This window comes from Protopterus annectens, chromosome 12.part0 (assembly GCF_019279795.1).
Source record: "Protopterus annectens isolate FY-2018-M chromosome 12.part0, PAN1.0, whole genome shotgun sequence".
Classification (NCBI taxonomy): Eukaryota; Metazoa; Chordata; order Ceratodontiformes; family Protopteridae; genus Protopterus; species Protopterus annectens.
The window spans coordinates 190767887-190839975 of NC_056746.1; positions in this window are offsets into that span (position 1 = coordinate 190767887).

Sequence of the window (72089 nt, forward strand, 5' to 3'; positions counted from 1 at the left end):
AGCATATGTAATGGTACGGTCAATGGTGGTTATGCAACAGTCCCCAGTCCTCCAGTCCCCAGCCATCCACTGAGATACTGTGATGTACCTTAAATATATCCCTCTCCAAAGGATCAGAAGGGAGCAGTTCATAATTATCATGGCTCCTTTACCATGCTGGCAGAATTGAAATGCTTAGCGCAATTCAGAAAAGATGGAAAAAGAATCTGTCATGGCAGAAATGTTATTATGATAAACATACCAGACATTTGCTTTTTTTAAACGAGAAATATCTTTATTAAATTATCACATATGACACTGACACTCATACATTTATATAAATGAAAACAAACCATATTGACATAATTTTAGTTGCAAACATTAAACATCGCAAGCTATGTTGACATAATTGTAGTTGCAAACATTATACACTACTTATAATCTATCCAGTCACTGTCAGTGAAACATTACATAGCTCATTCAAATCCTGTCTTCTTTTAAACCTCATCCCTCCTCTGCATGTATTGTTCATACAATTCCCATGCATACTTGCATATTTATTTGGTGACACCATGGGCCACCCGTAATAGCCATGCTCTTGGTCAAACTACTATTTGTACTAAACATTCCACAGTAAGATTGGACATCCTTTGTTAAGGGCCTTAAAATAGCTGATAAGGGGTTCTGGTGGCAGTGATGACTACCTTATAGTCTGGGCAGAAGGTGGCATAGCTAGTAATCCCGTGCCAGCCTTTCCCAGGTGTGTGCATTTGTGTGTGTGTGTGTGTGTGTGTGTGTGTGTGTGTGTGTGTGTGTGTGTGTGTGTGTGTGTATGTGTGTGTGTGAAACAAATCTCCAACAGTGTGTGTGTCAGCTACTTGGGCAGGGACATGAAGCACTGGTTGGACAGAGAGAGTGTTGGAGGACTTGGCTTGGAGCCCTGGCTAAGGGCTCAACTACAGCTGTGCCAGTGGGGAGTCTTGTTGAGGATCTGGAGAAAGACGGAGAAACCAGCCCCAGATTGACTGTGGTCTCTGTGTGCTCTTAAGTGAAATTACACTTGATGCAGAGAGCTGAATCTGGAAATACTGTGTGTGTGTACTTTGTCATCCTCGCAATGTGTGTCCCCCACTGGTGCCAGTGGTGAAGATTGAAGCTCCTTGATTACTGTTGCCAGTGGTGGGGTGTCACATTTTTTGGTGGCAGTGATGGGATATCCATATATTGGGATTCAGTGGTGTGGATATTGAACTCCTGTAGCCTGTAAACAGTGGTCATAAAAGAAGGTGTTTGTACTCTCAGTTAGCCACACAGTGAACATTCAGAGTTTCATATCACAAAATTTTTATTTATTTTTTGTTAGCTTAGCTAGTCAGGGCGAGCAGGCAAGGATGCCAGCAGAGGAGTATGGCAAGCTGACAGGGAGCCAGTTGGCTGAGATGTGCCAAGACAAAGGACTGGTGCATGCCAGCCTAACTAAAGCAGAAATGATTGCAGCCTTAGTCACAGCTGCATCACAGACCAGCAACCAGGAGGACAACCAGACTGGCCTTGGGGATGTACAACTCTCAGAAAATGGACAGTTCAACCTTTCCACAGATGACTTAAAAATCCATCTGGAGTTAAAGAGACTTGATCTGGAGGCCCAGTGTTTGGAAATAGAATCAGCAGAGAGACTGCAGCATTTAGAGGCTGAAGAAAATAAGAGACTGAGACTTATGGAAGCTGAAGACAATGAGAGGTAGAGACAATATGAAAAGGAGATTCTGACAGTTCACCAGAGTCATTGAGGTAATGGGGAAGGGAATAACTTTCATAATTTACAAGGGTGATAATTTTGATAGTTTTATTTATATGTTTGAAAGGGTATGTAAACAGTATAATGTTGATCAAGGGATCTGGGTACGGTTCCTGACCCCCTTACTCCATGGTAAAGCTGTAACTTCTATTTCTTAATTGTCTGATGCTGATTGCTTAAATTATAATACTGTTAAAAATTGTTTATTCGAGTGTTTTAAGTTAACACCTGAAGCTTATAGAAAAAAAGTTTTGTGACCATAGGTTCAAGGCAGATGAAAGTTTGTGTGAATATATTGCTGACTGAACCACTTATTGTCATAGGTGGGTTAGTGAGTGTCAGGTTACCACTTTTGAAGGGCTAGCGGACCTTTTGGTGAGGGAACAAGCCCTTAGAACTTTGTCTGAGGACATGAGAATCTGGTTAGTGCATAGAGAATGTAATACTGTAGTGAGTTGGGGAAAAAGGAAGACCTACACCTAGCAAGCAGGGAATCACTGCACAGGAAACAGATACCAGTGCTGCTCATGGGTCTAAGGGAACCCATGGTGGGTAGCCTAAACTGCCCCAACAGAGTCCGCCAGTAAAAGGGGAAGCCACTAGTTCAGGTACATGGCCAGGACCAAGGATTAAATGTTTTAGATGCAACCAGTGGGGCCATGTAGCATATAGATGTCCATGGAGGCAAGTTGGGAAACAAAAGGTGGGAGAGCCAGTAAGTGGGAATGACAGAGTGACAACAGTAAGTTGTCTGGAGACAACAAGGATATCAAACTACCACAAGAGGTTATATCTTGTCTTAGTAGATGGGAAACAGGCCACTGCTACGAGAGACACAGCCTCTGACCTAACCATTGTGAAGCCTGCAATGGTTAAAGAGGAGCACTACTTGCTTGGGCAGTCTACTCCAGTTAGCGCTTAAGGAGGGACCCCATTCCAAATACCTTTGTCTAGGGTTCACCTTGACTGGGAGGGTGGAAAAGGAAGCACATAGGTGTGTTTGAGGATATCCCTGCAGATGTCCTGATAGGGAATGATTTTGATAATGCAGTACCTTGTGTGCATTCAGTTACACACAGTCAGGTTTGGAGACAAGCATGTGGGTCTGGTAGCCTGGAGGGGACCCAGATAGACCACATCCTTGAAGCCAGGACTGGTGAGGTGGCTACTTCAGGGAGGTAGCTATCCTGTAGCAGTGAGATGGAAGGGGAGCCACAGCTGCTTGTAGGTACTGATGTTCCCTTGGACAGAGTGACTGCAAGGGCAGGGTGAGTAGTAGTAGTAGCCAGGCTGACAATGAGGCACTGCTTTCAGAGAATACCAGACTTCCTGTGGAAGGGGAGCAAAGAGAGAGTTGGGACAGGCTCAGCTATTAGACCCTACATTAAACTGCTTGAGGGAGGTAGCCAGGGAGGCACCTGATTTTCAAGGAAAGGGGGAATCTGTATACTGGGACAAAGGGTTACTCTATAGAGAGTGGATCCCTGAGGGAGGGCTAGAGGGTGAGAGAATACAGCAGTTGGTACTGCCCAGAGCCTACCATCTGGCACGTCTAGCCATAGCCCATAACATTCCCTTTGCAGGTCATATGGGCATAAAGCATACAAAGAGATGTATTATACAGAACTTTTATTGGCCTGGGATTTCCAGGGATTTAACTGGGTACTGCAGTACCTGTGAGCAGTCCCAAAAAGCAGGCAAGGCAGGAGACAAGGTCAAGGCTACTTTGATGCCTTTGCCTGTGATTGAGGAGCCATTTCAGATGGTAGCTATAGATATTGTAGGGCCTCTGAGCACCCCAAGTTCCACAGGGAAGAAGTATATCCTAGTGGTAATGGATTATGCTACCAGATACCCTGAGGCAGTGGCTCTGTCCTACCTTGAGATAGAAAAGGTGGCAAATGCTTTGTTAGAGATTTTCAGCAGGGTAGGTTTCCCAAAAGAAATACTGACTGACAGATGTACCAATTTCATGTCAGACCTGCTGGCTTGTCTGGGAAGCACTGTGGGGTGAATCACCTAAAGACCACCCCTACCATCCCCAGACTAATGGTCTGGTGTAGAAATTAAACTCTACACTAAAGACCATACTACTGGCATCTGCAGACCATCTGTTGTTTGCTTAAAGAGAGGTGACCCTGGAATCCACAGGATTTTCACACTTTCAGTTACTGTATGGGCATAGGGTGAAGGGACCTCTAGATTTGATTTGTGTGTGTTGTGAAGTATGTCCTAAACCTCAAGATAAGGCTCAAGAAACTCATGGGCTTGGCACAGAAGAACCTGGAAGAAGACCAACAGCAGAAAAAGGTCTGGTATGACAGGAATGCTCGAGCTAGAGAGTATGCTGTGGGGCAGCACGTTATGGTTCTGATTCCTGTCAGACACAACAAACTGCAGGAAGCTTGGGAGGGACCCTTCAAAGTAGTAAGGAAAGTCAGTGATGTTAACTGCGTGGTAGAACTGCTAGGCAGGAGACAGGGACACAAATTGTACCATGTTAACATGATGAAACCTTATCATGATAAGGAGGCCCTGATGCTAAGTATTTGCAGTAGAAGGCAAGAGGAGTCTGATAGAGATCTATGGCTACAGGGAGCCAGCCAGCAAAATCCCAAATTACTATGGTGGAGCCTGTGGTTGCAGGCATATGATAGGAAAGTGCAGCATTGTACTGGGGTCAGCAATGCTAAGGCAGCTGGGATCTCAAGACAGAGAATGGAGTAAGGTATTCCCAGATATGCTCATCTCTCTCAAACAATGTTTCTTAAGGGTCACTAGAAAAACTAGCTTGAGTCTTTGGAGGGGGTGTGACAAAAGGAGATACTACCAGTCCTCCTAGCTGGAATTTTGTAAATAATTATATATCATTTGTGAATATTAACATGATTTATATAGAAGTATAACAAAAGGATATACTGACAGCACAGCTATCTGGAATTTTATAAATAACTATATGTAATTTATGATATCAACTTGATTCATATAAGATACTTATGTTACAAGTGTATTAGAACTGCATGTCAGGTGTATATCAAACTGCTGGTACTGAAGTGTGTGTTGAAAAGGTTTTCGCAAAGTGCTTAACTTGTAACCACAGCATGCCCTACTGGAATAGAACAGAAATATACCTGTACTATTGTAACTGTTTAGATGTATATATTTTAACAGTGGAAACTGGAATACAGAAGGTTAACGTCTGAAAAATAGCTGAAATTACATGTTATCTTTCAGTTTCAGTGCAGCAACAGACACAATATCTATCCTGAGAAGTTTTCTGTATTGTCCTGGAAGTGTCTTATTGTTTTATGACTTCCAGGATCTGCAAAGATCTGAGGAAAAGCCCTTGTCTATGTATTTTCACAGGTAGATGCTAAATGCTGCTAGTTTTCAGCAGTGGGGGGTTTCACTTGGGATAGAGTCAGATGACAAGAAATGATGTAATACTACAAGCTATCCCAGCAGTAATATTTGAGATATTAATTTAAGAACTCTCTGAGAGAGACAGCATTCTGTACTCTGTCTTGGACCTAACAAGAAGACCCATTCACCCCACATCTGCCTTGCTATGAGTAAGTAAGTGTAGGGAACAGTATAATTCTCTTAGATACAGTCAGGAATATAGTAACACTCAGTTTAGATGTTTTCTTTATTTACTTGAGACTGTCCTGCAATGCTGTTTTAAACATTTCCTGTGATTTTGAACTCTGATGTTACTGTAATTATGTACTCAGTATTTTCTTGTTTTTTTATTATTTATTATTAAATATATTTCAACCTTTCATTGTGGTTCATCTGTCTAGAGATATTTAAGTTCTGAGAGTGCTTGTATATTTATTTAGTGACACTGTGGGCCACTTCTAATAGCCTTGCTCTTGGTCAAACTACCATTTGTATTGATAGTAACATTACACAGTAAGACTGGACTTTGTTAATGGCCTTAAAGTATCTGGTAAGGGGTTCTGATGGCAGTGATAACTACGTTATAGTCTGGGCAGAAGGGAGCATAGCTAGTAAACCTGGGCCAGACTTTCCCAGGTGTGTGTGTGTGTGTGTGTGTGTGTGTGTGTGTGTGTGTGTGTGTGTGTAAAACAAATTTCTAAGAGTGTGTGTGTCAGCTACTTGGGGAGGGACACAAAGCACTGGTTGGACAGAGAGAGTGTTGGAGCACTTGGCTTGGAGCCCTGGTTAAGGACTTAGCTCTATAGCTGTGCCAATGGGGAGTCTTATTGGGGATCTGGAGAAGGAGGGAGAAACTAGCCCCAGACTGACTGTGGTCTCTGTGTGCTCTTAAGGGAAATTGCACTCGATGCAGAGAGCTGCATCTGGAAATATTTTGTGTGTACTTTGTCATCCTCCTAATGTACATCCCCCGCTAGTGTCAGTGTTGAGGATTGAGGCTCCTTGATTACTGTTGCCAGTGGTGGGGCATCACACAGACAAGAGCATCTCCAAAATTTTCTAGTTTTGGAAGATTACTTAGAGAAACATTTGAATATACAGGCAGCTCATAAACTGAAATAATGGAGAACTGCTAAAGTAAGAAATGCCATCATTAAAAACATCACTTAAACATTTCATAATTTGTTTTGTATTAATAAAGAACTAGTGATGTTTTATATTTTGAATGTAACTGCCATTCTAAAAAAAAAGAAGAAAATAATGTTGAAAAATCATTAACCAAAGCATTACCTAAAGTTCATGACACTGAAGTGCTTATATGAGTTATACTCATATCAGTATGTCATTAAACCATTGGGCTCAAAATAAGGAGAAATGTTTTGCTCATAAAATAGGAGGATGTAACATATGTTTTAGATCTTTAGATAGTTATGCACCTGTAGCCTCAGATTCCGTCATGTATGCCAAGGGGTCTGGTTTCAGGTATGTGACTGAACAGTCTGAAAATAAAGCTGCTGGAACTGGCAGCAGTACAGCTTGTTTTGTCTCTGGTTTTGCAACTTTAAATACAATATGTTACAGTGTAATCAACTTGTTCAGATTGTGCAGGTCTAGAATATGGTTCCACTTGTGATTCTTCTTGGGCATCAAAAAACCTACAACAGTATTTTTTTTCTTCAAAGGGAAGATATACCTTTACTAAGACTCTTCTTTCTCTTTAAATTCAACAAGAGATTCACCCTCAGATCTGTCGCAGAAGACTCTGGTGTCCTAGGACGTGTTCCAGAAGTCTTTTATTGAATTGATAAATCACATTGTACAACTTATTTTAAGTAATTGCTGATGTTCCTTGCTTCATCTGAGCACTTTACTGATATTTTTACTAAAAATAAGTGCCTTTCCTATTACTGTTGCTGCTGTTAAGACTTTTTGCTTTGAAATCACTTTCTTTAAGGGATTTCTAGCTAGTTGTTTATGTTGTTTGTAGCAGTGTTGCACTTGTGGGATTCCTCTACTGTGTTTTTCCATTAGGAGGACTGGGGTTATTCAGTTTATGGCAGGGGGTGTTTGTCTGGTCTATCTGAGTTGGGGAACACACAAAAGGGCTCAAAGTGTAGTTGTTTTACTGCCCAGAGTGTTCAGTAGTCAGTTTCTTCTTTTTCAGTGCTGGTATAAATTTGGTATGTTTGCAAATAGCTGCTCACTGAACAGCGGCAGTTAGTAGTGCCCTGTATAGAAATAAAACACAGAAAGCTTTAATCTCTTGAATTTGTGATTGCATGTGTGATAGTAATGATTTCTAGCCTTTTGTTTTACACTTATACCAGACTAGAATTCTACTAAAAATATAAGCTTGTAAAGTGTCTCAGATCATAACTATATTAACCCATTAATACTATTTGTTTCCGAATACAGATTCAGTTCAAAAAGGAGCCAGGGTGAATCTCTCAGAGTGAATGTTTCTTTTAAGTTAAGATTTTCAATCCAGTTTTTAAGCACTTTTGCAGTTATTTTTCTTTCACTACTAAAATCTGAATAGTCTAATAAATAAATGAAGTCACCTCCTTTTATTAAAGTGCCTTATATTCATTAATAATAATGCCTATATGCTTTTTACCTAAATTTTGACCCATTCCAGGAAACCAATACACATTTGCTAGTGACAATAATCTTTTATGTTTTATAATGATGAGTTAATAGGCCGTCTTGGTCTAATATTGATGAATGATCTGTGGTGAGATAGATTTTTCATAAAATTGTCACTCCTCTTCTCTCACTTTTAAATGAGGATTGTGCCAAAACTGAATAATTAGTGGGATCCCACACATTATTGTCTGCATATTTAAAGTGTGTTTCCTGAAATAATATAACTTGAGTCTTGTTTTTAAATAATGAAGCAGGTTAGATATTTTACTTTGATTTTTTAAACCATTGACAGTTAAAGAAAACAGAGTTAAGTCCACCTACAAAATATAAGACAACAATATAGTCATCGATATAAGTCCATCTAATTAAATATTGTATAATTATATCTCCTGTAATTTTTTGCAGAGTTAAAATTAGTATTTCAGGCTTGTTAAAAGTAAAAAGGAAAACTAGTAATAAACCAAAAAGAATAATTCAATTAAAATACATTGAATTTACAAAATTCCTATCCTAGTAAATATAACATCCACTAGGCTATCCTTCACTGTATAACTAGCCTAGAGCTTATGAAAGGATAAATAATTAATAGGATTAATAGAACTCTGCAGTGAAAGTCTAATAATATGGAGATTTATGAATTATAAGGATTCATTTTTCCCAATGAGAAAATGGTGAGAATATAAATAGATGAGAAACTGATTCAGTTTGGATATGATAAGGAAAGACAAGAAGATAAATATAAATGTATGTTTGTTCTCTTATATTAAATCTAGAAGTCCAAATGAATGAAGTACCAGTTCCTTGTAATTTCATAGATGTATGTAAACATATATATAGGTTTATATCCATATTTATATAATTTCCCTTTCTTATTCTCCTCCCTCCTTCAACTCCTTCACTGTCCCTCCCTCTCACTCTCTTTTATTTTTTCATTCATTAAAATAGATGCCCAGCATGTAACTCTTCTACCTTTTGTCTCCTCCAGCCTTGAAATACTGTTATGGCTTAAAACAACATTTTATATGATTGCAGAATGTAACAGCTAAGTGAAATCTCCCTTGTCACCAAAACATGAAACAATCAAACAGGAATGAGATCAATACTAACGTAAACAGGCAATCACCTTTACAAAACCCAAGAATCACCAAAAAATACACCAGCCAGAGCAAACTGTGGAAGCTAGAAGCCAGTCTCACAAGTGCTACACACTTTATCAAGTACTACCTGACATGATAAATTAAGTGCCACAACAGAGTCTATGAAGCCATGAACAGCTGCCAGTTAATGGCAGGAAATGCTTATATTAATGTCGGAAGTAATCTGCTATATGACTGCTACCTGAGTGAGAAAGAAAGATGGTACCAACTTTTACAAACAAGTACAGGAAGCGATGAAGTAAATAAAATAAAATTTGAGTCACTCTTGCTATCAGATGAGACTGAATCAGGTAAGCTTACAACTGGAGTACTAATTAGATCAGCTCTCACCAAGCACAACAAACGCAGAGTGCCAGTGTAGAGGGGAAAATACCTTTGAGGTGCAATTTCTTAAGGGAAGGTAGACTGGTGCATTTCACTGTCCTCAAAGGAAACATTAACCAATTCAACAACAGCCAACTCACACCAACCTCCAAGCCCAATTCCCCTTCCCAACACAATTTGGTCTGTTATCAGAGAATTGTATACACACACACACAGACACACACACACACACACACACACACACACACACACACACACACACACACACACACACACACGCAAATGCACACACACACACATGCACGCACACACACACATGCACGTACGCACACCCACACATGCACGTACGCACACACACACACACACACACATATTTATAGTTAAGCAGTTTAAACAGGAGATGAGGTGAAAGAGATACATGTATCTCACATTTAAAGAACATGCTAACAATATGATAGTTGAGTTAAATGTAATTGAACACTTAGTACTTAAGAAAATTAAAATATAAAGAAATAAAAAAAAAGAAAAGGAAACTTTATAAATCAAACTTAGAGAAGAGTCACAAATTATTTCTATGATGAGAATGGACATTGTCTTATTTCTCTAATGAGAGTATATAAATTGTATATATTCCATTTTTCTCACAACTTTCCCCTTCATCCCCTTCCAATATTCCCTTTACTGACTGGTAAAAACAGTGAATGTAATCTATGGAGAATATTTGGTACAACAATGCTAAATCATAAGAAAGTCATTCTACTAAGAGATGGAGTTCTTCATAGTCTTTGTGTTGTTGTTCAAGGTTATACCTGTTTTTTGTTTCGTCTTCTTCTTTGTGTTAGACCAGGAGTTCTTCTCAGGAAATTTTTTTGAGGTGGGGATATCCAGTCCATGTCTTCAGCAGTTGGTAAAAGGTTATTGTTCTTTATGAAGGAAGAAGCTTCTTCTAAATTGTTGAAAATTCTGATATCATTTTATATATAAATTTGTATTTTAGTAAGGAAAATCATTTGAGATTTGATCACATTTTGTTTGTTTTCACAAGAGGCCAACATTTTAGTTCATTTCTAAGGTTTTAGCTAAATAATCATTACCAAATCTTATGTCGTTCTGACCATAATTTAATGGAGCCTTTTCTCAAGCTGTTTTAAGAATCAAGTCTTTATCATAGGATCATAGGAAGCTACTAGGCTAATGGCCTGAGGGCCCTTACAAGCCTAGCCAAGTTCCATCCTTATTTCTATGATCAGCACCTATTGTCCCTGTCCAAGAGGGACACAGGTGGAACCCTTGGGGTGAATTTATGGTTACCCATCCAATTGTCCAAATTGCATTTGAAGAGGGCCAATGAGGTGCTGTGTTTGACATGAAGTGGGAGCCTGTTCCAAAGGTGTGGTAACCTCTGGGAGACAAATCTGTCCCTCAAGCAGGTAATATTAATGTCACTTACCAGGTTAAGGTCTTTATAGTGAATAACCTTTGTACCATTTGACTTATGGAGATACAGCATTTCCAATAAAGCAGGGTCAGAGATTGCCTTGTATGCAAGGCAGAGATTGCCTCTGAGTAGTCTGTATGAAACTGAATAAAGTGACAAGTGATTTCTGATGATCCACATAGGACAGATGTTGAAGACCTAGAATTTTCTTTGTGAGGAACCTTTGTAGGCTCTCCAATTGCTGTAGGTGCTTGGAAAGATAATACCAAAAAGGACATTGTACTCAATTATTGGCCTGATGAGGGAAGAGTACAGAGATGTTATAACTTCTTTTTTTCTGGAGGCAATGCCCTTGCTTATGAGAAGAGCAAGATAGAATGCCTTTCTTACCACTGTGGAGACATGGTGGTCAAAGGTGAGGTTGCTTTCAACCTTTGTGCCCAGGTCTGTCACCACTGAGTACTTACTTAAGGTGTTGCTATTGATATGGTAGTTGGCAGGAACATCATCCTTACCAAAGGGGATGATAATACATTGTTCTGCATTGAGTTTAAGGCCATGATTTTGGCACCAATCATTTGACATCGTTTGGAGAGTCTATGACTACTTCCAGTTTGCAGTCATCAGCAAACTTTGTCAGCCACAGACCTTTAGTTATTGCTTGTACTTCGGAGAAATAGGTTCCAAACAGTAGAGGTCCCAGGACTGATCCCTGTGGAACACCACTGGTTTCAGGTCTGCTGTTGGAGGTGGATTCCCCTTATCAATAAAGGGAGGGAATTTTATCACTATAGATCTTGGAAGAGTTGTTGAAGTAGAAGGCAAGGGTTTACCTATACTTCTATCTGCTCTTTGTATGCCAAAGGAAAATCTTTCCTGCAAGTTTAATAATTTTGGAATCCAAGAAGATAAAAAATTAATAAGGTCACCGCCTTCGTTTTTTCTGGTAAACCGATTATCCTTAAGTTGCATCTCATTTCTCTGTTTTTGAGGTTGTTTATTTTGTTTAATAACAAGGTGTTCTGTTTTAATAAACATTCTGTTTGAATTTCTTCCTCCTTTAATCTACCCTCATTGTCATTTAGAGTATTTTCAATGTCAGATATTTTAGTCTGATGCTGTTGGAACATTTCTTTAAGAATGTCAGTTTGTTTTAAGCAGTTATGTTTCAAATTTTCTAAGTTCTCCTGATAACCATCTGTTTTCAGAGATAACTCCTGAAATGTTGTTGTCAGCAGCTGCATATCTTTCTTCAGAGAAGAGTCAGAATGGGAATGTTTAGAGTTGCTCATTTTTCTTCCAGACAGTAAGTCTCCAAAAGATTCTGAGAGGAAAAAGTTGATGAAACTTCACAAAATTTGAAAGCAAATGAGCTCACACTATTATAAAATAGTGTGTGAAGTAATTTTCCCTAGAAGTAAATATTTTCCTGTTTATTTTGGTTTCACTTCAGAGCTCGAAAAAGTTTCTGCTTTCACTTGGTTATCTAGGTTCTGCCCCAGTATTAAGTATTTTAATGTTAATCAAGAGGAGAGAGAGCTTTTATATTCCCATACAAAAGATAAAGCAATGCAGGTAATGAAACTTAATAAGCAGGGATGGATCCAGCACTATGCAACCTAGACAGCTGCCTAGGGTCCATTGCTTGCTGGGGGGGGGGGGGGGGGGCATAAACATTATAAAACAAAATCTTTCTCACCTAAATCTCAACCAACCTGATTTCCAGTCAGTTGCTCTCACCCTTATCCACAAGTGTAGCTGGCTCAACCAGCACCCTGTGTTGGTATCATAAACCATTGCCCCAACCCCTCAGTTATTCAAGTGAAGGGTAAAAAAAATGAAGACTACATTGTAGTGTTCAGCTTATTACAGTTAGATCCAGGCCCCCTCAGCTCTTCCACTGAAGAGCACAAAACAAAAAGCAGAAAAAAAAATCCCTCTGCTGTAATAAATGGATCCGTATATTGTAGTGATCAACTTATTACAGTTAGAGCCATGCCTCCCCAGCTTTTCAACTGAAGTGCAAAAAAAGTATTTTACTGTATGAGTGGCTCACTACTTTCTAGCAATTGACTTATTACAGTCAGATCCACCTTCTCCCGCTCTTCCATTGAAGAGCAAAAAAAAGAAAATCCTTCTACTAGCATATCAACCAGGTGACCAGATGCATGACACACTGACCCCACACCAGCTATTCAGGTCCCATATCTATGCCCTGCTCCGACCCTCCTTCAAACACATTTTATTAAAACAAAATAATTTCTTCTGTTAAACTGTAACAAACTGCTTGCTACAAATGTAGCAAGTAGTTGCTATAGTTTATACCTTGCCTGCAAGGAGCTCTATGATGCTCAGTTTTTTTAGTTTAAAAAATGGTGGGGGGGGGGGTTGTTACTTTTAAACTGTAGAAAATTGCTTGCTACAATGTAATGAGCACTCGCTACAGTTTAGACCACACGTGGAACGCTATAGTGCTCAGGTTTTGCTATAAATGCAATACCAGCGTTTAAAAGTCAGTATTGCATTAAAGAGAGATTGGGATTGGCTGATGGTACCCCCAACACATTGTACCCTGGACATTTGCCCCTTTAACCCCTCCCTCTAGTTTCCTTTCTCTTTTCTTTCTCTTTCCTTAGCTTCCAGGAAGTCTCACTTTCTAGAAAGTCTTTTACTGCTTGGCTCACTTAATTGAGCCAATGAGAACCTTTGAGCTCTCAGCATGGTAACTTTGAATATCGAAGCTTGAGGGTCCATGATTACCTAGCAGTGTAAAGGCTCTGACTGTGATTAACTGCTGCTTTGAACAGTTTCAGGGGAGTTGCTGAATTGCTGCCATGATTGTGATTAGCTGCTGCCTTAGGAATTAGTTTTACTGCTGCAACTAGCAGCCCCAACTCAACCAGGAATTGTTACTGTAATCAACTGCCATGCCATGGTGCTGCTGTCATTACTAAACACTCCGTCGAGATGCTCCATGTCATACCATTACTGAGCAAGGTAAGCACGCCAGTGGTGCTGCTGTCATTACTAAACACTCCATTGAGATGCTCCATGTCATACCATTACTGAGCAAGGTAAGCACGCCAGTGGTGCTGCTGTCATTACTAAACACTCCATTGAGATGCTCCATGCCATACCATTACTGAGCAAGGTAAGCACGCCAGTGGTGCTGCTGTCATTACTAAACACTCCATTGAGATGCTCCATGTCATACCATTACTGAGCAAGGTAAGCACGCCAGTGGTGCTGCTGTCATTACTAAACACTCCATTGAGATGCTCCATGCCATACCATTACTGAGCAAGGTAAGCACGCCAGTGGTGTTGCTGTCATTACTCAGCAGTCTATCGAGCTAATCCACATGGAGCAGTCTTAAATGGTGTGTGTGTGTGTGTGTGTGTGTGTGTGTGTGTGTGTGTGTGTGTGTGTGTGTGCGTGTGCATGCGTGTGTGTGTACGTGTGTGTGTACGTGTGTGTGCGTATTTGTGTGTGTGTGTGTGTATGTGTGTGTGTGTGTGCGCGTGTGCATGCATGTGTGTGTACGTGTGTGTGTGTGTGTGTGTGTGTGTGTGTGTGTAAGCACTCGGTTTCTGCATCTTAGAATAGTTATGGTGTAAATGAAAGAACTGATAGCAGTAAACATGAGCATCATCATATGACCTACATTCTTTGGGTACAATACTTGACTTCCTTGTTTTGTTGATTGTTGACAATGTGTTTTATTATTTTGCTGTGAATAAACTGGAGAGCATGAAGCTTGTGTGTTTAATGTTGTATTTTAACTACCAATGCATTTTTAATTTAGCTTTTTTTTTTTTTGCAAGCATGTTGATACAAAGTACATTGTGTTGAGTTCCAATAGTTTGTCTAGTACTTAGCACAGATGAGTGTTAATATGAACCATCAATGAATATCTTTCCATAGTGCAGGCTTTGGATTCCCATGGCCTTCTTTTCTCTACTGTGTGACTCTGATCAAGTCCTTTCATCAGACAATGCTCCTAGGCTGCCCCTAAAATGGGATACTAGCATATAGTGGGCTGTTTTCAAGGATGTAAACAGATGACTATATTTGTCTTTGTGAATTCCTTTACCCTTCACAAACCTGCTAATTATTGCTTTACTATATGCTCTTTGACTAGGAATCCAACACGTCTGTTATAGTTTAATGGGTTACCAGATGCATTCTCAAGAAATGTGAGTTTTAAGGGAAGAGAAATTTACTGTTGTTTATACTAGGTATGCAAGAGTGTTTTGCATTGTTTATCAAATGACCGGTAGTGTTTTTTCTGTAAAATGTAAATAAAGGTTTTAAAAAAAATCCACATCAATGATGACTATAGAAGTAAAGAAGAAAATATTATCCATACTGACAGCTTTGAACAGTGTTTCTTGGTAATTGGAGAGAGACAAACAAGTAATGGGATGTTGGCATGGCTGTGGGGGGGGGGATCCAGTCCATTACCCTGCCTAGGGCCCAATTTGACCATGATCCGGCTCCGCCAATAAGGGTTGAAGTATTGTTTTCTATGATTCAACTGATTATGTTAGTGATACATCCACTCTACTGCAGGATGACAGGACCTATTCTACAGTATCTAAGAAGGATGTAAATGTGGCCTATCGAAGACTGCTATGTATTTAGAAGAATGTTTGATTCAAGCGTGATCTTACCATCAACTTATTGCTGAAGGACACCTCCTCTGTTAAACACACCATCTTTGGGATTCCTAAAGTTCACAAAAATATTTTAAAGGGACAGTCCCAGAGATTTTTTGTTTTGTTTTGATTCTGGTCTTTGTTTACATTTTCAGTCGGACTTTCTGAGCATGTGTCAGCTTTGGATGCAGGGGTCGTAGGAAGGGTGCTTACTGGAAATTTCAATAGTCTTAGTTAAATCCCATCTCAAATTGCAGTTGTACTCATTCATTAGTTTCACCTGTGCTTTTTATCCTCAGAGAAAAGTAGACTTTCAGGAATTTTATGATATCACTTGCTACTACCTTGCAGGAAAGCATATGAGCAGTGCAAATCTAAAACATTAGTAAACAGAGTTTTCTGTTAATTTCATTTCATATTTTATTTTGTGCAGATTTCTGAATGCAAGCTAAGTGCTATGATGTTATGCATGACTGCCACTTGCTCTGTAGAAAGTATCAGAATGTTGGACATTTCAAACAGTAGTAGATGCAGTCTTCTTTTCATGTTTTGTTTTTTTGATTTCTGAATACTAGTCAAGTGTAATTATTTTCTGACGCTGTAAAAAACATGTGTGATGCAAGCAATAAAATCATTTTAAACAATGAAGTCCAAAAGTTACTGTCACAGTAGGGGCTGTACACTACGGCAACCTGTGGTAGTTATACATACTAATTCTGAGATTGCTTTACTACAGAGTAAGGAGAATACACCATTACAATGCTAAGATTTAGTATGAATTCACTAAACAGTACTCTTGACTTTACTGCTCACAGTTATGCTATACTGCATAAATAAAGAAATAAAAGAGCTGCACAATTAAGATAAGCTTTTTGATAAGTTCATAAAAGTAAACACTGAAAGTCTTGCCTAACCACCTCCACCACAAACACACACAAAAATGTAATAACCTTATTGTTTCCCTGTGATCAGAGACTGAAGGTTTTGACAGGAACTGAATATTGTTGATTGTATTCACCAGAGGGAATGTAAACAGGGCTGCATAAAGTAAATTGAAACCAGGACTAGGGTTGATAATGATGTGGTAACAACTAGGAGGTACCAGGTCAAGTTTTTTTTGGTCAGAGTTTTAGACTCACCTTTTAGACCAATAGTGGCAGCCCATGGGTTAAAAACATTCCCCTTTGCTGTAATAGTCGATAGGTTACTTAAGACAGTATTTGATAAAGATGCACACATGTTTAAAGACTCCTGAGATTTCTTTTAGAAAGGTTAGAACCTGAACTCTGGGACAAAAATGTATACTTTATGACAACAGACTTTGTGGATTTATTTACTATTATTCTTCATATACAAATCTTACAACTTTTCCATGAAGCCTTAGTGGAGTGTGAGTTTTTGTTAACCCACAAAATTAAACTAATTGTGGAGTTCATGGAAATTGCTGTGCCTAATAATTACATTTATTTTGAGGCTGAACTATACAAACAGATAAGGGGTGTTGCTATGGGGGAAGCTTGTGCTCCAGTTTTTTTCCAGCTTAACTATGTTAACTTGGAAAAGGAATTTCATGTTTAAGTCAGGACTTTTTAATATTGTAGTTTATATTTATGTTACCTAGATGATAATTTTATCCTTTGTTATGGTCTAGAAAGTGAAATAACATCACGTATAAACTATATGGAAAATACAACCGACTTTTTAAGATTTACGTTCCAATTTTCTCCACAGGAAATACATTTTTCAGATACCACTATTTTCAATACAGAAGAGGGTTTTGTTTCAACTATCTACAGGAAGACCACCTTTTCCAATACTTATCTGTACTTCAGTATTTGCCACCCATTTATATACAAAAGAGCCTCATAAAAGGCCAGTTTTTGAAGTTAGCTCATATGATTTGAGAGAGAACAAAGCTTTTAGCTGAGTGTTGCCTATAAGTGGAATTAATGTTTGTCGATAGAAGCTATCTGATTAAATTGAGTACATATATAAGGGAAGGGGTGATAAATAAGTGGAGTAAGAAATACAAAACATTATTAGATATTGGTTAGAAACATAGCAATAAAACTACTATTTTGACTCCTGAAAACACACAATCTAGAACAGAATCCCTTGAAAATGGCAAAATATTTCAAAAAAGCACTAATACTAGAATACAATTGTGGTTCCCACACAATCAAAATATAGTCAGAAAGAATTTGAAATATTTTTAGAACAAGTGATAGGATATTAAACATCTTAAGAATATGAAACTCTTAGACAAGGGAATGCACTGTCTTCCACAGTTACTCCATATGCAGGAAATTGTGGGACCACGTGTATATGTTATATTACTACATATGCTTCCTGTATGGCTTCTACACAGTTAAAACTAAGCAAGCCCTTAGATAATATATATCTGAGGATTGTTACAATATAATGAAAGGTAATGTTAACAATGTTTTATATATAGCATTGCATAGCATTTAAAAAGTTTAATTTTGCTGTTTTGGAGTAAATAGCAATCAATCCCAGAGGTGGATCATGGGAAATAAGAACTGAATATAGGACGTTGATTTTGCAACTCAAATTAAACATCACTGTCTCATGGGTTTAAATGATGTTATTTCCATTCTGCTATTTTTAAAACTGAGAACAACAAAACTTTAGCTCTTAGGGTGCATAGTGTGATGTATTAAATAAATCAACCTGTTAACTGAATACTCCTTTGTGAATGAGCTATATAATGTTTTATTCTTGGAGGCAATTTGTTCTGTCTTTTATTTTTTATTGTATTCATTTATTTAAATGAGTTACAGTTGTCATTTGATCTAGTAAATAATTTTATACAGTTTTATACAATGATACATAATGTAATATATATAGGAAAATGAGATGTTTTATACTTCAGTTCACATCGGACTGTTAATTGCTTTTCACTTGGCATCAAATGACACAATTTTGTTATAAATTTTTTCACATGAGAATAACATTATTCTATTTCTGATGAAGTCCGCAATGTAAACTGTGAGTTGAAAGCTATTTAGCTCAACGTGGAGATTTTATTAATGACTGGTATTTAGTTTTCTTGGATTTGTGTTTTCATTTAATTTAAATTGCTGTTTTAATGAGCTCACTTTGTCCGACTGATTGACCATTTTTCAAGCAAGCACATACCAGGTTGTTAAAACCAAGCACACAACACCCTCCCACACAGAGGACACAACACACACATAGACCAATGTATTGTGAGGCACTTAAATGCAATCTTCCTAAACAATAAAGATCTCCTAGACCACCCACTGGCAAAGCATATCCTCATCAAATCCAAAAGCACTTATCAAAAGCAATACCTAACACTACATAGAAAGCTATACTCAGTGCAGCCCCAAAATACAAAATCCATAAGGCAAAAAAAAAAAACCCTTTCCAGGGATCTATTGATAGCAGACTGCATGTTAAGGCATACTACTGCCCCTGTAACCAGGCTGAAGAAGGAGAAAAGAATAGTTAGTTGTCCATCTGGAGCCAGACTCTGCCAAATCACGCATGCACTCAAGGCATTACACTACAGGCACCAGTATGATTCCATCACAGTCCATGTAAGTGCAAATGACCTGAGATGTACCTCTCTGGACTACATGAAGAGAAACATTATGAAGCTCTCGGACAATGTGTCTCAGGCTGGTGTGAACACAACATTGAGCAGTATATAACCTTCACCAAGACTGATGCAGCAATAAGAACAAAAGATTATTGATTTTAACAATTGGCTGAAATTCTGGTGTCATTTTAGTGTCAGCATTGGGAGGACAAGGTTAACTGACCACATTGCTTAGCCAGCAATGGTCTGCACCTGCCCCCTCTAGGCTTTTGAATACAGACTAAAACTTTATCCACCCCCATAGAGCCTTTTTAGGCAATGCCAAATTATCAGATCTACAGTCATAATTCAATTAAAGCTCAAGGGTGTTATCACTCAGGTCCAGGAGTCTAAAAAGCTACACTCTCTTCAAGCCTCCTTCACCCTCGAGAATATAGAATCATGAAGTTACTGAGACATAGCTAAGCCACAGAGAGTACACCTTTGGTCCATGTTTCCTCATCTTCCACACTTTTAGAATAGTTGCTGCATAGACACAAGATGAAGGTGGAGGTTTCTCAATATGCATCAATAATAAGCATGCCTGTCAATATGCATCAATAATAAGCATGCCTGTCGATATGCATCAATAATAAGCATGCCTGTCGAAATGCATCAATAATAAGCATGCCTGTAAGTTGGTTAAACTGGATGATATGCTATCGAATCTGTTGGCTGACAAATTCAGTTCTAACTTTGCTCTCTACTCACCCGTAGCCACTCCCAAGAAATACTCTCAAAACATAACCCCTCCAACTATAAACAGAGAGCATGTCCTGGCTGTGCTAGCTAAGGCCAAGAACTCAGCCTCAATTGACCCCGATAATGTCCTGGGATGCCTCCTGAATAGTTGAAAATATGATTTATCAGGGTCACTGGAGTCAATATTTAACTATAGTCTCAAAACAGGATTTGTGACACATGAATGGAGGACTGAGATGGTCATCTCCCTTCATAAGGGTGGACCATCAACAAATCCCAGAAACTACAGATCCATTAATCTGACAAGTCTTATATGTAAAGCCATGGAAAGAAGTATCATGAAAATGATCAACAAAGACATAGGAGACCTTCAGAGTCTGGCTTTGTCAAGGGAATGTTGTGCTGACTGATCCTGGTGGACATCTTTGAAAAAAGCCACCAAGGCAATGGATGAGGGTAAAATGATGCATACTGCCTGCCTTGATCTGGCTAAGGCATTTTATAAAATATCTCACATGATCATTGTTAACAGACTTACATAATTAGACATAAACCCCTATATAACATGCTGGATTGCCATCTGCCTCAAGGATAGGACCCAGGAGGTTAGGATTAGTGAGACTTGTCACTGGTAGAGTCCCTCAGGGCTCTGTTCTGGGCCCACTCCTCCTTGGCATCTACTTCTCAGAAGTCAAAGCCAATGTCAAAGACCTCTGGCTGACAAGTTCACAGATGATTGCAAACTGGGAGCAGTTATAGAAACCCTCCCCAAGACACGAACACCCAACAGAAAGGTCTAATATTGACAAATGACTGTTGCCAAAGCCATTGACTAAAACTCAGTGCCAATAAATGCATTATAGTACCTTTCAAGAAGTTGGCCACCCCAGGAAACTACATCATCAATAAAACATTCCTAAGAACTGACTCACTAGTCAGGGATCATGAAACTTATGTTTACAGTAACCTAGACTTCGACCAGCATGTGTCCAAAGTAGTGAGAAAATCCTTCTATGTTGCTCAACTTATAAGTAAGTGCATGGCATGTAGGTCCAGGGAAGTCATCATACCACTGTACTTGGCCCTTGTCAGACCCATCATACAGAATAGTACACCCGACCAGATACATACAGCAACTAGAACATCCGCAAAGACTCCATACAAGAAGAATACAGGGCATAAACACAATGTCCTATGCAGGTTGCCTTAAAGCCCTATTCCTATACTCAGTCTCCTACAAACTACTGAGTGGCAATCTATGCCTGGATTACAAGGCATCCTTGGACCCTGTTCTGATGAACCTTCTGCACATCCACAAAACAAACAGCATCAAAACTACTAGACCTAAAGACCTAAATTTTGCATGCAGCATAAATAGGATATGTTGGAGAGAGAGAGAGAGATGTATCTCAGAGAATTCCACTTTTCTTGTATAGACACTCATCCATGTGAAATAGAGTTGCTCTTTCACCTTATTTAAATGTAATGTGGACCATTGGATGGAAAATCAGAAATTCACCCCTGGTCTGGCGCAAATGTCTCTGATGGACAGAGACAACCAGTAAATCATATCATAACCAAAAATCATCACCTATATAAATGTCTAAACCATAAAACATGTGGGTCCCATTTGGGTTATACAGCTAGGCTTACAAAAAACCTATTGGTCATTAGCTTTGTATATACCTATGAACCTATGAATCTGAACTACACCACTGTTTTGAGACTTTGAGACAAACTCTTTTGAGACAGACTAGATCTTGTAACCCTAACTCAACATATTCTTTACCCAAAAGTCTTGAAGCAGGAACTCAACTGATTTGACACTTTGATATTCTGTCTGTTATCAGCCATACCTTACTGGTGGCAAACAGAATTGATTGGAGCAAGACAACATATGATGCACACTCTGATGGTGAAAGGGAAGGAGGGCAGGATGCACCCCCCTCCAAAGGAATGAGTGTGCCCCCCCAAGTAATTTAGTGGGCACTTCCTTGTCAGCAGTGGTGGCTCCCTAGTAGTTGTCAGTCCTACTGCTACCTGATGATGTCACAGTTCCAGAATATCTATCATTTAAAAGTTTGTGTTTTCGGCTTTTCCCGGTTAGGGGTCACCACAGAGAAACTCCGGTCCGCTAATGATTGGCAGTAGATTTTTTAATGCTACCGAGTTGCCAGCCCGATGCCCAACCTTCAGCGAAGGCACGCCCATTCACGCATGTCTTTCAGAGGCCACTAAACTGTGGGGAGGACATGCAGACTCCACACAGAAGGCACTCTAGCCATGAATCGAACAGGAGAACCTCTTGCTGTGAGGCAACAATGCTAACGCTGTACCACCGTGCCTTACACAGTAAATATCTATCACTTAAAAGGCTGGCTACAAAATGAGGACTTTTAATACTGGCATGTCTAATGAAGAAGGAAAATGTTTTGCCATATCTATCCTGTTCATCCCATCTATGTTACTGCTACTAAACAAGGTGAGAGGCGAAAGTGGTACTGAGCTGGAATCAGAAAATCTACAGAAATATTGTGAATTATTTGTGGGGACAAGCTGGAATTAATGTTTTTATGCTGACTGTATAATACAGAGTGCGCCACATGAACAGTGATTGAAATATATGTAGTATGACTGCTTTTGAAGTTCAGTTAATAAAAAGACAGCATTAATTAAATGAGGAGGCTACAAGCACACTTCCTTTTATTTTGCTGATTACAAAAAAAATGCAAATCTTTACTTGAGATGTAGGAGTCTTACTTTTTTTTAACCAATCTTACCTGCACACAGCAAACAGACCTACACCAAAATGACCTTGTGTTAAAACAGAATCCATCAACATTACTACAGCACAGACAACCTAGCATGAAAGAGCCCCAGTAACACAATTATTTACTGTCAGTCTGCTCCAACTGAAAGATCAGTCTGAAGAGTAGCTGCTCAAAAATATACCATCTGTTTTGCTGATTACAAAAAAAATGCAAATCTTTACTTGAGATGTAGGAGTCTTACTTTTTTTTAACCAATCTTACCTGCACACAGCAAAGTGACATGTATGTAATACAGAGGCACAGACCAATACAGTGCAGCACAGATCAAAGTTTTCTACTCAGCAAATACAATGCAAAATAATTCTACATTTTCTACTCATCCAAGGCTTCAAACTTCCACAATTGCTGCAGGATGCCAATAGATGCATACCCCATATAACAGACTCTGACATGAGAGCAGGCCTCTTCTTACAGCCTGTTTAGCTGGCAGCTAAGGTTTGCTATGTGACTCAGCAACCATAGACAATGGGAGAAGAATCTAGCTATTGCTGTAGAAATCTGGAACCAGGACAATACAAACTTAACTTGTCATTACCCAGATATTAGGTTTTGGGGAGGCTGAGGCACAAAAGGAGCAAACAGCCTATGTTGTTAACCAGTTAAGCAGGTTAGTTAGAACGTAAAACAAATAACACAAACATTGTCGCACTTGCCCTGATTTCATTGATGGAGCCATTAATAATTATTTAATTAAGTAACTGTTACTTACAATTCATGTAAACTCACTCTGTAAGATAAGGGGTTTGTCAGTTTACTAGAAAACTGATTCTACATAACTGCCAAGCGTCACAACAGTAGACGTTCGCTATGCCATAAAAAGCCATTAAGAAAAAAATACATTCCTGTGAGGAGCAAATTGTGACCAACACCTGAACAAATAACAAAGTTGTGAAATGTTTTGCATATCAATTTCACTTCTTCTTCAGTGGTATAGCTAAGTAAACACCCAAGGGCAAATACATCTCTCACAGAAATGCCAGCTTGTGTTGATCTTTTCTGTATCAGATATCCAAATAAAAGCGGGATTATATATCAATGTAAATAATCCTTGTTCTCATTTAAAACCAGATAAACAAAGGAGCTTAGATAATGTGGGTGGAACCCCAGCAGGACACAGGTGCAGTTAACCAACACAACATAATAATGAACTCATTTATGCCATACTGTTGCAAAATGCAGATTTAAATGAAAACTCAGTTCAACATGCACCATTATGTGAAAGCCCTTTGCAAACTGCCCATGTCATTGTAGCTGAATATTATTTTTAGGCCAGCATATTTGAAAGAGAGATTTTATTTCATTTCTGCATGACTGACTTGTATATTAGGTTACATGCCACCTGCTAATGCAATGATCTACCTTATATAAACTTCCATCAAGGTAAATTTCAAAACTGTCAGTTAAATGATTAATACTCCTGCATAAGGTTACCAACACTTTATCCTCTAACATATAAAGGGGTTGCCTACACTTTTGCCTCCCACTTACATTGGAGTTACCTACATTTTCCATCCCACCACCTGTACAGGAATTACAAATACTCTTACCTCCCACTTGCACACTGGACAACTACACCTCTTCTTCTTATGTGCACAAAAGTTATGCATATGCTTCCCTCCCACTTACACAGGGATTACTTACACCTCTCCCTTTTAGCTGCACAATGTTTATGCATATTCTTCCCTCCAGCTTACACAGGGGTTACCTATACCTCTACCTTTTACCTGCACAAAGGTTATGCACAGTCTTCCCTCCAGCTTACACAGGGATTACTTACACATCTCCCTCTTATCTGCACAAAGGTTATGCATACTCTTACCTCCGACTTACAAAGAGGATACCCTAACTACTCCCTCCTCCCAGCTACACTGGGGTTGTCAACACTTTTGTCACCCACTTGCTGAGGTGCTACTTGCACTTTTCTCTCCCATTTGCATAAGGACTGTCTACCCTTTCCCTTCCACTTACCTAGGGCTTATGCACACTTCTCTTTCCAACCTACACAAAGGTTACCTGCATGTCTCCTCACTTTTTCTTTACATACATTTTCTCTCCCATTTATGCAGGACTTAGCTACACTTCTCCTTCCCACCTATACAGTGTCTACTTGCATTTTATTAAAGATACTGACTGAGAACTAAATTGGGGGATATGAGCTGAGCACATAAACTGTTTAGTGGTTGTGCAGATTAGAATATGTGTTTGTAAGTATTTAGAAACTGTCTCATACGTTGTAGATGAGAGCTTCACTAAGGTAACATTGAAAGATTTGTGTATGAGTAGCAAAATTTGCACAACCCAGTATGAGTGCTTATGTGGTTATTTCTAAAAAAATATGATAAGGTATCACATAGAAAGGGTGTAGTTTTCTTTTTTGACTCTGAAAGCATTTGTTTATTTATTTATTGACATTTGTTCACTGAGAAAAGTCTGACTGGGTGAGATACTCATTTTCACCAGAGGTCCAAAAAGCTCCACAATTCAAGACATATATGTATACATATGCATATATATATATATATATATATATATATATATATATATATATATATATACATACACACACACACACACAGCTATAGAGTTTTAAGGCCAGATCACAAATGATAGAGACTTTTTGTTGTGTCTTTCGGCTTTTCCCGGTTAGGGGTCGCCACAGCGGAACTCCAGTCCGCTAATGATGGGTAGTTGATTTTTTCATGCCGAGTTACCAGCCCTGACACACAACCTTCAATGAAGGTACCCCCATTCATGCATGTCTCCACGCAGAAGATGCTCTAGCTGAGAATTGAACCGGACAGCATCTTACTGTGAGGCGACAACAGTACCGCAGCACCACCACCGCGGGTATCACAAATGATAGAGAATACATACAAATATTAATGCAAGATCTGACAGACTAGTGCATGACAGCAAATATGTAGCATATTTCTTAGCTGACTGTAATATAGCGCAGTTGGTAGTCTGTACAGAGTTTTTTTAAATATAACAGTATTAGAATAACTTAGAAATGATATATCAATGAGGTTTATTTTGCTAGTTGAATTATTAATGCATGTTTGAAGGCCTGGGATTTTGAAGATAAAGGTGAGTGGGTCTATATTAGAAAATCGATGTTTCAGAACATCGAATGTTCTAATATCAAACCCTAGTCAGTGAACGCTGAAAATAGCGAAGCTGCAGAAAACTGAATTTTTTTCCCATGGAAAGAATTTGGTTGTCCGTTTCTGTTGCTTCACTATTTTCAGCACTGTGGTGGAACATTACAAGTCGGGTTCAGGTAAGTGTGCGATTGTGTGTACATGAGGGTTAGGGTAGGTTAGGTGAGTTAGGGTTAGGGCACGGGTCAGGTAAGTGTGCGATTGTGTGGATGTGAGGCTTAGGGTGGGGTAGGTGAGTTAGGGTGCGGGTGAGGTGAGTGTGCGATAGTGTCAGAACTTAGGGTTAGAGTTTGGGTTAAGGTAAGTGGATAGTTAGTGGTGTATGTACAGTTTAGTGAAGGGTTAGATGTAAGATTTTAGGTGTATGTTTGTGGATTGCTGTTTGTTTGGTGTGCTTGTGTTGTGTGTATGTGTTTCGGAACAGCAAATTTTTTCCCTAGGAAAAAATTTGCTGTTCTGAATGTTCGATGTTGTCAGCGTTCGCTGAATTGGGTTCGATATTAGAACATTCAAAGTTCTGACACTTCGATGTTCTAATATAGACCCAGATGAGTTAAGGTGGAAGTAAAGTGAAGAAGGGATTGGGGCAGGGAGAAATGATAGGGGAGTAACAAAGCTATTTGTCATAATAGGAGGAAGTTATAATTAAATTAGACTGGTGTCAAATAAGAGCATAGCAAAGAGCAGTTTAAGTGGTCTTTTAGAGTGATTTTGAAAGAGTAAAAACTTTGTGCATTCCTGAGAGATGTTGGCAGGAAGTTCCTGGATTTAGCAACCTGGTATGCATATACATTTTGTTTAGTGCTCAGTTAGGGATATAGGAGAGGTGACCATTTAGTGCAGAACAGCTATCTGAGTTATGGATATATTTGAAGGGAGCGATTAGTTGTGTGTAAGTTAGTTGGTGTGATAATTCTAGCCATTGTAGCGATTTGAGTGCTGTACAGCAATGAGCATAGAAAGTGGTATTTGCTACAAATCTGACTATTGTAACACTGTTCAAACTTTATTTGCATGATGCTTGGAGGTTTTGTTAGTATGGGACCATCACAGATAAGGGAGGGGAGAAGGTAGGTAGTAGGTAGTGTATTTTCAGTTGATTCTTTAAAGTTCAATATAGCATACCTAGTTTTTGACATGTTTTCTATATAGAGACTTGGACATGCAGGTCAAATTTAAGGTTGTCATCAATTATTCTACCTAATAGTTTTGCATTGGGGGTGACTTCAATGATTGTTTTGCTAAAGGAGTGAATTTTTAAATTATTCTGTTCTTGTAAGAGGGATTTGGGAAGAAAAGTAGCAATTTAGTTTTCTTTGGGTTTAGCATGACTTGAAGTTGTTGGAACCGTTTTTGGTTGAAGTAAAGCCTTCTTGGGTTATCTGCTGGAGATGTGTTCTGTTATTGGATGAACATATAAGTGCTGAGTCATCCCCATATTGAATTAATGAGGCTTGTAGGGTGGATGTTTGCAGTGTATTTGTGAGAATAGTGAAGATTAGGGGTCCAAGGACAGAGCCCTGTGATACTCCTCCAGTGACAGGGAGGGAGGAAGGGTGAAAGAATGGACTGCCATTTGACTGATTAATGCAGATCAGACAGGTAGGTTTTGAACCATTTCAGAGTGAGTAATGATAGGCCTGAGCTTGACATTTGTTGGATAACAGTGCTATGGCAAACAGTATTGACAGCCTTTGAGAGATTTAGGATTAAGGAGGACATTAGTTTGCCATTATCTCTGGTTTTATTGATGGTTTCTTTGAATGCAAGGAGAGTGGTGTTAGTGCTATGAGTGGGACAGAATCTGTGTTGGGTAGGGAAAGGAAGCTTTTCTTCTGTAAGGTATTTTAATAGCTGTTTTTGAATGCATTTTCCAGTAATTGAGAGATGGAAGATGTGATTGCTATGGATCTAAAGTTAGAGATTTCTGGGGATGTATCCCCTTTGGGTAAGGGGATGATATAAGACATTTTCCATAAAGGGGAGACAGGATTTATGAATGGATCTATTGATTAGGATTGAAATTGGGTAGGTGATACTTTCTGCTGCTATTTTTAGGTATTCATTTGGGATGCTATTCACAGAGGTAGAATGTATTTTCAGTTTGTTCAGGTGTTGTTTTACATAAGATGAAGGCACTGGTTTTATGTTAAGGGTGGATTAACTGGTTTGTGGTTGGAGGTATTAGTTAGATCATTTTTACTGAATAAAGCTATGCTATCTATATAGAAGTTGTGAAGTTGTGTAGCAATTTCAAGTGGGATTTTGTTGCGTGATGGGTTTGGATTATTTTTTTGTCTGCAATGTAATTTTTTTTTTTTTACTGAGCACCAGAATGTTTGGGGGCTTGATTTGCTCGTTTTAAATGTTATAGTAATTTGCTTTCTTAGTGGCTTTTGTATGTTTTTTTAACTGAATTATGAATTTCTATAAACTGCCTTGCAAAAGTAACATACTAGTTTTAGCCAGCCAAACTAAATTATTCGTTCTACTCTTTTTAATCTCAGTGTAGCTAGGCTGTTTAGGGTGCTTAGGAAAACAGTGTTAAAGTTATTTACTGCTTCATCTGGAGGGAAAATTTTCAGGATGTTCCACTTAATAGATGTAAATATAGTATTATACACATTGGGGTTCAAGCTGGAAGATTATGAATCATTTTGTGGGTCTGTTGTTTAGGAGAGTGATTAATATGTCTATTGGCATAAGTGGGGAGGTGATCACTTGGGGAATTTGAGAGTGTACTTGCAGTAGTGAATTTGCTGGGGTCTGATACAAGGATCCAGTGTAAGGTGGAGTGTATTGCTTTGCCTAGATAAGTGGGTATATTGATAACTTGTTTGACGTCAAATATGTTTATATTATTCATGGGGGGACTAAAAGTGAGTTCAAGCCAATTAATACTAAAAATTACTAGCAGTATTTTTTGACGTGGGATTATTGTCCATTGTAGGATATGTTCCATTGTGTATACACTGTCATCTGGAAGAATATAGAGGGCAATAATACATATTTGTTTGTGTTTATTTAGTGGCAAGAAAGGAGATGAGAATCTGCTGCGATGAATATTAGGTCTCTATAGGAAGAGATTTAGTAGCAGTTAGGATATAGCAGGCAACATCTCCTCCTTTCTTGTTTGTGCAGACATTCTGAATAATGTTATAACCTGGCAGGATGATTTCAGCATTATTTATACTGAGTTTTAACCACCTTTCAGCTGAGACAAAGATATATGGCTTGTTGTAGGTTAGCCAGGCATGCAAGTTGATGATTTTATCTCTGACATTTTCTTATAGTAATGGTGACAAAGTTTTGATGTTAGGTGTGAGACGTTGGAGATAGTGGGCTAGGGTGGAGTAGGATGGCTGGAGTTATTCATTTGCTAGGATTTTTAGGAGATGGGGTCAGTTCTGGTGTGAATATTGCCACCTAGAAGGATTTAATTATAGTAGCATGTTATAAAAAAGTGCTTTTTTGGTGTTTTTAGGTACATATTAAGCTTTGTCTCTTTGGAGTTGAGGTTGGAAATCCTTTATTTTCGATACAGATTCGGTGTGTTTTTAAATAAGGTAAGATTTTTGAGTCGCTGATTGTGAGCATGTTCCGGAGGTGGTAGATATTATTATTTAGTGTTGGTAGGAGGTGACATATGTAAGTATTGTGAGTAACATGGTAGGCACACTTAGAGCATATTAGGGTGGTAGAAATGTATTGTTAGTTTTTAAGAACATGAGTAAATAACTGAGAGAAGGTAAGAGAGATAGAATAAATGTGTAAGGATAATATTATTTGAGGGTGGGGTATTTTACTCAGAGGGAAGGCATAAGTAGTGCAGGAATATTAGTAGTACCTTTGCAGAGGAACTTGCCTCTGGATCAAGTGAGCTAGTGGAACAGACAGGAAGTAGTGATTTTTTTTATAGATTTAGACAAAGTGTATTTGATTAGTTATTGAGGATTTGATATTATATATGGACTGAGGTAGGGGAAGAGTTCAGAAAATATAAGTGTAGCTGAGCTGTGATGGGTGGAAATTGAAGGTTGTTAGGGTATATAAAATTAGCCCAAGCATAGGAATTCTGAACAGATAGGGCTTCAGCCCACTGGAACCTGAGTGTCTACAGAAATTATTTGTAATGGAACTAAGCATGCTATAATTTTAAAGCAAGTAGGAACCAAAGTAGCTCAAACAGGCAAACCAAGCTTGGAAACATAAGTAGATAAAAACAGGATTAAAAAAATACAGCTCAGGATAATAGAAGTAGCAGTGACAAGTTTATTAAATGGTAGTCAGCATTTCACACAAACAGTGCTTTATCGGGCATTAAAACTGAAAAGTATTAAAACCAACTTTAAAAGCTTTCTGAGACCAGTCACATGTTTCCTATTAGCCAATTAGCATCTTCTATATTGCTTCACCTTTAATGCAGGTTTTAAAGAGGCAGTCCTTTTTGATCCCAGGAACATATTAGCTTTAAAATTATATATCTAGGTATATTCAATAAATTTTGTCCTAGACTTCAGGTCACCTCCTCACTTAAAACAATTTGTAAATATCCAAAACGAAACACAAGGCAGGACCACCAGGCTTAAAAATATATAAATGAATTTATTGTACAATCAATGGATAAGCGCTTTCACATGTAAAAACATGCTTCATCAGATCTCAAAGAAAAAACAGTCAGTTTAATTTAAACAAGTTTAAAATGATGTTGGCCAATCAGATTTGCATAGTTCTAATTAATTAGTTAATTAACCCTTTAGGCAATGGAGCAAATACTGACTAGAGACATTTAAAACATATTTCATGTTACACAAACAGAAGAAATATATATGTAGGTGCACACATATAAAAACAACATTGTCAAAAGCATGAAGTATGAAACAATATATAGAGATATAAAATATCTAGATGTGCATCATATAAATAGATAAGCACAAAATAAACACAAAATCAAATCAAATAAAATAATGATAAAAACAAAGAAATCTATACACCATTATAACATAATATATTCTATGTTTACGTTGTTTATTTTATGATGTCATTCTATGGTGTTATTTCAATTCCACTATAGCTAACTATTTCACATTTTCTTCTATTTTATGGTTCCATTCAATGCTGTTATATTTTTATTTATTTTATTTCAAAGGGCGTGCTTCCAGGGCTGGTTTTAAACTAACATGATTGTTGAGCCCTGGAAAAATATGAGCACGAAGTCTAAAAATCCATTTGACTTCCACCAGCTCTATTTGACTATTTAAGTTGCCCCCTCTCATGTTAATGGGCACTAGTTGTAAGACTCTAAAGCTGCACTTATGAGTATTAAAAACTAACTATACGTTTAGCTAATGTGTTTTGTTGATTCCGATTCCTGATATCATATAGGTGGTTGTAAATCCTGTCTCTTAACCTTCGTGTAGTCTTACCTACATAAAAGCAGGTACAGCAATCACAAGAAGCAAGATAGACCAGGTTTACACTATTACAAGTGGCAACAAACCTAGAGACAAACTTAAACTTTAAGACAGGATGATCAAAGTTCTGTGTAGTAGTGATAACACTACACATCCTACGACGCTTACATGGAAAAGTTCCAGGGGTCAAATCCCTGTCTAGCTCCTGGTTCCTAACTCAGCACCCCATTACATCCTTACATAGAATGCGTTTCAGATTATTATTATTTCTATATTTGAAACGTGGGAAATTCCCTACCAATCTGGCAGGGGCTGGGTCCAGTATAAAAGCATGCCAATTATGTTTCACTATTTCCACTACACGACCGATATCACCTGTGTAAGTAGTCACAAAGTGAAGTCTACTATCATTACTGCAGTGTATCTGAGTCCTTATTGAAGGAACACTCATCCCCATTACTTCTTCTCTAATATTTACCAAAATGGATCTCTTATAGCCTCTCTGTAAGAATAGCTTGTCTAGCTCATCTAACTGTAGTGTTAGGTCTAATGGGTCTCCACAGAGTCTCTTCAATCTAAGGTATTGGCCCTTGACTATGTTTGAAAAAATCATTCTAGGATGCATACTGTTAAAATGCAATAAAGCTTTTGTCCAACAGGGTTTTCAATACAGTCTAGTAGTTAATAGTCCAGCAGGGTCTTGACCTATGGTGACATCTAGAAAATCTACAGAGGCGCAAGAAAAGGTCATACTAAACTCAAGGAAATGAGTAGTAGAATTTAAATATACAACAAAGTCATTTAAGCTCAATTCATCACCTCTCCATAAAAATAGGATGTCGTCGATAAAATGTCTATAGAGAGAGATATTCAAAATCCAGGATGGTCAAATAGAAAAGCCTTCTCCCAATGATACATGGCAAGATTAGCGTATCAGTTCGCACAAGGGGTACCCATGGTGACACCCCAATGCTGCAGATACATTTGCCCATTGAAAATAAAGATGTTATTAGTCAATACCATATCAAGAAGCATAGTAATAAGCATGGTTTCTTCATTGGACATACAGTCACAGTCAGTGAGAATCTCTCTAATGGCTTCTAGGCCAAAATCATTGGGGATAGAGGTAAACAAGTTCTTAACATCTAACGTCACCAACATACATTTCGGGTTAATAGAATTACTATTGTAAATCTCAATATCATCCAAGAGTTGAAGAGTGTCTTTTAATATAGTAGAAATCATTTTGACCAATGGACCTAACTTATACTCAATGTAGATCGACATGGTCTCAGTCACCCAGCCACTGCCAGATATAATCGGTCTCATGGGGGGGATGTCAAAGACTTGTGTATCTTAGGCAAGCCTTTAATTAAAGGAACCAGGGGATGTTCAACACATAGATAGGAATAAAGTTCAAAATCGATCTGTCTACACATTAGACGATCATACAGGTTATCCCAAACACTTCTAATGGTTCTATCCAAAAATGAAACATTCACCATTTGATAGGTGTGGGAATCCTGTAACATAGTTGACATAGCATCAACATAGCTAGAAAAATCTAAAAGCACAATACCCCCACCCTTGTCCGCAGGTCTAATAGCTAGGGTATTATTTGTACGTAGTGAAAAAAGCGCCCTACGTTCATCATTAGATATGTTAAAGTAAGAGTTTGTAATTCGACCCCCATTGGAAAATGAGTCATAAAAATCATGCTCACATAATTTGAGAAAACAATCAACATGTGTTGAAATAACTGGACAAAAAACACTCTTCTTGGCCTAGGGTCAGTCTCAGTATTATTGGTGCTCATAGTGTCATCATTAGAATACATAAGCTTTAAAGCTAAATTCCTGCCAAAAAGTCTAAGATCTAAGAGTAAATCTGTTAAATTAGTACATGTGGAAGGAATATAAGAGAGACCTCTATTCAATAAGTGCATTCTGCTGTAGTGAGGGTATAATTAGACAAGTTAAACACTAGTCCATTCACTTTCTGGTTCGTCGATCCATGCTGTTGTTGTCTCCAGAAAACTTCCTCTTCTGTCGCCCCCAGTTGGACACTCTCATCGGTGACCTTGCCCGAATATTTGTGGGTAGAGGTAAAAAACTATTCAAACTTCTATATTGCTTCACCTTTAATGCAGGTTTTAAAGAGACAGTCCTTTTTGATCCCAAGAACTTATTAGCTTTAAAATTATATATCTTGGTATATTCAATAAATTTTGTCCTAGACTTCAGGATACCTCCTCACTTAAAACAATTTGTAAAACAGTAAATGAAAAAGAATGTGTATCAATAGTTTCTCTAACATATATAAATAGTACACTAGTTAGCTCCCCTGCTCTAATATCTGATAAATGTTCACAAATTCGTTCCTTCAGTTTTCTATTTGTCTCTCTATATAGAATGCTTGGCAAGTATCACAAATCGGAACACAAACAATGTTTTCAGAATCCCAGTCTGCAAATGCTGTGAAATAAAAGTTCTTTTTAGTAATAGGGTGGACAAAACTCTTAGCAGAGTAAATACAATTACAGAAGGTACATTTTAAACAGTTAAATGAATCAGCTTTATGGATGTATCTCTTACAACCACATTCTTCTGTTCTTTTATAACAGAATTTACTTCAAATTTCTATTCTTTTTGTACCATATTTGGGAGCATTTATACAGTCCAGCCCAAGTCCTCTTAATTTTCCAAACATCTGCCAGTTTTTTATTATTCTTTCTACTTCTGTTGTATAATTATTATAGGTTAAAATACATCTAATACTATCCCTGCTATTGTCCCTACTAGCAGCTGTTCACTTATTGCCTGAAAATATAGGGGCATGAACAATAGCCCTCTCCTTCATTACCATGTTCCTTATATCATTGATTTCACGTTTATGATATCCATTTTCTAAAAAGTATTCAGTAAGTATGTCTAATTGGGAATTTAAGACCTCTTCATTAATGCTCAGTGGCATTGTTCTCAACATCTGCCCTTTTACAATATTTTTAAATGTAAAAGAGGGGTGCATACTTTGATGTAAATTTGTGTTCCTGCTCATTTCTTTTCTCTAGACTGTTGCATCTATAATTCTGTCATGTGTTTTACATAACTGAGAAAGTAAAAAATTAAAAATGCAGTCTGATGAACACATTTTAAAGCTTAAAAAAAAATCTGTTTTTGTGTGTGTGTGTGTGTGTGTGTGTGTGTGTGTGTGTGTGTGTGTGTGTGTGTGTGTGTGTGTGTGTGTAATGTAATCATTATAACTATTCAAGTGTGATAGTGTTATCACCTCATAACATAAATGCATCATCAAAATTTTTTATAAAATGAAATGTGTTCATAAAGCATATTATTGCTATTAAAAATACACTTCTCTTCACACATACTCGTAGTTATATTAACATACTAGCTTGCTAGAGGAGTGCCTGGTAACCCATTGCTTCTGAAGGCACAAGTTATCCTGAATAACAAATGCATTACTTCCTAAAACAATAATTGGCACATCACATTAAATATTTATTGAAATGTTCTTTTATCAGTGAACTTCATTAGAAATTTTGCTTATTGCATCAACCCCATATATATTAGGTATTACCATGAAGAGAGAGTTTGCATGCAAAGTAACAAATACATAGTCCATATCTTTATTCTCACCAATGATACAACTTCTCTAAGGAGTCATTGCTATCCCATACACAGCATCTCATAGTCAAAGGCATTTCCTTTGGTTGCAGTTCCAAATATATGGAAACAAGTTCCATTAGACAGCCTTGTGATTAGATTATCTGTCTCAATGGTGGATTTTCTAGAGTCCTATGAAACTTGAGTAAACAATAAAACATAAGTGTTCGAGGATAGGAAACATGTAAGTAGTCCGACAATTCAATTATTAAATCACTATTGATATGTAAATCAAATATACAGCCATTACCTTGGAAATAATGTCATTTTTAACCCTTTCAGTAAAGTTTAAATACATAGTTTCAACACTTAAAATATCTGCAATACTGCAATTCTAGAATTCCAAGTCCATTACTAATGTTGCTTCACCTTTATCAGCACTTTTTATAACAATTTCATCATTATTTTCAAGTTTATGTAGTGCTTCTCTTTCTTTTGGTGACATTTTGTATAACATTTTTACCATTTATATTTCAAAAAAATTGATAAAGATCATCCTGACATCCATTTTTTTACAAGAAACCTTTTTATTAAATTATCATATGTGACATAGATAATCTTACATTTATATAAATGAAAATAAATCATAACGGCACAATCTCAGTTGCAAACATTATACCTTACAAACCGTGCCAACACAACTATAGCTGCAAACATTATACATCACCTTTAAAATATCCAGTCATTTTCAGTGAGGCATTACATAGCTCATTCAGACACTGCCTTCTTTTAAACATCGTTTCGCCTGTGCATGTAGTGGTCCCACATTTTCCATTTTTCTTGTGCAATTTACTCCTACCCTTTTCTAAAGATCCTAGCTCTAGTTGTTTTATCTTTGTTACTATCTTTGTTACTTCTAGTAAAGTTAGTTAGACTTTGATTTCCATTTTCTAGTTATTAATTTTTTGGCAGCCATCATAATCAGACTTAGCAAGGCCTTACTATGTCTAGACAATTCCAACTCTGTATCATAGCTCAAAAAAAACTTTTCCCTAGTCACTCCAATTTGCTCACCTAGCATCTCCAACAGAGCAGTGTGCAGGGAATTTTTGAATTCAGCCAACGCATTACAGTCCCAGAAAATGTGTTCCCAGTTATCTCTTTCTTCCCCATCACATCTCCAACATTTGCTGTCTACCTGAGGAAAGATTCTTTAGAGACTTCTTGGGGTATAAAATATATATATATATATATATATATATATATATATATATATATAGTAGAACACCCAAGCGATATCCCCAGAAAAAATGAAACACAAATCCCAGCGGAGCACCAAACCAATTGAATTGGAATCCAGTTAAGGCCACAGGTTAACTGTAGTGTAAACTCTGTGGGCAAACGATGTGCGTGGCTAGTGGCGCCAAAGTCCAAATTAGAGTCAATATTCCAAACTGAAATGCGTAGGCACTGCTAAGTCTGATGAAGCGGTGGATCGCACCGCGAAAGCGCTTACAATAAAAGTGTTCTGTCTTTGGTTTTTACAACTTGGTGATCAGTGCGTTATTAGCTTGAGACATAGCAGTGCCTACGCATTTCAGTTTGGAATATTGACTCTAATTTGGACTTTGGCGCCACTAGCCACGCACATCGTTTGCCCACAGAGTTTACACTACAGTTAACCTGTGGCCTTAACTGGATTCCAATTCAATTGGTTTGGTGCTCCGCTGGGATTTGTGTTTCATATATATATATATATATATATATAAACACTTCCAGGCAAAGATCCTAAATCTTCTAGATTTTGTTGCATATTTGGGAGATGGACATATATCTCCCCACACAATTTTTCTTTGTGAATTGTTTATCCAATCTCTCTTCCCAATTCTTCCTAACCTCTTCAGATTGATTCTTAGAGTTATCATGCAATATTTATATATGCTCTACTAATTATTAATTTCTTAATGGCAACTTATGTTCTAGATTTCTAGATTCTACCAAGAACTCTACCAGTGCTGGTCTTTTCTTTAGGACCCCCCCCCCCATTTCTTTCTCTTTGCCTGAACTCTGATATCAGTCCTTGATATGGAAGACCATCTATAACATGCAGTCCAAATACGTTCTTGGCATCATTCCCATTTTATTACCTTTCCCGCTCTAGTTATTTGCTCCCAATACCTTGGTTCCTTTACCAGCTTTCTCCAATATACTCCTGCCCCCTTGCCTATTGTTTGTATTCCTAATTGCAGTCACCCCTATCAGGAGAATCTCCTTTCTCCATTCTTTTATTGGCTTAGTCATTAGAATACCTTCTGCCACTTTATGAATATAATATTCTGTATGATTATTGTTCTTAATAGTTTGCATCCAAATTATCAGTCTCTCTCTGTTACTTGACCTTCCCCTCTGCTTCTTCATCATCTATTTCCATTTTTGAATTATAGTTTTCTACTTTTGCTATCTGTAGAAGCCTCAACTGTGTTGCTCTGAAATACCCCTTCAAATTGGGTAATCTCAATCTTCCCCGTTCTATTGACAGAATAAGCTTATCCCACTTGACTCTTGCCATCTTCCCCTCCCAGATAAAATTCTTCAGCTCTTTATCAATTGCCATCTAGAACTTCTTCTCTGGTCAATTAAAATATGCCTGACCTGTATATAAGACTAAAGGGACTAAAAACATTTTAACTGCTTGCACCTTACTATCAATATTCATAAAACAGAGCTTCCATTTTCTCAATTTTTGTATTATCTTTTGTTTGGTCTCTTCCCGCATATCTTTAGCTGCCAGATTGGTATCATTTTTAATCTATACACCTAAATATTTAATTTTATCTCAGCCCCATAAGAATGGATATTGGTGAACCAATGTGTATGTGGGTACATAATTTACTGCTATTGCTTTTGTTTTGGCTTCATTACTTCTGTATCCCAAAAAGGTTTGAAACTGTCTCAATATGCTCCACAGTACTGTGATATCCATTTCTGGTTTGGTCAGGTATAAAATAATGGCATCTGCAAATAGAGACAGCTTCTCTTGACTACCACACCAATTATATCCTTGAATTTGTGAGACCCTTATTTTCTTTGCCAGTGCAAACAACAAAGGGGAGTGAGGACACCCCTACCTAGTTCCTCTGTTCTAGCAGAGATTATCAGAGAGGACCCTACCTACTTTAATTTTCACCTCCAATCCCTCATATATCCTCCTAATCAACCTTATAATTTTTTTAAGAAATGCAAATGCTTCCATTGCTCTGCTCACAAAGTCCCAGCTCACTCTGTCAAATGCTTTCTCTGCATCAAGACCTGCCAACAACAGTGGTATTTTGTACATTCTGCTTCCCTCTGGATCATCACTGTTCTGTTAATGTTGTCAAATGTTTGCCTCCCCTCCACAAAACAACAATGATTCATATCTATCAATTTTAGCATTGCTTTTGCCATTCTTTTTCCATTATATTCATAAACACTTTATAATCATGATTTAGTATTGAAATGGGCCTGTATGTAGCTGGATCTGATGGATCTTTACCCTCTTTAGGTATTACAGCTTCTACCACTTTCTTCCAGGATGTTGGTACATCTTCTCTTAAAGTACCTTTAAAAAATACCTTCCTTATCTTTATCAGTTTTTTCTCTCCTAGCGTCTGAACTTCCACAGGAATACCATCTATTCCTGGGGATTTCCTGTAGATTGGTTATACATCAGAATATTTATCTCATCTCCTCCTATCCTGTTAGCAATTGAGCCTCCTCTACCTCTAGCCTGGGCATATTTAATTCTTCCATAAACATTTCCATTTGTTCATTTTCTTGATTTCCATATTTTTTTTTTTTTTGCTTTATACAGAATTTTCAAACTATTTCCAATACTTCTACAGGATCTCTTGTTATCTTCCTTGTTATAGGAAATAGCTATTATACTAAACTGGTCATAATTATTAAGAACAATTTCACCAAAAATCAATTGGTTGTTAAACCCAAGTTTATTACAAAAGGATGATGTACAACAAGAGATAAAATCTATCTTGGAAGAATTAAATGAGAATTTACACAAAATAAACATACCCTATGATATGCAATGGGCAGCATGTAAGACTAGAATCAGGGGAGGTCCTAATTCAAAAGGCATATTTTTATAAAAATGCAACAAATCAAAAAGAAAAAGAACAGGTAAGGAAAACCAACAACTTAGAAGAACAACTGCAAGTTAACCAAAACCCAGAACTCGACTCTACCATATGCAACGTACAGAAGGAACTATACTATTTACATAAACAGCAAAACTATTCGCTGAAATGAAACTACTGGCTAAATACGCAGAATTGGCCCAAACTCTTTCTAAAATACTCACAAGGATATTCAATATCATACAAAAAATTCCATTAATTTCCGAGATAGCATATCTGGGAAATCTATATAATGATACGACAAGCATAATTGAAACCTTTGAAAGTATCTACACTCAAATATATGGCTCCCAGGAACTGGTACCCAAAGAACCAGAAAATGAAAAATTTTTAAAGGATATCACCTTTCCGAATCTTAGTGACAAACAACAAAGTAAACTGGAAGCTCCCTTTACAACCCAAGAAATATTAATGGTAATTCATAAATGAAAAAAATAGTAAATCTTCAGGACCAGACAGCTTCATATCTGAGTTTTATTAAATTTTCACCAATTACTAGCAGAAGTTCTTCAGAAAAATTACAGCTACATAAAGGAAAAGGGTATTTCTGACCTATATCTAAACAATTCAAGAACAATTTTCATCTTAAAAAACAATCTGGATAAGAAAAACCCTTTAAATTATAAAACAATAACATTCATTAATTTTGACATTAAAATCTGTGCACCACTACTCACAGAAAGAATGAAAGTGGCCCTACCTTACATCATATCTCGTGAACAGTCAGGTTTCATGACCATCAGACAAATGTGGGACAATAGTCTTACACTTGATGCAATAATTCGCCTTACTTAACAAGAAAAGAATCCTAAATATGCTCTTGTTCTACATGTGAATAAATCTTTTGAGAGGGTAAATCTAAAATTTCTCTTTAAAGTATTACACATTTTTAATATACCCTAACAATATATGGAAATGGTTAAAGTTCTGTGCACAAATTCTTACACAATCCTTTATATAAACAAAACCTATTTCAGGCCAATACAAATTATTAATGGAACTAGACAGGGATGTCCCCTATCCCCACACTTATTTAACTTATAGATGGAACCCCTCTTTTTATACTTTAACCAAAAAACTTACCATCATATTCCAAGAATAATTAATACCCCATTACCCATTACTGCATTTGCAGATGATTTAAACATATATTTTGAATTCCCAAATATGGATCTAAATAAAATAATTTCAACTATTAGATTCTCTATGGTATCAAACTACAGTATGCAATAAATACGTCAAAGTCCCTTATTTTCCTGGATAAACCCAATTGGTCGCAAAGAAAATTACTTTCCAGAAATAGACATAAAAGTTAATTATAGTTTAAAATATCTGAGTGTAAATTTTGAAAACAACTGTAGAACTCTAATACAAAACAACCACCATAGAGCATGGATGAATATAGACAAAGACATCCGAAAATGGACCAAACTTAATTTGCCTTTTATTTGAAAGCAGCAATTATAAAAATGAACAGTCTTCCTAAGCTATTATTCCAATTCAATGTTATTCCTAAAAAGTTTTTAAAAAAATAGTAACTATGTTAATCAAATTCCTTTGGCATCCTAAACAAATTAGAATTAGTTATCAAAAAGTGATATTCCCTAAAGAAAAAGGAAGATTGGGCCTTCCTGATTTTAAATTGCACTATGATATTATCTGTTGTAATAGGATATTGTATATTTCTGAATATGACTCTAAAGAAACAGCTAGGCCCCCTGCATAGATAAATATATGGCATGACCACATCCACAATCTGAAAATAAACACTAAAGCCCTTCCTTTTATTAAAAAAGCAAACCAAGAATCTCAAGATACATCCTTTACTTAGAAACAATATAATGACATTCCATAATCTTCTGGGAATACTAAACCTAACTAATTTTATCTCTTCTCCAGTCAATATATTTTAATCCAAATATCATGCTCAACAAAAAAAAAAAAGATTAACTTGACAAATACCCAAAAATTAGGAATTGGAACTTGTGGGACATACTAAAATATAAAGGTAAATCCATCAAATAGATTAGAACTAGCAATAATCTCAACAAGAGCTACATAATTGTAATAAGACAACTAAGAGAATTAGTATCTTCTCTAGCAGATACACTGTAATTTAATGAAGATGAATTTCACTTACTTGATATGCAGCTAAAGCTGCTGTTATCAAAGAGGAAAATGACATTGAATGTGTATAGACTGATAAATATTAAATATCAGTCTTCCCTGATATACTCAAAGTATTGGACCAATTTGACTAAAAGCCACTCCAAAGAACATAAGCTTCAAGAAACCCACAATACTTTCAAGCTCACACCCTTTAAGAAGCTCATTTATACACCATTAATGATTAATAATAATGCTTATCTAACCCTCGGCTAAGTTAAATAAATACAAACCAGAAATCTCTCCAAAGTATCAGACCTGTTTAACTCCATGTGCTGATTTACTGCATATTTTCTGGAGTTGTACATGCTCTTATAGGTTATGGTGTTGTCTTAGAGTGCAATTAGAAAAAGTAGCCTCAGAGAACTCAACCTTATGTTGGGAATTCGCAATACTGAATTTGAACATCTCTATCTAGGCATAAATTACATGTTTTAAGTACACTTTGTGCCCTAATTAAACTATATATTGCACAAAACTGTAAGCACAAATGTCATGGTTTGGTTTCAGAATTATGGCGATTAAATATATAACGTCCCATAAGCTAGTAATGAATAATTATAACAAGAAGCAATATTATCTAGAATACTGGAGTCTACTTCTTGATCATATATTAAAAGATTAACCAAACATGACATAGATTTAACGATTGCATATTAGTGGACCACTATTTCCTACAGATCGACCACACACAGATATGTGTATATATGATTATTTTAAGAAAGGAATTTATGTCATTCTATATAGTAGAAGTGAGGTTGTAAGCTCATTCTTATCGTAGCATTTTTTATTTTTGTACATATTGTATATAGTTATTCTAGTTTTTTCCTTTTGTATAATTCCTAAATTGTCAAGTTTCACAAATCTCTTGTATATTTTGTAACTTTCCACATGATACGCAATTATGTAATGTTTTAACATGTAGTAGTGGTTTGTTGACAATTTGATTGAAAATTAATAAAAAATATATTGCAAAATCTTCCTTGTTATAGGCTCCCTAAACTTGGTGACAGCACTTTCTATTTTCTGTTGCCTGACTTGTGCCAAAAGTTTTTGTGCTGTAGGGTTATTATCAAAAAACAGTTGCTTAACAACAATCTTTTTAAACTCATGCATATTATCGAGGTAATCCCTTATTTTCTGTTTAGCATTCTGCAGTTGCTCCTCTTCTTGTTCTGTGAGATTCACCCTATTTTGCAATACTTTAACACTTGTCAGTCCCGCTAAGTAATTCTTGTTACTTTTTAACAATATCTCCTTTTCTTTTATTTCCCCTCTATTTTTAAATTCCGCTTTTATTTTATCCCACTCTCTAACTATATTTTCAGAAGAAATTTCTATCTTCTCTAATAACTCCTTAATAATTTTCACTGCCCATTCCTTAAATTCCTCTCTTTGTAACAGATAGGTGTGAAAATGCCAGTGTCTTATTTTTATTTCATTACCCTGTGTTTTTATTTTAGTTATTATTGGAGAATGATCTGAAATAGTTATTGCATGCATATCAAGACCTTCAATCAAATGCACATGTTTATATATTCTGTCTAGCCTAGCCTAGCCCAGTTTTTGTATCTTGGAGAATAAAATATAAATTCACGCTGAACTCCTAGTACTGAATTCACATCTTCTATGCCAAATGTTTTCATAAATTACTTTAAAAATCTATCCTCCTTTGTTATATTTTTCCTTTTGGGCCCCCAGACACATCTTCACTGTTGCAAATCAAATTCTAGTCCCCACCTATAAGTAACATTCCTTGCTGAAAGCCGATTATTTCTCCCACAACTTTCTTAAGCTCCATTATAGCAATTTTTGGTGGAATATAAATACATAACAGTGTAATCCTCCCTTGCCAGTAGCCCCTTAATACTATAAATCTTCCATTAATATCTTTTATATTTTTGTCGTATTACTATTGGAGCTCCTCTTGCAATTAATATAAGTGCTCCTCTCTTTCTCTGCCCCAGATATTCTGCTGAATAACTAACCTGAAAAACTTTCTTTATCACATTCACATGTTCAGTTCTTTCACAGTGTGTCTCCTGGAACATAGCTATTTGCACTCTACATTTTTAATATAATTCACTACGCTTTCTTTTCTACATTTACCTGTGAGACCATTAACATTTAAACATATTATAGAAAGAATCATGTTCTTGAGGGATTATTCTTCCCACCATTTATGTATGATAGCTTTTTTGTTAAATGTATGATTCCAGCTTTTGTATTCAATGCATGCACCAACTGGCAGGTTAATCTTTTATGCAGTTGTTTCTTGTCATCTCTGTTTAAGCCTATGTCACATCTTGCAGAATTTCTTGTTTTATTGAAAACCCTCAAACAGAAATACACTCCCCAATAACCTCCTAAAACCTAATAACTTAATAATAATAATAATAATAATAATAATAACAATACACAAAACTTTGTACATAATACAAACAAACATTCTAAAATGATAGCCACACCCACAGGCTAGAGACTACCAAAAAAGAAAGGTCATTCATGCATGATACAGCCTGTGCTTTTATAAATGCTATCTGATTTTGCCTTATCTTTAAAGCTCTCCCAGCTAAGAAAACATTTGAATGCTTTCAGTAAACATTTTCTCCAAGCCATTTCTCTTTATCAGATTGTCTTCTGATGACATGCAATCCAGACACAAACTGCTAAGGATACCTTGTTTACCAGAAAAAAGTCTTATAATATTCAATATTGTTTTCCATTTAGTTGTTTTGTAATAAACTTGCTGCTGGATAAATCCCAGGGTTAACCAAATCATTTCCCAAAAAGCACATTAATTTTTCTTTTGCCATGCTCTCTCAACCAAACCCTTCCTCTCTCCCTTCCTCTCTCCCTTTTCCCCCACATTGCAGTGCCTACATTTCCTAAAACAAGTAAAAGAGAGAAGAAGGGAGAAAAAAAAAACAACTAAACCACCTGTTTATATTAACATCCCCATTACATAAAAAAAAAAAAAGAAAAAGCTTTACTTCATACCTTGCTAAGAAAATCATGCAACATTTAAACATTACCATTAAGAGAGAAAAAAAAGAAATTTGATTTACTTATGGTTAACTTTCTCCCTCTTCCTTTCCTCTCCAAAATAGTTCTCTGAAACTTAATGATATAATGTAGGGCATATGCTTTAGAGCCCCCTACAAATTTAGCAAAGTCCACAAAAATCCAATATTTTCAAATCCTCTTCTTCTGCTATGTTTCATAAACATAATTATTGCTTCGTAATCCCACATTTGCCTGTTTACAAGTTACTGATTTTATTCTCTGAACATTAATAACATCAAGCAGGGTGTATGCTTTAAAGTTCCCCTCAAGTTTATCAAAGTCCAAGGAAGTCCAATATTTTCAGATTTTCCTGTTCTGTCATGTTTCACAAATATAACTATTGCTTTATCGTCCCAGAGTTGACGATTTACGTTACTAGGTTTAATTCTGTTCATCTTCCAAATTTGTTTAATTTCCAACATATTCCAGATTCTTCTAGTTGATTCTTATGTTTTCTTTCTTCTCTCAGGCAATTGAAACTGTGGAACAGATCTTACAGGCTCAGTCTTTCTGTAGTCCTTAGCACCAGGAGAACATGAAGTAAAACCTCCTTCTGATTCACAGCGCACCCTTTGTTGGACAACCTTTTGTATTTCCTCCTTAGGATTTACTTCACCAAAAAAGATTTTGCCCCATTCAGGGAAAAACCCTTTGAAGATGGCTGGGTACAGCAGTTTGAATCTCGCACCTGCTTTTTGACATTCCCTAAATAATGGAATATATTTATTCCTCTTCTGCCTGGTGTACACTGAGTAATCATTCTCTACAAATACTCCACTATCTCCCACTTTTAGCACTTTATCTTTCTGCCACAGTTTTGTCACAATCAGCTCCTATATGTTTACTATTACAGGTCTAGGTTGTTTTTTAGTAACCAGGTTTGGAGTATACACACAATGTGCCCTTTCAATTAACAGTTCCTGTTCTGGAATATCAGTCCAGTTGCTTATTTGTGCCTTCATAAAATTAATACTATCTGCTCCTTCCAACTTCTCTGGTACAGCATAACATCTCAGATTTCCCTATGTGCTCTGATTATTTTTTGAAACATCTCTTGTTGTGCAGTCTCATATTCAGCCAGCCTTTTCTTCATTTCATTCTCTGGGTTTTCAAGTTCTGTCACCTTATCTGAATATCTGTTTAAAGTGTCTTCTATTTTTTCCAACTTTTTATTGTTTGTGTTTATATACTCCTTTGGTGTTTCATTTATTTTAACCAGATCTGTATGCAGCTGCTTTATACGCTCATCTAGGTTACTGGAAGTCATGTCTGGAAATTGTAGTGTTTCTTCCTGAAACACTGCAGTACTCCTCTCAGTCTGTGTGTCTTTCTCACTTTTTGTAGCTGACTTTCCTCCAGATCCTTTATATTTCTTTTTTCCTGGCATACAGGCACTGTACTTACTAGTATGTTACTGAAATTTACTCAGAAAGCTTTGTCCACTGGCCTTCTTTGCTAAGTTTCCTTTTTTTTTTCTTTCAGACTGGGAGTGCCAGAATTAAGCTGTTATTCAATGTGCAGCCATCTTGGAATCATCCTTGCATGCATTTTGAAAGGAGTCAATCAATGGGTCTGAAATAGGAATAAAGTTATTAGCTTTTTATATAGGGAGTTATGTCTAATGTAGTGTATGGAAATGGTAATGTAAGGTTCAACTGGCAGGTAAATCACAGCATTTATGTCAAGAAGCAAGCAAGATAGGCATTAGTCACTGGGAAAAAAAAGTGATTCCTTTGCTGAAAGATGCTAGTTCAGTGGTGGCTAAATCATAGTTTGATAAATTGACATGTTAATTTTGTTGTCTCTATCTACTCGTGGTTATTGGTCCAGGATGCTTCATCCGCATACCCTTCCTTTTCTTTTTGTCTTCTTCCTTCACTGTTGTTCTCCTGCTGTATTGGTAAAGGGGTACATAGAAGAAGTGTAGAAAAATCTTCAGGATCCAGGGCAGTTACACTTTTAATATCGACTCTTGTACTGATTCAACTGCTGGCATATGTTTTATAGCACTAGATGATTCATACTGTGACTATCCAGCTGTGGAGTCTTAGGCCAAACAAAAACTTCAAATCACATTTCAATTTTCTCTGCTTGGTGATAATCAGCATGGCCTCATATACCTGCTTGCTTCAACAAATGATGAATGACATAGAATTTTATTGTGTAAATAAAATATTTCTGTAAGAAGTTTAGCCTCCAAAGAAGCAAAAAATATTCATTAACTACGTATAATCCATACTCAACTTAATATTCAAAGCTTGCCATTTTCTAAGGAGCTCTGAATATTTTGTGCCATAAGTTGGCATTTTTGGTATCCTAACACCATGTAGAATTATTTTATGTCTTATATAGGCATAAAAACTCAGTTGTCTTTTATATGAGTTTGTTTTCATTTCTAAATCACACACAATATTTTTAAGACTTTGCCCTTCTGCTGCATTACTCACACCATTTTCATCCACATGCAGAATTGCTTGTAAGCAATCTGTATCAGTGGTTCTCTGTGAAAAGAGATGTTGAGAATTTCCTTCCGTAGTTACCAAGTACCCTGTAAACACACCCAAATATAAAGTCATTGGACCAGGAACTGGTTAATGGAATTAACCGTGATGCAATTTTAAAGTAAGTAGAAGCCAAAGGGAATTCAGACAGGCAAACCAAGCCAGGAACACAAGTAGGTAAAACAAGAAAAAAATTGCAGCTCAAGACCACAGCAGTAATAGTAACAGGTTTATTAAACGCTAGCCAAATTTCATACAAACAGTGCTTCATCAAGCATAAAACAGTACAGTATCAGAAGCAACTTTAAAAGCTTTCTGGGACCAGTCATATGTTTCCTAGTTGCCAGTCACCATCATCTATACCACCTCAACTTTAATGCAGGTTTTAAATCCTGGGAAGTTTTCAGCTCTAAAATTAGACATCCAGATATAGCCATTAAATTCTGTCCTGGACTTCAGGTCACCTCCTCTCTTACCAAAATAAGTTTCAAAACAGTAAACTTAAATTAATGTATATCATCAGTTTCTCTAATATGGCAAATAATGTATTTGTTTCTAGCCCTCTTATAATATTTGATAAATGCTTATCATCCTTACATGCCCTTTAAAAAGTGTCAATTAATGGATTTGAAATGGGAATAAATGTTTTAGGTTTTTTAATATGGTAACACATGTCTAATGAAGTCTTTGGAAATAATAAGGCAAGATTCAGCTGGCATGTAAATAGCCATAATTCTGTCAAGAAGTCATTGTTTACGTTGCTATTTGTGATAAATGTCAAGCATTCTATATAGGAAAGAACAGAAAACTGAAGGAAAGAATTAAAAAACACATACATTACGAGAAAATAGAAACACTACATTTACAAAATATACAAATGTAGGTGTTACAGCAAGAGGGGTTAGGAGGAGAGCGGAAGAAGAAAGTTTCAAAGAGTTTTGAACAGATTAATCTACAAAGGGGAGAGGAGAAAGGGGAAATGTATTTTAGTAGGATTGTTTCTAGATCCACAGAGATGTGAGCTGATTATTTGGTTAAATTTCTAACAGTGAGAAAAGTAATTGTTGGTATTCTAGGTAGATTCCATTTAGGTATTACAATATAGGTGCATGATTCTGTTTAAAGAGACATGTTTTTATCTGCCGGTGAAATTTTTGGTATGACTGTATTGCCTTTATATTCAAGGGTGGGATTCCCTTCTGATTTATTACTTATGCTCTGACCCAATGCGCAAAACTTGGAATAAGCGGTTGCAGATTGATGGATGGATGGTTGGATGGATAGATGGATGGATGGATGGATGGACTTCAGCAGCTGACATGCCTGTTTTTTTTTTCTTATTGAGGGTTATAAAAGCATGAGTCTGCATTTGATGGATGTGAGCAGTATTATAAATTTCTCTGTGAATACTATAAGCTGTGGTTGTGGCCTAAAATGCACATCTGCAGATGCTGGAAGCTTTAGAGTAAAAACATGTGTGTTTTGCTGGAATAGCAAATTTTAGTTTGTAACAGCTTTAAGTGTGAACTATGTTTTCCAAAATATCGATAGGCTTATTGTCAATACATGTATGCAGTAGTGCCATTTTTGTGATGATAGTAGAATTGTTTTGCTGCAGTAAACTTTTTTGTTTCTTTATCAGAAGTTTACATAATATGTAAAATTGTGTTGTTTTAAATAATACTAGATCAAAGCTGATGCAAAGGAAAAGGAGCTTCAGGTATGTCTGCAGCATGTCTGAGTATGAGTTATTCACTGCATCTCAACCTACAGACACTGAAAAAAGGAACAAATACCCTTGAATAGTAGGTATGTCCAGCTAAAAAAAAAATCTGGACAACTTATTAGCATAACATTTGAATATTAAATAGCACATAACTCTTCCCTCTTTTAGTAAGAATGTGGGATACTGCTCAGAAACATTTAAAAACAGTGATAAAATGAAGAAAAATGTAAACACATTATCAAAAAGATATTGTAAATTCTTTACAATTTAATGAACTGTATTACAAAATTCTACCACATGAGGTAATTTATTTTCAGAAAAAGAAAGATGGAAGATGTGTATTGTTGCCACTAGTATGTTGGCCATTGTGATGTCCCTCCTCTGGGCCAGTAATCAAGGAACCTCAATCCTCACCACTGACACCGGTGGAGAACATTTGCTTAGAACAAAAACAGATACACACAGTATTTTTAGATGCTGCTGTCTGCACCAAACACAGTTTCCCCTAACAGCACACAGAGAACACACTCTAGCCCTGGGACTGGACTACTTCTCCAGACCCCAAATAAGACTCCACCTTTCTCTCTGCAGAAATCCGTGCTCTATGTCCCTGTTCCAAGTAGCTGATATGCACACACTCTTGGAGATTTGATTTTCACACACATGCACACCTGGAACAGACTGGGACAAGTTTACCCACTATGCCACCCCCACCCAAACTATATGATAGATTTTCTGCCACCAGCCAGCTACTTTAAGGCTCTTACCAGGGTACTCAGTTGCTCTTAGTAAAATTAATACTTATACAAAAGGTAGTATTAACCATTCAGCAAGACTTTCAGGAGTGTGATGCTAGAGTGCCACCAGATAAATGCAATTACTCTCCAAAGTTTAAGATATTTTCTAAATGACCAGCCACAATGAAAGGTATAAATATATTTAATAGCAAGTAATAAAATAGAAAACATGAACATTCTGAATATCTATTTACAATAAACACCAAAGTTTCAGTTCAAAGGAAATATAAAAAACACAGATGGAAAGACTCAGACAGATACGGAAAAACAATATTTAACCAATTTCAATATATTTTCCTAACTGACTGAAGAATTACTGTCATGTTACACATGCTAGTGTATTTGCTGTTCAGCCAAGAAATTTGCCTTTTTTGTATTTTGTCCTAGCTGTTTTCCTGTAGCCTAGCCCTGTTAGTTAACTCCTCCCTTCTCCCCAATTTTCTTCAGTTGTGTGTTTTACTCCATTGTAGCCACATGTCTGTTGCTGGAGTGTGTCAAAGAATCATTATTTGACCTTTGGAATGCCATCTTGTATTAAGATCTGCACAGTTCGGAAATTAAACTATTTAACGGTCTCCACAGGTGTCATTTTGATCGAGTCACTGTCTGTTAAGACTATCTGTGGTGGTGAGTAAACTTCTCAATACATCTTGCTACACATTAGGAGATTACACTTGCTATGCACAGCCAGGGGAGGCAGAACAATCAAATAATGTATTGAAGACTTTGGAATATTCAGTGGGGTGCTGTAGAAGGACGTTAAAAGTGCAACTTGAGAATAAGTTTGCATCCTGTACCTATGCAGTTCTTTGTTGCATAAAGAGCTTGCTTAATCATAAGTTACAACATGTGAATATGTCTGGCAGGTTATGGGAGTTTCAGAACAGTAGCAGAGCACAAGGCAGCTATTGAAAGATTTTCTAATGCCTTTAAGTTTGGAGAGTAGGCCTGTCTCCTAAGGATTTGTTTGCTCACTTGGGCCTGTACATGCCAGCAAGATAGTCTCTACACAGCATAATTCTTTGGTGAGGCTGCAATTCAGCAATGATTGTTTGCAAGGATTGATATATATATATATATATATATATATATATATATATATATATATATATATTTGTTGTGGGCACTGCATATCATATCTTCAGCAAAACAGTTTTATTCTTCCCTAAGCCATGCTTGCACCATTGTGAAACTGAAATTGACATTTTCTGTACTTCCTAGCTTCTTGCAAACCAATGCCCTGCAAACCCAGCTAACTCAGAATTGATACAGTTTGATAATTTTCTCTGTCTCAGAAAATACTTTAGCATTAACTGTTTTACTACCAGCACAATGTCTCAGCAAGATGTAGAATTTCTTGCAGACCGCGATCAAATCCCTGATCCAAGTGCAAGACCAAAACACATCTCTAAGCTTACTTGGAAGGCAAAACAGAATTATGAGACTGATAGGGAAGAATTGTTATCCAGTCTTGCTTACTTATGGACTACTGTTAACTGTATGTCTGCCCTCTCTCAGCCTGCTTATTATGCACTGCAATTAGAGGGTGCACTCAAGCAATTTATTGCTACCTGTCAAAGCTATCAGAGACTATGCATAAAATATGCCAATTTATTACAGAGATATAATATGGAGGAAGCACAAGAAGAACTAAAGAGGTTTGATCAGTTTAATCTTCACCGGGGCAGTTTGCCATTACAAACAAGGACTAAGGCTGAAGTTAGAATTAAACAATTCCATGAATCCAGATCCTATTGCTCTGCATCTACCAGATATTCCACCAGATCTAGTAGGTCTTTACAGTCTAGAGCTTCCACACTCAACGAGCAACTTATCAAAGCCCGTGCTGATGCAGAAACTGCTAAGATTCAGACAGCCTTCTCAGAAAGGAAGGGTCAGTTAGAGGCAGAAGCTACTCAAAGAGAAGCAGAAAGAGAGGTCAAAGCTGAACACAAAAAAGCAGAAAGAGAGGTCAAAGCTGCACACAAAAAAGCAGAAAGAGAGGCTGAAGCTATCCACAAAAGGGCTGAAATAGAGACCTTAGAAAAACAGTGTGAATATGCCACAGCTATGGCAAGGTTAAGAGTTTTAGAGCAAGCTGCTAGTGGCAGTGACAGAGATAGCATAGGTCCAGTAGACATGAAGAGTTATCTCAAATGCACTACAGACTATGTGTTCAACCAAAGCATCAAGCATTCCATTTTATCTGATGCTCCCAAAACCAGAGACACTTCCTCAGACCTATTACTCCCAGTGACTACTGCTGGAGTACCTCTCAACCAAGGTCAGCATGACACACCTTGCCCTGCTCAAACTAACCTACCATATCATGGAGGTAGTCACCAACCTCCTGTCAACTGAGCATCTGCACCATTGCAAGCTCCTGCACTCATAAACTCTTGGCCAGTTCCTCAGCTTAATGCCCTTGTACCACCATATGTCCCAGTGTTGTTCAGCAATGTTGCTACTGTTAATGTGACCAACACTGTTTAACCAACAGCTCCTCACTTAAAGTCTGAAGACACAGAAGTGTCACAAGTTATAAAGTACATGCTTCGCAAAGATCTTATCAAAACTGGCCTCACATGGTTTGACGACAGACCTGAGAACTACAGAGGCTGAAAATCTACCTTTAAGTCTGCAGTTGGTGATCTGGACATTACAGTTACCAAAGAACTAGATATGCTTATCAGGTGGCTTGGTCCCAACTCCTCTGAATGTATTAAGCGTCTCAAGGCTGTTCATATTGCTAACCCAGCTGTAGGTCTTAATGCTGCCCGGGACAGATGTCAGCCCTGAAGTCACTGAGGATGCTTTATTCAAGAAACTGCAAAGTTTCCCAAAGGTATCTGGCAAGGGCAATCTAAAGTTTCAAGAGCTTAGTGACCTCTTTTCTGAGCTTCAGCTAGCCAAGGAAAACACACACCTTCCAGGCCTCAGTTATCTAGACACTGCTCGTGGGGTTAACCTGATAGTTTCAAAGCTCCCATATGATATCCAAGAAAAATGGACAGCAGTTGGATCAAAGTACAAGAAAACAAACAGCGTCTTCTTTCCCCCATTTTTCTTCTTCTGTGAATTCATCAGGAAAATTGCAGAGACAAAGCATTACCCAAGCTTCTGCTTTGGAGTGTCCCGTGCTCCAGGTCCACCCTCTCCTAAGCCTACAAACTTGCGCAGCTCATACAGAAACCGCAGAGGTCCAGTCTCAGTTAAATGGACTGATGTCTTAACTACACCTTCTACAGTTCCCAAAAAGGACAAAAAAAGCAAGAAAATCAAAAACCCAAATTGCCAACGCCCCATACATAACAAACCTCACCCACTCAGAAAATGTATTGGCTTCAGAAAAAAACCCTGCAAGAATGCAAGGAACTAATCTGGGGTATGTTTTAAATGCTGTGCTTCCACCGAGCATATTGCTAAGGACTGTAAAGTCATTATCAAGTGCATAGAATGTGACAGTGATGATCATGTACAAGCACTTCATCCATTTCAACATACTTCTACCCCATCCACAGTTAACCCTCCCAAGACAAAGCAAGGCAGGGAGAATGTAGAACAAAGAGTGGCTCCTACTCCAGTTGCAACCAAATGTACTGAAGTCTGTGGAAAAGGACTCAGTGACAAATCTTGTGCAAAAATATGCTTGGTCCATGTATACCCCCAAGGCCCATCCTGAAAGAGCCGTAAGACTGTACACTATTCTTGACGAGCAAAGTAATCGATCTCTTACAAGATCAGAGTTCTTTGACCTGCTGAACATAACAGAGGATGCCCTGCCTTACACTCTGGGCACTTGCTCTGGCATTACATAAGTCTCTGGCAGGAGAGCTAGTGGTCTTATAGTAGCTCCTCTCAATGGCAACCTAGAAATTTCACTGCCCACTCTTGAGTGCAACCAGATTCCAACCAGCAGGCAAGAGATCCCTATCTCAGAAGCTGCTTCTCATCACCCTCACTTGAAGGTCATATCTTTGATAAAGATGCCGAAATCCTGATACTGCTTAGTAGAGACATACTGAGGGTGCACAAGGTACATGAATATATCAATGGCCCAAGCAATGCTCCATATGCCCAATGCCTGGATCTAGGTTGGGCTGTCATAGGTAAAATTTGTTTAGGTAAGGTCAGGAGACATAACAGGGTTACTTCCTTCAAGACGCATGTTCTTCCAAATGGATGCAATACTTGTTTTGAACCCTGTCCTCATCACTACCGTGTAACACACTTTGAAGGAAACCACGAGCAACTAGCAAAAAACACAGTTTAACCACCAGCAACTAGTGAAAAACACAGTTTAACCACCAGCAACTAGCAAAAAACAATTATTTTGATTTAATCTATAAGGGGATGCTGCTGTGTGCATTTTATTTCATTCTGAAGAAGCCTTTTGAGATGAAATCGATATTAAACTGTGTTTTTCGCTAGTTGTTGGTGGTTTCCTTTATTCAAACCAGTAACCAGAACCAAACTGTAACAAATTCCACAGAGGCACGAGCTCACCCAACAGTACTTTATTGCAAAACGACACACAGGTTCACCACAACTGACCTAGGTTTCGTCCCGAAACCTAGGTCAGTTGTGGTGAACCTGTGTGTCGTTTTACAATAAAATACTGTTGGGTGAGCTCGTGCCTCTGTGGAATTGGTTTCCTTTATTGTTTGGTTAGACTGGTGGTTTGGTTTTTATTAATGTTGGCATTATGGTGTTTGATACCACTAGTGAAGGCAATCAGTTGGTGGCCACAAGGGAAGATAAGGAATTCTTGAAAAGAATTCTATCAGGACAACTCCAGCAGCTGGGTGGCACCTTTACCATTCTGTACCCCAAGAATGAAATTGCCAAACAATAAGCAGCTTACAGAGTCATGGTTTATTTCACTGGAATGCACCCTAAACATGGAATCTGCAATGAAAAAGCACTTTGTTGACTTCATGCAGAAGGTGTTTGATAGAGATCATGCTGAACCTGCACCTCCCCTAAAGGAAGGGGAAGAATGATGGTACCTTTCATGTTTTGGTGTGTATCACCCTCACAAGCTAGACCAAATCAGAATGGTCTCTGACTCAAGTACTCACCATGAAGGTGTTTCTCTTAATGACCTTCTCCTCTCTGGGCCTAATCTGAACAATAACCTAACTGGGGTATTGATCCATTTCAGACAATAATTGATTGCGGTAATGGCCAACATCCAACAAATGTTCGATTGTTTCATTGTTCGTGAAGACAACAGAAACTACCACAGATTTCAGTGGTATCGCAATAATGATGTCAACGAAAAGGTCATAGAAAGCCCATCTCCTCCAGTTGCAATACACGAGTTGAGAAGAACTGCCCAATAAGGTGAAAGGAAATTTGGGTCTGATTCATGTCAGTTTGTTGAAAGAAACTTTTATGTTGATGACGGGCTTTAATCTTTTTCCACAGAGGAAGAAGCGATTAATCTCCTTCCCAGAACTCAAGATATGCTGGCTGTATCTAACCTCAGGCTTCACAAGATAATCTCCAAAAGCGTCAAGGTAAATGGAGCCTTTCATTTTGAGGACCTTGCTGACAATCTAAAGAACTTTGAACTAGGGTCTAATATTACCCTCCTGCAATGCAGCCTCGGGCTGCTTTGGAATGTCAAGCAAGACTCATTCATATTTCAAATGTCAGCTTGTGACAAGCCCTTCACCAAATGTGGAGTTTTGTCTGTAGTAAACAGCATCTATGATCCACTGGGTTTCATAGCACCCATTACCATTTAGGGCAAGATACTATTAAGACAGCTCACTTCTAAAAATGTGGAATGGGATAATCCTCTCCCCAGAGAAAAACAATGAAGATGGGAAACATGGAAAGATTCCCTGAATGCCTTGGAGAAACTTCAAATACCATGTTGCTACATCCCTACAAGAAGTATCAATGCTATCAAAAGAGAGATTTACATCTTCTCTGATGCTTCCATTGAAGCTATAGCTGCTGTGGCCTATCTCAATGTTATAGCATTAGATGGAAAAGTAACTGTTTTATTTGTCCTTGGTAAGGCAAAACTCACTCCAAAATCTGCTCATACTGTGCCAAGGCTCGAACTTTGTGCAGCAGTGTTAGCCGTTGAAATTGCTGAGTTATAAATCTTGAAATGTACATGAAAATTCATTCCTTTGACTTCTACACAGACAGTAAAATAGTCCTTGGATACATACACAACCAAACAAGACAGTTCTATGTATATGTCGCTAATAGGGTGGAATGCATTAGAAAGTTTTCTGCTCCCAACCAATGGCATTATGTTCCTACCGATGTCAACCCTGCTGATCGCGGCACCCGTACTGTATCAACATCTGCCTTTCAGGACATTTCTTGGACATCTCCCCCAGGGTTTCTTCTCCAAGAGGTTACTACAAAGCATGTTGATTCTAACTTTGAACTGATAAACCATGATTCTGAGAAAGAAACCAGACCTCCCCCATTACACTTACCACTTGTGTAAAATCTAGAGTGGGGTTGAGTTCTCATCATTTTAAACATATCTCCAGGTGGTCATCTGTCTTACATGCCATTGCATGACTTATCCATGTTGCTCACCTATTTGTAAACAAAAGCAACAATCCTAAAGCCTGTCATGGGTGGCACATATGTAAAGAACATCCTTCCATCAATGAAGTCTCTCGAGCAGAGCAAACAATTATCCGAAGTGTTCAGTGTGAGGTGTTACTTCTTTCCAAGCATGAGAATGCATTTTGAGACCCTGCTACCTGAACTTTGATCTGTTCTTGTTCCTGCTTGCCGAGGTCTTCAGAGGTGTCGGCAACAGCAAGAATTAATTATGATGTTTGCATTTATCCTCTTGCTCTCCCCTCCCTCTTGTTTTTCAGGTTCCAGAGGATAAAGAGGTTCCAAATATATATTGGACTTAATGTTTATTGTTATTGTTGTTTGGTGAAGTCTAAAGAATTTCAGGCGGGAAGTGTCATGTTACACATGCTAGTGTATTTGCTGTTCAGCCAAGAAATTTGCCTTTTTTGTATTTTGCCCTAGTTGTTTTCCTGTATATCAGGCCTGAAAATAGGAACATTCTTCCAAAATATTCCAAAACAGGGACAGATGAGACATCTGGTTATTCATTTTATCAGCTAAGATATATTGATGTAAGGAAAACTGAGAATGAGCAATGTATGTACCTGATATGTATACAGTTGCAAGATAGATGAGGAATGGACTCTAGCAATATACGGTGTTTTGTTGCAAGTTACTCTGATATTTACTCATGTTTTGTGCACTGTGGTCATGTGTGCTTTGGTCAAATGGGCTGGAATCCCTCCTGAACAAATGCCAAAGCCAGGAATGTAGCTCACACTCGGGTATATTATATTGCTACTATACCATTCAGTTTTCAATTTGTGGGTTATAAGTTATTTAAGTTTTTATTTTATATGTATATTTTTTTGCTATTGTGATCTTTCACAAAGAAAGGTAGTCTATGTTCTGAGTTAGTAGTTCTGTTTGCCATATACTTTTTACATAACAAGGGCAAGAAAGTTATTTAAAGGCATTGAATTCACTCCGAAATCCCTTGCATACTCTGATTCACACTCACTGACATGCACAGATAATTTCTACTTCTCACCCATCACCCATGCTCATGCATGCGCACACAAATTACACAAACACAAAGAAGTATGGACACAAATAGGCACATACATACATAAGTACGCACACACACACACACACACACACACACACACACACACACACACAAAAAACACATGCTCACACATGCTGTGGAATCTTCAAAAATAATACAAGCTGTTTTGTGATTACAACATTGCATTCTTATATTGTCTGTCATCACCAAGGATTAAGGCTATTAGTTGCTACCAAGTTATTTCCTGTGTTACTCGGTTTGTTTCCTTCAGCCTTCATTTGCCTGCTGTGTGACCTTAAGTGAGTCACTTACCCATGCATTGCTTTGGGGAAACTGAGAATTTGGGCTAGTTTCCTTAATAGTGTCATGGACTGAATGCCCAGTAACTACCTATGTGTTTTTAAATAATTTCAAAATTAATACTTGCAACAGACAAACAGACACAGACTAGTGTAGGACAACTATACTTTCATCTCAGAACTCCTGGTTTTGTGAAACAGATTTTTTTCTGTCTTTAGTTAGTATTACAAGGACAACGATACTAATATGAGAATGATAAAGACACAGTCAGTAATAAGTTTTATTTTTAGCAAGTGTATATAAATTACATCACCTTTTTAGGTCAATATACCAGTGAAGTTTTAGAAATGGATACACATCTGTGTGCTATGCTTGTACTTTTATCCTAACAAAAAAATCTTCCTTAGCTATTCAGTGTAGCAAATGGCAGATCTGATATTAAACAGAGTCTTCCTTTCAAAGAGTGTTTTGAGAAATGGATATGTGAATGAGCATGTGTATATATGTGGCAGTTTATGCACAGGGAGAGATGAACATTACTACTGCTGCTGAGTAATGAAAATAAATGGTGGCCATTTTCTTAAGCTTCTTCGGTAATCCACTCTGATTTTCAAAAATGCAGCTGTTAGTCTTCTTACTGTGAATGACTGTGGTGGTGGTGCTGCGGTAGCATTGTCGCCTCACAGTAAGACGTTGTCCGGTTCGATTCTCAGCAAAAGCGTCTTCTGTGCAGAGACATGCGTGAATGGGCGTACCTTCGTGGAAGGTTGCGTGTTAGGGTTGGCAAGTCGGCACGTAAAAATCTGTTGCCAATCATTAGCGGACCGGAGTTCCGCTGTGGCGACCCCTAATTGGGAAAAGCCGAAAGACACAACAACAACATACAGAAGGAAGAAGTTTCAGCTAATTAGAATCACAACACAGTAACATACCATGGTATAATAAACGTATAGGTCACAAATTAGTAATGAAAAGGTACATTTTAGTTTGATTTTGGATGGGTGCATATGCAGGATGGGAGGCCAGCATATAAATACTATAATATAGTTTTGAAGTTCATTGCAAACAAATCAGGCTACTATAAATGGGCTGTAATAGCCATGATGTGAGTATTGGCCGGGGAGATTCAAACTGATGGCAACAGAGCAGGAAAAAGATCTAGGGTGTTGGGCTGCACCAGAAGGCACACATTGAGAAGCAGTGGCAACAGCAAACTGAGTGCTGGGGTGTATCCTGTGGAGGGTTAGATTCCAGAAGCATTAAGATAGTGTTACCATTGTCTAGGACTGTGGTCAGTCCATACCTTCAATATTATATGAGGTTCTAGAGGCTACACAAGGCAAGACAAATCAGGGTACTGGAAGAAATACAGAGGAAAGCTACCAGAAACATCCATGAGAGAAAGGGGAGGGGTATGAGCAGAGGCTAGACAAGCATACCTCTCAAATGTCCCTGATTTTGACTCAAATTTTAGCTCTGTCCCTTTTAATCCCTCCTAAAACTAGTGACTTTTGGAGGAAAGGTGGTGAATTACACTTAATGAATAATGACAATAATTAAGTTATAGACTTCTTTTACTTCAGAAAATGTGTATTAATTCATATGCTTTGATTCTGTCAATGTTTCAAGTTAATAGCACTAATATTTTAAAAGTGTCCCTGATTTTTTCTTGACTTGTCCCTGATTTTGTTGAAATTTGTCCCCGATTGGTTGAGAGGTCTGTAGACAAGTTAGTTGTCTTCTTAATAGAGACCAGAAGAGACAACGGACAAAGTACTGGTGCGCACGATTTTGTCACGGAAATGTGATGGAGGCATCTTTAAATATGAAGGGCAGAAGGATATGGAGGAAGTCCCTGCAGGACCTGGCTTGGATTAACTTCTCCTTAGATCTGTACTTCAAAGAGAGGGTTGTAGAGCCATAAGTGGAACTACTAAAATGCGTGGTTGAAAGAGCATCCACGGAGACATTCTAAAGTGTATGGGATAGCTAGAGAAAGGGCAAGAGGGAAATTAGGGATTAAGGACAGGAAGAAGGTTAAATGCATTTAAAGGTTAGTGTTTAGTGTCTACTTCAGACATCAAGCACATATAATGTGGTTACAGTACATTGAATACAACAAGCCTGCCTTTGATTCAGATGGATTGTCAGGACATTTCTCAGTTTACTAATCTGAAAATGTATATAGCTTATAGTTTGAGGAGGGGATCAGTTTCAGTACATTCTTAAAACCTAAATCCCCAGTGTCCACATTTGGCTGCTTCTATAATATGATAGGGCTGCTTGTTGGTTCTTGCATTCAGTTAAGAAAATTTCACTGCAAAGAAAACATCCTGATGTATTTTAAAAGAATGGGTGAGGGGGAAGAAAGAGATTATGCAAGGAGTGGATTTCTATTTTCCTTTCTGTTTGTTTTCCTTCTGGGAGGCTCAGAAGTTAATAGAGGCCATACCTCTCAACTGTCCACATTTTCACAACATGTCCAGATTTTTGCCTTTTATTTTTGGACTATTTCTCATAAAATGTGTGGTTTTGTGGCAAATCATTGAGGATTGCAGTCATTACATAATACTAAATAATGACAGACATTTGAATTTTAGACTTCATATCCATCATAATATACAATAATGTAAAATCTGTCATTCTAGCAACTTCCTAAGTTTATAGGAGCAATATTTAAAATCTGTCCCTATTTTTGGGCCTTTGTCCCCCATTTTTTCTGGCTTTGTCTATATTTCTTGCGCTGAGAGGTTGAGAGGTATGGTAGAGGCACATGGTACTCAGACCTGTAAAAAACAAACAATTTTAATCACAGAAGTAAATAAACACATACTTTAATGACAGATATTTGTAATGTCAATGAAATCTATCAATGCTGTATTTATTGAATTGTGCTAGATGTCAGAATGATGAAAACTAAGTGGGGAGAGTAGCTTTCATCATGTACCTCAGTCAAACATTTATTTACAGCAGATACTATCCATGACTAAAAACTTAGCTTTAAACAAGAGTTGACTAGGCAGGCCATCAGAATGTCAAATATGCAGCCATATAGCTTATTATTCAAAACAACAGAAACTTCAGAAAATAATCCACCTCTGAAACTTAAGTCAACAAAAATTGTTTAAACATACATGTTCTGATGGACTAATTTATTTACCTATATTCTGTTTTCAGGAATATCCACCTGGAATAAAAAACAATTTTCAGATGAGGCTTGAGGAGAGATGCTATACGAAGCTAGGTGAAAATGAAAATAAAATGGCAAATTCATACATCAACATATACAGATATTGATACCGTGGTATAGATTAGAAAATGCTGTTTAGTAATAATTTAACAGTGCAATAATTCAAAGAAGACATCATCATCATGGGTCAGCTTAGGGACACGTTTTCAATGAAGTGGGTGAGAGGTAATCACCATTTACAGGTAGTAAAATGTAAGTGGTATGTAATCTAACTAGAAGCAAAGGAGGAAATAAAGTAAAAAGGATGTGATATTCGAAGAAGCAGAAGGAGCTGAAGGTGTGGATGTAATACACAAATGGAAGAGGATAATGATGAAGGAGGTTGTAGTTAAGTAGATAATGAACATGTAGATAAGAAGAGGCGTGTGACACTAGGATACTGGGATGTATATACTGGGGACATATGGCCAAACATCAAGTTCACATACATGGAAATCTCTTCAATTGGGATGGCAAACAATGAAGACTGCACATTGTCAACTGTAATAAAAAAGACAAAATCAGTGTTATTGCAAAGAGGCAATTCTGCTCCTGCATCCACCACACCCCTGGGTCTCTAAATGTACTAATGCCAACATTGCACAACCTCTCAGGTAAGAGGAAATGTGTCCCCTCCAAACTGTTTCATCATCTTGCTTTGTTACATAGTCCTTTTAGCATGGACATGGGACTCACTGAACAAAACCAGCATTTCTATTTTCTTGTAACAGGGCTTGACAAAAAGCAAGGAAATAAATACTGGTTAAAAAAGTAGGTGAGCACATGTAGTCCCATTTGGCAAGAGAGGATATTGTTTTGGATTTGATTTGAATGCAGTTTAGAGAGGATTCAGTTTTAAGTTTTCCAGGTCATCTATTCCATGATACACAGACAGCAACAGAATGGCCAAAATAGCTGCAGTTCTCAATACACTTTAGCAGCTCTGAAATTTTGGACAAGACATCCTAGGCTGCCAGGTGCTTACCACTCTTAGCAAGTTGCTGATTGCTTGTCACTGTGTGTTGAACAGTATTTTATTACCAGAGGTGAACTGTACTCAAATTTATTTTTCATTTCCAGCCAGTTTAGTTCTGTTAAGGAATTTTGGCATGTATGGGATTTTGTTTTTGTTTTATGCTTTTGATAATGTCTAGCGTAGGTCTGGCATTATCCTTACAAATGAATATAACTATGTTTCAGCTTTAGTAGCAGCAATACACAAACTTTTCTGGTGTTGTCATTTAGGCTGATCCCAGTATGATCTTTGAAGCTGAGCTCATGGCTAACAGTTAAACCCAGGTATTTTATAGGAGACCAGTTCAAGAATATTGTCTTTAGCAGATGTGGTTAGTTTGTATATTAGATTGGCTTACCTTTAAGGCAAAACAGTATGATTTTGGCTTTGCTTTTATTAAGCAGAATTTGAGGATTTTGGCTTTGCTTTTATTAAGCAGAATTTGAGGTTACTTTATCCAGAGATGTGAATTTTGAAAGTTTCATTGCAAGGTAGTGTTTGTGTCAGTTTTAGTACTGATAAAGTAGAGAATTGGAAAACATTTAGCTGATTCCTTTGCTCTTCAGGCTTCAGTGCTGTGGAACTCACTACCCTTCAACCCATGAGTGTGTAAGACGGTCATCTTTTAGGAGGTTCCTGGAAAATTATTTATTCAGGACACTTAAACTTTTTGTTCCTAACTTTTAGCCTTGTTTTTAAGATCAATGATTGTGTTTTTACTATAATGTCCTATAGGGTACTTGGGCTGCAAAATGGACATACATAAAGTTTAAAGGGAATCACTGACTTGTCAACAGTTTGGTTTGTTCTGTAGTACCACAGTGTCACCACATGTTGTTTGTGAATATTGAGAATGGGATAGGATCCAGTATGAATCTCTGAAGAATGGCAGTAACTATATGATTTTTACTGGGTTTTTGTTTGAAAGGTGGTCTTGGAACCATTTGGTGGCAGTCAAGTCAATGGCAGTTTTGGAGAATCCTGAAAATGGGAAGGGATGATTTATCTTAACAAAAACCTTAGAGAAGTAACATATCTTCCTTTGTTAAGTTTATTAGCAGGTAGTGTTTAGGAAATCAAAGGATATTGTGTCTACACCATGGTGAGGGTATAATCTGTGGTTTGTTTCTGTTTCCCAGTTTATTAAATGTTCAAGCAGTTGTTTTGATGGAAATATTGCATGATGATGTCTGATTAATAGTATTATGTATATAAAATGAATCCTATATCTTTATTAGAACTACATCCTACTGTATCTAACATTTGAGTATATTGTGAAATTGCCCTCATCCGGCTTTGATTGGATATAATAATTGCCAGCTTTAGTAGCCATGTTATCTTACAGCACTTTTAGAGGACTAAAGTAGAATGATTTATTTTCCTGTATATGATCCCAAGTATTTTACAGTGCAAATACATCAGACATGATGGCAGAGTCATTTTTAACTTGCTGTCAGTTTTAGTTCATTGGGTAGCTACCGATTTTAATTACTTTAAGAAATATCGAATGATGCAAGTATTTGCATTAGAAACTTTTTCTGTTAGAAGCTTCATTGTACACTGTGGCCTGTAATCAGATACCAAAACTTTAAACAGTTTATCTTTTAAATTACTATAAGGTTTGTTGTCACAGCAATGCATTTTTGTTAAGGTTTCTCATGACACAACACTGGTCTTACCCTACGTACATCCCACTTTGAGTATTTGTGCTACCAGTGTGAGGCATGCTAAAATACATAATTTTGTTTTTCTCTGTAATTATAGTTTAACAGTTGTCAGCACCACACCTGAGGTCTGCATTAGGCTTAAGTCTTAGTTGTATAATGAGCATTCTTTTATGACACTGGGGACAGATTAACAATTTTTTAGAAGCTGCTTCCTGTCACATTTTGTTCTTTCACTTATTTAATGCATTATGTGATATCTTTATGGAGGATCATGAGCTGCTGGGTTTCTCTATATCTATGCGGGTGTTGTACAGCTGCTCTCCCTGGTCTTAGGGTGTAGTTGTCATCTCAGCCTGGGCCTGAGCAATCGTTCTCTAGCCAAACAGCCTGCAACATATTTTGCTGCAGACCGAAGCAAGAACCTCATGGAGCTGGGAATCATATTTTTACTAAATACAATTTTACAATCTACCATTTGTGATGCATAAAGCAGATATTTATGTTTTATTTTCTGTTAAAGATATCCCTTCCGGTTTTCTTAGAGCTACATCCTGCCTATCATGACACAGATAATGGTGACACATAAATAAAAACGCTATATGTCTTCGGTACTCTGACATACCAACATCTATAGCATTGTGCAAGTTATTTTCTCTTACTACAGAGCACTTCTACTCCCTGTAAAGCTGTATTGTTAATTATATGTTGCAAGTAAGCTGCCCTGGATATTGAATATGAGATGATGTAGTAGCAGAGCCACAACACAAATAAATGATTTCACTTTTGAAGACTTTAACATGAAGTTGATTCCCAGAATGCTTTATTATATGCAAAATAATCACATGGCACTATTCTGTAAATGTGACCAAGCAGACAAAATGGGTATATAAATTATAAAAAGAAGAAGGCAGATACTGCCATATTTTTCTATCTTACAGATTTTGTATCAGACAGTTCAAACTGAGGATTTGAGTTAGTTTGTCATCCCATTCAACAGAAGGTGGCATTTCCTGAATGTGCTAAGACCTATTACAAAGGGCAATAACCTTTTAAGGTGGGACTCCTGTTAATCTTAAAGGGTACAATTTCAACATGTAGATTAAGGTGAAAAAGCTGGAGATCCATACAGGCTTAAAAAAACACAATTGTAGACTTCATACTTAAGGTCCAGCTTCACAGCAAATTCCAACAGCAAAAATAAACAGTCTGGACCACCTGGCTGATAAAAAAACAGTAGTTTAATAAAATGCAGTAGGTTAGTGCTTTCAGGTTTGAAAAATCCTTCTTCAGACATCATACAAAAATTATGAACATCTTTTAAAATTCATAACAGCCAATCAAAGACTCAATAAAAAGCCCTCCTCTTTTTAAAAAAAGGCTTAATAGGAATAACACCATTCAAACCTGGTGCTCTATCAGCACCCAGATTAATTATCCATCTAGTTTCACTACATTCTGTTATGTTTCTCAAATCCCCTCCCCCCAGTTGGATGAATAACCTGCAAAACCATAAAAGAAAATACATGCCCAGGATACTGCTTTACATGCTGATACAGAGCATTATGTATATTAGCTGTACGTATAGCTGACATATGTTGTAGCACCCTGGCTTTCAATCTACAATTCGTTTTGCCAACATAAAATGAACAGCATTGCATACAGTCAGCCAAGTATATAATATTACTGGCCAAACAGTCAGCATATTGTTTTAATGAATAGCTCTTTTCACACAATGGATGGATAAATATATTGTTATGTCTAATATATTGGCAAGCTTTGCAATGTCTACAGGGGAATGTCCCTTGTGGCCCTATGATAGGTTTCCTAACCCCTTGTTGATCTGTGCATACCAAATCCTTTAAGTTCCTATTGCGTTTAAAACAGAAATGTGGGTTCCTGAGTTATTAATGCCTTCACCCTGTCATCTGTTAACAAGATTTACTAATTTTGTCAGATGCTATCACATATACCTCCCACATTATTGCTGTAATTCAAAGATACTCATAGGGGCTGCCTGCTTGTATCAGTCTCCCTGTCATGCACCTGTACAGTTTCAGAAATCCAGGGTTTTGCTTTATTCATCCTCTCTTCTTTACTTTTATTAAATGCCTGCTGTATTATATTCTGATTATATCCCCTTCTTTTAAGTTCACCATCAGTTCTGCAGACTTCTCTCTATATGTCTCATCATTGGTACATAACCTGGATGTTCGAAAAAATTGTCCCTGAGCAATATTGTTAAATGTAAATCTAGGGTGCATGCTATCATAGGTTAGGAGAGTATTTCTCCAACATTCCTTCCTATATAGCACAGTCTCAATCCTTTTCTCTGTGTTTTTCATCACTCAAACATCTAAAAAATCTTGGTTGTATCTGAGAGTAAAGTACTAAACCTCAAAAAATCAGTGGTGCTTTCCAGGTAAGTAACAAATTCATGAAGCTGTTCCTGTGTCCCTGTCCAAAGCAGGAAGACATCGTCCACAAAACAGACAAAATAACTGAGGTACCCCCCTCCATAAATGGTTTGCCCTAAATATTGCTTGATCTTCCCAATATGCCAACACTATGTTGGCATATGAGTTTGCGCAGGGAGTGCCCATGGCCACACCCCTGCTCTGACGATAAAAGTAATTCTGATACATGAAAATATTATTACTCAGTACACACTCTAACAGTAAACATACACTGTCAATATCAGTTTGATTCAGGATTTGTGCTTGTTTCAAGAAAGCCTCAATCGCCATCAAGCAATATTCTTTTGTAATTACTGTGAACAAACTATCTGTGCAGTCAGCATTGGGACCTAAATAACTGTGTAAAGATTGTAAAAAATGAGCTGTATCCTTTAATATTCTAGGTACAGAAACCAAACACTTTCTTAAATGAGCCTCTACCCAGATAGAAGCATGTTCAGTGACCCACCCCCTTCCAGATACAATTGGATGTAATGGTGGGTTCCTGGGATCTCTATGTATTTTAGGTAAGGCTTTGAACAGTGGAACAACAGGATGTTCAATCAATATAAACTTAAAAGTGTCTTCATTAGTACGGTTGCTTAATCTTAAGTTAGAAAACTCATGTTTAACTTTACCAATAATCCTATTAATATCAACTGGCATTAACTGTTGATAAGTATCTATGGCCCTTAACAACATAAGAACACTATCATAATAGAATTCACTGTTCATGACTACAACCACTCCTCTCTTCTCAGCAGGTTTTATTATGATGCTCTTATTCTCTGCAAGTGCCCTTAATGCTTGGGGTTGCTCCCAGTTCAAGGTATGAGAAACATGCTTGTTTTTTGTATGTAAAAACTTCAAAATATCATCTTCACAGGTTTTTATAAAAGTTTCAACCACTTGACTGACAGGGGGGTTGAATGTACTCGGTTGCCTAAGGGCACAGTTCCTAGGGACAGAGTCTGCACCATAAATACATTTCAATTCAACACTTTGATAGTGTCTAGCTTTAGTGACTGTGTGTTAGATTTGAGAATGTTTACTAGAAGTTTTGAACTGAATAAGTTATACAGAGGTTTTTCAGCCAATTGTTATATAATATTGCATTAGATTTGAGATAATCATTCCATTTGGGGATAGGAATACTTTCAATGAATCTTGTAACTTTTTGGGAAGACTTCATCTGTGATTGATGTATGTATGTTAAGGATAAACTGCACCTAAGCAATTATGGGTCAAATTTTGTTTATAGTAAGTTAACTGTTGAAATAGGGCATAGTTAGATCAAACGTTATTAAACTAGTATGTAATATGCAATTCATGCAACAGAGGATCTAATAATTTTATGTTTCTATTACTGAAACAACAGCAGATTAGGGAATAAGTACCATGACTTTTCTTTTATTGCACAATATGAAAAGATTGACATTTTAGCCATTATAGCAGTTTAGAACTATATTAACCTGAGTTTTCCTGGATATAATAAAATTGAATGTCTCCAGCCACTTAGAAATGGAGGGGGTGTTTTAATACTTATATATAAAACTTTGACATACAAATTAACTATATTTTGTAGTTTCTTTGAAACTATAGTATTAGATCTAGTGAATATGTCTGCATAAGGAAATATGAAAATATGAGAATAATATGTTCTTACAGGAGACCATCAATAACACATAGGGTGTATATTCAATTTCTTGAGTCCTAGTTGGAGCATAATTTTGTGATTTAAATTACCCAGAAATAGACTGGCATGACTACTATCTAATATAATATAATATATATATATATATATATATATATATATATATATATATATATATATATATATATCTGCCCTTCTCATATCATAAATGTTTCCGTGGGTCTATCTCTGAGTGATTCTGGCCATAGTTCGTTGTCATTTAATATATTATTTGCTCAACAGCAACAACCAAGCATAATTAAAAATACATCTTTATGCTATTGCAGTTTGGAAATATTATAGAGATTGTTGAAGCAGTTGACTGGTCTAAGCAGGAAATCATGAATAGAGATGGAGGATACTCTTGTCTTGAGTCTGTATTAGTTAATTCCATGGAAAATGGGTCTCAGAACAAAGCCTATAAAACAAGTATATTGCAATATTGTTGTGATTCAGAACTGTGTAAATTTTATAAAAGAAAAAAGGATTGTTTATAAATATAAGAGAAAACCTGCTATAAAGAATAAAACTAAATGAACCAGATAAGTAAAAGCTTTAAGATTTTGTTGGGAAATAAAAAATAACACCAAGTAAAGTTAACAACATTGTCAGTGAATAAGAAACAGTTTTATAAATACATTAATTTGAAAACTAAAAGTTATAGTTCAATATCATGTATAAATACTGGTGAAAATTTTGAGTCAGATCCAAAGAAGACTGATAATGGATTTAATAAATTGTTTCTCAGTGTACAGCTTGTATACCTACACATACTAACCTGTATCAGCTTTAAGCTGATCATACCCTACAATTGTTACAGATATGGTTTGTGATGCACTAAGAAAACTTGGTAATAAGACTTCCATGGGACCTGATAATATCCCTGCAGTCCTGGCTGGCTTTGTTAAATTCTGTTTTCAACAAAAGACTTCCTAATTGTATTCTACTTTCTTTTCTTTTTCTTTCAGCTGTTCCCATTAGGGGTCGCCACAGTGGATCATCTGTTATCTTTTCTTCCTGTCCTCTGCATCTTGCTCTGTCATACCAACCACCTGCATGTCCTCTCTAACCACATCCATAAACCTTATCTTAGGCCTTCCTCTTTTCCTCTTACCTGGCAGCTCCATCCTTAGTATCCTTTTCCCAATATACCCAGCATCCCTCCTCAGCACATGTGCAAACCAATGCAATCTTGCCTCCCTGACTTTGTCTCCAAACCATCCAACCTGAGCTGACCCTCTAATATACTGATTCCTAATCCTGTCCATCCTTGTCACACCCAGTGCAAATCTTAACATCTTTAACTCTGCCACATCAAGCTCTGACTCCTGCCTTTTTGTCAATGCCACTGTCTCCAACCCATATAACACAGCTGGTCTCACTACCCTCTTGTAGATCTTCCCTTTCACTCTTACTGGAACTCGTCTGTCACAAATCACTCCTGACACTCTTCTCCATGCACTCCACCCTGCCTGTACTCTCTTCTTCACCTCTCTTCCACACTCGCCATTACTCTGAACTGTTGATCCCAAGTATTTAAACTCATCCACCTTTGCCAACTCTACTCCCTGTATCCTCACCATTCCTCTATCCTCCCTGTCATTCACACACACATATTCTGTCTTAGTCCTGATTACCTTCATTCCTCTTCTCTCTAGATCATATCTCCACCTCTCCAGGGTTTCCTCAACCTGTTCCATACTCTCACTACATATCACAATGTATCTGCAAACATCATAGGCCAGGGGGACACCTGTCTGATCTCGTCTGTCAACCTGTCCATCACCACTGCAAATAAGAAAGGGCTCAGAGCTCATCCTTGATGTAATCCCACTACCACCTTAAACACATCTGTCACTCCCACTGCAGATCTCACCGCTGTCACACTAGCCTCATACATATCCTGTACCACTCTTACATACTTCTCAGACACTCCTGACTTCCTCATACAATACCACAACTCGTCTCTAGGCACCCTGTCATATGCTTTCTCCAAGTCTACAAAAACACAATGCAACTCCTTCTGACCTTCTCTGTACTTCTCCATCAACACTCTCAGAGCAAACATCGCATCCATAGTGCTCTTTTCTGGCATGAAACCATACTGCTGATCATTAATCATCACCTCCCCTCTTAATGTAGCTTCCACTACTCTTTCCCATAACTTCATGCTGTGACTGATCAATTTTATCCCTCTGTAGTTACTACAGCTCTGCACATCATCCTTATTCTTAACAATTGGTACCAAAACACTTTTTCTCCACTCCTCAGACATCCTCTCACTTTCCAAGATTTCATTAAACAATTTGTTTAAAAATTCCACTGCCATTTCTCCTAAACACCTCCATGCTTCCACAGGTATGTCATCTGGACCACCAGCCTTTCCATTCTTCATCCTCTTCATAGGTATCCTTACTTCCTCCTTGCTAATCCATTGCACTTCTAGTTTGAAAAAAATCCACTATCTCCCCTATACCAAAAAAAAGGAGAAAATTTGGATCTATTTAACTATTGGCCTATTAGTTTAACAGAAATACTATGTCTACATTTGGAGCGAAATGTGTTAAGATTATTGCAGGATTCAGCAAACCACTCAGTTATTCCAGATATATGTCAACATGGCTATAACACCTTTCAAGTTTATTCTGGCTAATTTAGTAGAATTTTGTGACCAGGTGACTTTAGCATTTGACTCTACTATGTAAGTCTGTGTTGTTTTTATGGATTTAGCAAAGGTCTTTGACACTTTCTCATGAATCTATTGACTTAATTCTTAGGAAGTATGAATTTTCTCCACTGTACTGCAAACTCAGAGCTGGTATATATAGTTGGGGGAGTGTGGGGGTGAAGCTCTCCACCTGGGTGGGTTTGTAATGCTGCCATTTGTGAGATAGAGAAGTATTGGACACCTATTTACTTTCACGGTCTCACATGATCGATGATGTGCACATTCAGTGGATAGACTTTCGATGGATTGATTTCGATGAACTGCTGTTTGATGTTTACTCCCATATACAGTGTATTTCGGTTAAAGGTCATCTCTCAGAATACCTTCCAGTGCTTTCAGGAGTCTGACAGGGGCTGGTACTGAGCCCATTGTTGTCTAATCAGGTCTTTTCATCAAGTCCAATTAATGAACATTGTTGGCATGAAAGTATGCTAATGATTGTAAGCTTGGATTTTTATTGGCTTATAGCAGAAATTTTGCACCAATAACTGAATTCGTACTACAAATTTCAACTTTAGCTAAACAAGTCAACCTGAACTTTGGGGCCAACAAATGTGAAGCAATGTACTTTGGAAGGCCTTCATTTAAACCAGAAGCACTATTCTTCATGAAACCTAAGAAAATAAGGATGCAGGAATGATAATTTCTTCTGATTTTTTCCTTTCCTGACCATGTAAACAACACTAGAAAACTTGATTTGCATCCTATAGGTTTAATCTTTAAATCAATATCTCTGAGGGATGAGTTAAATTTAATCTTTACAAAATGCATATTTGACCAATCCTTGAATATAATAGTTCATTTTCCATTTATGACAGAACTGAAGTTGCGCTTACAGAAACAGTTTAGAGGAAATTCACAATGTGATCTTACATACAAAAACAGATGTAAAGCTTTGGACTTATACTATTGCATTTCAGACACAGCAGAGGTAAGCTAGTAATGTCTATAAAATATTTTGAGACAATATTTTACAGGCAATTTAGAACATCTCCCTTTCTTCTAATTCTCAGGTACACAGGTATGACAACGTAAACGTTAATATTTCTAATTGTAGATTTACACTTACAAGTAAATCTTTAACCCAGATTACACCAAGAATTTGGAACAATTGTCGTAAGAACGTCATCAAGTGTTGCTTCCTTTAAAACTAACTTAGACTGCAGGATGACTGATGAGGTATACACCATATTGTTTAATGAGTCAGAGTTCCTTGATGGAACTCTGGCCTAAACACTGTGAAGTAAACTTATGAGAAAAGGATGAGCACAGGCACATTCACACTATATTTCAAGTTTCTAAATGTTGCTATATTATATGGTGTAAAATACCAGAAGAGGTTGTTTGCATCAGCATTATCACCAGATAACATACAGATAATGCTTTTCCTGTGGTCTCAAGAAGTGCTAGAGACACAAAAGCATTCTATTTTAATAAAATTTCACATTTTTAGTTGTAGGAGCCCAGAGTTTCTTTTGCCTCTTTTGGTGAGTGTAAATTATATGGTATTAACACACATTATTGATGAATAATTTAATAACATTTACAGGGGATAGAACTTTGTAAGATTTTCCACCAAGTACTTGTTCTGCTTTACAGATGGCACTTCCCTGCTGTTATTACAGTATTTATTATGACTGTGTGATGTGCTTTGACTAATTTTATTTTAAACTGCTACACTCCCATTATATAAGCGGTTTTAGTTTATGAATTAATCCTGTAGTGTGATACAGCTAAGTATATATCTGACAACATCCAGCATGATTGCATGTCCTAGTGTTGCTAGGACAGTCCTGGTACTTTTTTTGCAAAAAAATGTTTGGCTAGCAAAAATCAGAAATCATTAGCAGTTTTCATGAGTCGTAATTCCATAAATGTAGTCGTATGCCTCATTGCTATAAATCTACAAGTGGCATTACCTTGAAATAAAACCAACCAAAATGGTTCAACTACAAACACTCAAGTCCCAAGTGCTTGAAGCCAGGTACTCAAGCATCATGTATTCATACAGGTTAGCACTCCTGCTTGAATTGAAATATGCTGCTACTTGTTAGCAAACACGTTATACAAGTTTGAGCGAGGTGAGAGTGTCGATAATAGGAAGGGAATGGAAGGGAGATTTAGGATTAGGGAGTGGGAAAGGCATTTTAGGATTAGAAGGAGGAGG